General features: G+C 44.3%; 1 long non-coding RNA gene across 1 annotated transcript; it reads left to right on the top strand.

Moving 5' to 3' along the window:
* Positions 1-17544: 17544 nt before the first annotated feature.
* Positions 17545-68309, top strand: LOC148686263 (uncharacterized). The gene is made up of 3 exons (XR_015948978.1): positions 17545-17792; positions 51022-51237; positions 68182-68309. It is a non-coding gene; the product is annotated as an uncharacterized LOC148686263 (long non-coding RNA).
* The last annotated feature ends 3780 nt before the right edge of the window (positions 68310-72089 follow it).

Below are 72089 nucleotides of genomic sequence, written 5' to 3'. Positions count from 1 at the left end.
TCCTATCCCCGAATGCTTTTTCGGTTCACATGAATCAAATGCATGCTTCCCTTGTAGCTTCTTCTCCTGTCTTCCTACTCTTCCTTGGCAACAGAGCAATGTTGTAACTGTCCATCAGGAAAGTCTATTTTGTAAGCCAGCCAGTTTTGGAAATCGAGAAGGGCATGGCTTCAGTTAAGCAGAGTCTAGGCTGTGGGTGCTGTTTATTGAGCATTCATTCTGATTTGTTTGTGGCAGAGAGTGGTGGGTAGATGACCTTGCATCAAACCCAAGTATTGCCCCACACTATCCATTCTCCCATCACTTTCTGTATCACAAGATGTCTGATATTTTGGGGAAGTGGGGTTTGTTGTGCAAGAGCTCCTGATCAACTATAATTTCACCACCTGAATATGCTGCCGTGTGACTGAATCCCACCTGAAGATAGGGATAGTCTGGAAACCCCCTTCCCTTGCAGAGTTCTACCAGTCAAATTCTCTTACCCTGCCTAAAGGCCTCCGTTCTCTGCAGTGGCTGGAGTTTGTTTTCCATACGATGTGGTTCAATTCCTCCTGAGCCTGCTGTCAGTTTTCATATAGCACAATGGCAGTGAATCATCTGCAGTGTGTTTGAAATGCAAATTCTAACCTGGCTTTGCTGTGACTTGCTCAGTGATTCACCCTGTCTTATAATTACCCGATGCAAATTTGAATGCAGGGCAATGAGTTCTCTCAGGACCAAGGCAGCAGTTCCATCAGGGATGCACAGATGTAAATGAGGTCTAAATTTAGTTAAAGGTCCCAGGGGTAGCCCTTGTGCTGCTTCCGCTGGTTTTATACCCTGCATCGTTCCACTTCTTTGTGTTTAATTACACACACACACACACACACACACTCTGCCTTTCGGAAGCCAATTTGCCTTTTAAAAAATTACATGTAAAAATGACAACAATTTCAATGCAACCATTATTTTTAAAAGAGCATTGCCCCACCTACTTCTGCTTCCAGCTCCACCCACCACTGGCATGTGGCCCTCAAAAGATGGCACAGAACATAAGGTGGCCCTTGAGATGACAAGGGTCCCCCACTCCTGACATGGCAGGTTATCTTCCTATACATGAGTAAAGTTAACCTGCAAATCAATATCAAAAATACACCAAATGAAAACATACCCACTAGGTGAAAACCAACGAAACACTATGAACTTAAGTGTTCCTTTGACACCTAAATCATCAGTGGTAACATCAAAATGCTCCTGATATTTTCATGAGCGGTGATCTATTTTCTCTTGAATTTCAGGAAATGTTTATCTTTGCATTTCAGAGAGATAAAAATAAGGCTGCTGTTCACTTGGACTTCACATTAAACTTAGTGCTTTCTCTCGTGATCCCAAAGAACCTCCAAGGTGTTCCGGGTGCCTTTTGCAAAGTAATAGTAAATGCACTTCACACGCCTCTTGAATCAGAATGAAGGAATCATCCTCTTGAAAGGTTCCCCCAGGGTACTTGTATGATGAAGACATGTCTGCATGCGCACACATATCCATACCCCTACTTTATTCTTAGATTGTGTTTATAGTGGAAGGTTCAAAAACCTACAGGCTGAGGGCTTGAAAAAAAGCACTGTATGTCCAAGCTATCATGTGCAAGGTCCACAGAGGTTAAAAAATGTGCATCAGGACCAATCAAATGCACACAGGTGAACTGGATGGCATTAGGGAATGGTCACAGTATGACAATGCATCCTGTTATAATAGATGCTTTACTTTCTGCTGTTAGCAAAACGCAAAGCATATTTAGGCTGGAGGATTACTAGTCTGCTTTGCTACTTCATTTCTTCCAATTGGGCAACCTCAAATACTTTCATAACGTTCAGTGCTTGTCAGATGGAAATGTGGCAATGCTTGTTTTCTATTTTGTGAAAGAGCATCTTCATAATGGACCACAGAGGAAGCACTAGTCATGTTCATAAATCAAAGCTAGTCACATTTACAGGGGTCCTGGAGCTCTGCATTTGAAATGTAAGGGACAGAGGACTGAGAGTTTACTACTCATAAATCGTAGAGCAGCAGATGGCATAGCTGAGGGCTAGAGATGTTAATTCAGAAGCAGGGATTTTAACTGTTCCACATTCATTTTATTCATGGTGGCTCACCATGCCTGGATTTATACCAGAGCCACAAAGAATTGTAGAATTGTGAAGGTACAGAGTTCAGCTATGCCTCAGATGGCCAAAGTTTGCTTTCTAAGGAATTACTCTATTTCCAAAGTGGTGGTCCAAAGACTAGAAGTGAATTTTCCCATTTAAGGGTTGGCTTGGTCTATACCCAGGTGGGACCCAGGTGGCGCTGTGGTTAAACAACTGAGCCTAGGGCTTGCTGATCAGAAGGTCAGCGGTTCGAATCCCTGCGACGGGGTGAGCTCCCGTTGCTCGGTCCCAGCTCCTGCCAACCTAGCAGTTCGAAAGCACGTCAAAATGCAAGTAGATAAATAGGAACCGCTACAGCAGGAAGGTAAACGGCGTTTCCATGTGCTGCTCTGGTTCGCCAGAAGTGGCTTTGTCATGCTGGCAACATGACCTGGAAGCTGTACGCCGGCTCCCTCGGCCAATAATGTGAGATGAGCGCGCAACCCCAGAGTCAGTCACGACTGGACCTAATGGTCAGGGGTCCCTTTACCTTTACCTTTTGGTCTATACTATAGTTGCACTACTTTGCAATAAAGGCTTCATGGGTAAGAGAACTGCGAGCTTGAGCAATGTGAGCTCATCTTCCAAGAGAGAGTCAGAAAAACAAATGTACTTCCCCCCAAATCCTCTCAAGAGGCAGGTTGGTAATGGTTCTCTGCCTTACCAGTGTGAGCCACAAGGTAACAATTTTACATTAAATGTTCATGCTGAGGCATTCTTATAGACCAGTTGACCATCCATATAATTGCTAGAGAACAATTCCTATGAGAGGAGCACCTTTACTAAAACATTCCTAATGGAGTAATCAGTATAAACCATGGAGATAATCAGTGGGCCGGAAAAAAATCATTGTATTCTTCCCCAGTGCCCTAAGGCACGGCTCTCCAAATGCAGAGGTAGTAACCTATGAATGCCGGATGGCGAGAAGAAGAATGGACTGTTGCTTTCATGTGGTGCTGATTTGCTTCCAGGAGGCAACTACTACTCATAGATCGTAGAGCAGCATATGGCATAGCTGAGGGCTAGATACAGCTGAGATACAGCTCAGATATAACTGAGGGCTAGATATACTATTTGATACAGAACACCTGTTCAGGGGTGGCCATGCTGCTCTCCAGATGTTGTTGGACACCAGCTACCATCAGCACCAGCCAATATGGCAAATGGTTGGGGAAGATGGGAGTTGTAGGCCATCAACATCTGGAAATGCTTGATTTTTATTTTATTTTATTTTATTTTGTAGCCGGGCATTTATTAGTTGCAAAATGCTGGAAGAATTCTAAAGGTCGATCAAAAGAAGCATGGTGTAAGGAAGTATGAAAATTGGCAGTATTTGCAGCAATAAGTACCTACTAAGTATAAAAAGTGATGCTCTTTATGGCTTGATTATTTCAACTTGCATTATACAGTCCTTTCTTACACTGCCATATCTTAAATATGACCCTGCGATTGGCTCAATGAGGAAGCTCAGTCAAGCCTTGGAGACTAATGGAGCAGAAAAGCCTTAAGCGACAGACAAGCCTATCGATTCCCTCATGCATCTTTATAATGATTGTCTGTCATAAGTTATCAATATAATGAGCCCCTAAATGCCTTTCCTTTGACTTTACTGTCACAGGTCACCAAGGGTTAGAAATGACGTTTCACAACGGAGATGTCACAAAAGATTGGTAAATTGCTGCATGCAAGGTTTCTTGTTTCGCCTAAAAGGATTTAGTTTTGTCAGTATTCCAGTCTGAATATGCAGGTCAGGAAAATGAGCTATCCCCTTTTAGGGAAATATAAAGACACAACTTCAATTTACACTGTACCCCTGGATTCTGTTCAGTGTCAGATCCTAATCTAAAGGACCCTCCTGCGCCTTTGGAAGCAGAATGGCAGGAAGGAGCTGTCCCACCCCAGGTCTATAACGAAGTAAAAATCCATGCCTATACATGACATTTCCCTTCCTGATTCTATTAAGTTAGCTCACTAATTAAAATATGGTACCTTCCTTTTCAGCATGTGTAAGTCAATTCCCAAACATCACTTAAAATGCAGCAACAATCAAAATCTACTTGGAGAGCAGAGGATCAGAAGAAGAATAGCAGCACCGACAGTCAGCACGATTGAACCCCAGTTGAGACAATAAAACTGTGCCCGAGTTTTCTCAGAAGAGAAAGGAATTGTTCACTTAAAATAAAAAAAGCTTCAGAGGCCCTGAAAGTGCAAGCATACAACTGTGCTGTTCATAATTTCCACCTACCAGACACACCACTGTATTTGAAAGGGAAGGCATTATTACAGCTATTATATATCTCATTTTGTATAATCTGAGAGGTGAATAAATTGTGCGACCCTGGAAGCCTTTTCTGTAAATGACAAAGGCATGTGGCAGCGCCCCTTTTCGGCCCAGTCCTACCAGCTGCATCATGCATGTGCTGTAATCCATTGTATACTAACCCTGTCTATTTCTACTGGAAACAGGGAATGAATGTGTCCGAAGATATCTGGTGCGTCTTTTACAGCCATGTAGCCATAGATATCGCTTTCTTGCTCAATGGATATTTATTGATATTGCAGTTATTTACACCCCACTTTGGAGGATACAAATCCTTCCATGGCAGCTTAAAAGTAACATTAAAATACTAGTTGTTGTTGTTGTTGTTGTTGCTGCTGTTTATTTGTTTGTTAAAAAACCCACAATAATTACAACATATAAAAAGACTTGATGGCGGGTAGAGTGGCCATGTGACCTACTTTACAGAGGATAGTCCTCTGTTCCATGGGCTATCTGGTCCAAAGAGAAAGAATCATAAGAAAGGTGAGCAGCAGCCTTGAAGTCACCCATCAGCAGTTAATTCCTAGGCAGCGGACTAAGAAGGCACACAGGCCACCAAGCTAAAGTCTTCCCCACAATGGTGAGATGTATTTCTACATTTTGATGCCAATTTGTGTTGTCTTTTTTGGTGGTGCAACAGAACATTGGTGGCATAAGAGCTTGTTGTGGGTGGAGGGCAGGGAGAGAGAGAGCAGATAGCCCAGGCATTGCAGTGCCTGAAAATAATAATAATAATAATAATAATAATAATAATAATAATAATAATAATAATAATAATCCATTTGGCTGGGCCACCCCAGCCACTCTAGGTGGCTTATAACACATATAAAAAATAATAAAATGTCAAACATTAAAAACTTCCCAATACAGGGCTGCCTTCTAAAGATGTCTTCTAAAAGTTATGTAGTTCTTTATCTCCTTGACATCTGATGGGAGGGCATTCCACAGGGTGGGCACCACTGCCGAGAAGGCCCTCGGCCTTGTTCCCTATAACTTCACTTTTCACAGTGAAGGAACTGCCAGAAGACCCTTAGAGGTGGACCTCAGTATCCCTGCCTCCATCGCTCTTATTGGGCCCTTCCCACAGGACAGTTTTATTAGATGGCCCTGTGTGAGAGAGAGGGGATAGTTCAGCTGGAGTACCAGTAGGAGCTAAGGTCTTCTGTCACTAGGATCCTTCCTGTTATTGGAACAAAATGGCTATTTACCTAGTAGAGAGCTTTGTATTAATGAGAGCTATCTATGAATAAGCACAGGTGGAAATGTTGTAGGAAGAAGGTTATCGCTATGGTAACTACGTAAAACTACTTGAAATGCCCATGCAGTATCTCATGCATGAAAGTGAGTTGTCTGGGGGCACAGCAAATGACATTTTAATAAGCACCAGTATAAGTGTCTCCACTGATTATAATACAGTTTTCGGATATGGCTTGTATTGCATTGCAATACAGGATGTACTAACAGATCAAACAGGATTTCCCCATTGTAACTTCTAGTTGGCCAGATTTGAAACTTCGAGATGAGCAACCTATTCCTACTTTTACGCTAATACTCTGCAGATATAGTGGACCATCAACTCATTATCTGTGACCCAGCTGTTTGTTTGTTTTTAAAACAAGAGGTACATTCCTTTTGTGGAAACCAATTGATATTTTTCCAAGTGACAATCATATAAATTTTAAAAGGCCCACAAACCTTGCAATAAAAGATTTAGATAGCCTAAGGTATTTTCTTTCTTATTTATGATATTTATTCCCCTCCCAAGTCAACTCATTTCAACTTTCACCAGACAACACCTCAAGAGTTGTCTGGTGAAATATCAACAGTTCATACTATTGCCAAGTTAGAGGTCTTATAGCATTTTCATTACAATCAAACAGTATATAAATGTTGTGAGATGACTGACTGACTGAATGAATGAATGAATGAATGAATGTTTTCTTGCAAACATGGAAGGCACGCAAAGAACATTTTGCGTCTGAGATATTATGATAGTTGTATTTTCAGAAGAGGGAGAAAACAACAATAAAATTATGTTTATTCTGTGCTCTAATATTCCGTATTCTGGTGATTGGCTATCTGAAGAAAGTGCTGTGTGGGCAAGATTGATGGCAGACAGATCAGTGGTGTACCTGTGCTTCCCTGTGATTTTCTTCTGATTCTCCTGCATCCTGTTGTTGTTGTTGTTTAGTCGTTTAGTCGTGTCCGACTCTTCGTGACCCCATGGACCATAGCACGCCAGGCACTCCTGTCTTGCACTGCCTCCCGCAGTTTGGTCAAACTCATGTTCGTAGCTTCGAGAACACTGTCCAACCATCTCGTCCTCTGTCGTCCCCTTCTCCTAGTGCCCTCCATCTTTCCCAACATCAAGGTCTTTTCCAAGGATTCTTCTCTTCTCATGAGGTGGCCAAAGTATTGGAGCCTCAGCTTCACGATCTGTCCTTCCAGTGAGCACTTAGGGCTGATTTCCTTCAGAATTGATAGGTTTGATCGTCTTGCAGTCCATGGGACTCTCAAGAGTCTCCTCCAGCACCATAATTCAAAAGCATCAATTCTTCGGCGATCAGCCTTCTTTCCTGCATCCTGTATACCTCTTCATTTCCCCAATTTTGCTCCCAGTGCGGAACCTGTCCAACTTTTGCTGACATCACTACCTTAGGTCTCACTTTCCTTGTTCAGCCTCCAGTCTATCCAAACTTGGAGTGGCTTTTGCACACTCAGACATACATTATTACACCCCTAGCTCCAGTCTGCCCACTTGCGGAAGCCCTGTGTTTATCTGATCTCATTCCAAAAATGCTGCACTGGGAGAAAGCAATCTTAGACCTTTTATTCTACTCAGATCTCACACTCTAAAGCCTTAAATTATATTCCTTGCCATTGTGGGGACCATCCCATTTCACAGAAGCAGCTTTCACCTTGCTTAACTCTGCCAGGAAAGGTAGCATTTTAAAATGACTCATTCTGACTAAAGACAAACAATAATTTTAAAGAAAGATGAAAGTAGTTTGAGTGAGACATCTCTCCCCCCTCACAAATTCATTCTGTCCCACAACCTGTTTGCCCGAAGTGAAACTGTGCACAGCAAATACTGAGTCTTTTTTTAACTTTTCAGTTTTTTGAAAAGCTATTGTCACTTACACATTTCAGGATTCAGAACCAGTCCACACGGACTCATTTCTGTGAAAGCGAAAGACATCCAATGGTGATAGAGAGACTTCAGTAAAAGAACATTGGCTTGAAAGGAAAAACAATGGAAAAGTGCATGGCCCAGAAATGCAAATTTTAAAACTATCGAAATTTGATGTATCCCATGGCATTTCACAAGGATTTGGCAAATGTGGAGAAAGCATTTAAAACATCAAATGTCTATTTATCTTTTGCTATTCTGCCTTCATCTGTTGTACATGAGAGCATTTCCACTCTCCATTTTTATACTGTGGGAGTGTCACACAGTACAAACACCAGTTCTGCAAAGGTTTGCAGAGGCTCTGTTGGGAAACATTTGGTAATTAAAATGGAAAGATATACAGCACCAAAGATGTGCACAGTATGAATACACAGCAGAAGCCTCCAATAGCAAAGCCATTTTTTTTCTGCTGGAACAATTATGCCACAATCAAAGCTTTGCTACAAATGAAACAGCAATTCCCTAATTGCAAATTTGAAACAATTAGTGACTTTCACTTTACTGCAGGAAAAATGGACTTTAGCATAAACGCTAAGGCAGGAAAACGGAGCAGCTCATTGAGAACGAAATAACATTGCCGAGTCTCACATAGCCATTTCACCCCACCCTAAGAAATGTGACTTGAGCCATTCAGATTAGAGAAGCTGGTTGAAAGCCAGGAATACAGCTTAGTTCTTATAGGTGAACAACTTCCATTGTTGTGTATTGGGGGGGGTGACTCTGGACTGTGTGCAGGGCTGTTTCTTCCTTAGCCAATAATGGGAACCTCACATGTACAGAGTGCTTGGGAAGACAGCCGCTCTGTCTATAAAACATAGTCCGTTCCTCCTTTTGGAACTCAACACGTTATGCTTGCCAAGCCAACTTTTCAGCAAAGGATGCCCAGGGTTTGACCTCAGTACTCTTTTCACACCTGCACATAAGCCGTCACCAACTAATGAAGCATTGCCGGCATCATCTCATCACACCTTGTCTTTCAAAACAGGTGCTACAGATATTTGTTCTCTTCAACAGACTATTCAAGTGCTATTGCCTGATAGGAGGGAAGTTTGCATGATCTCCCACCCCAGGTCATCCTTCTCATGTGAGTGAAACACCTTTATGCTGGAATTTGAGAGGGACCCCCCCCCAGTAAAGCAAAGGCCTCTGATTTCCCCAGAGGTGTAAAGATTCTACTCTTAGCAGGACATACCTGAACAAAATAAGGTCCTCAAGTCTTGCTCTTTCAGTATTGCAAGAAAATTATAAATGAATTCAAGTCCTAAGTGACAGGAACCCTCCAGACCAAAAGTCGGCTATTATGAAAAGTTCATTTCTCTTTCTCCTCAAGTATCCTGCAGCTCATCTCCTCTGTCTCCCCATCACTGGCAGGTAGGTAGCATCTCACCCATTTTCAAGACAATGTTGTTTTCCAGCCCTTCATATCACAGATATTTCCTAAGAGTTGTGTGGTCGGTGATAATAAAGGGTCAAACGGTTTCCTCTGGGTAGGCCAATCCTCTCAATATGCATAAAAGGTACTTTATGATGAGCATACTGTACAGTATTCCCATCAACTATGAGATCTAGCCATATTTTACTGCGCCTGTGCATCGTGGGTGGGAAACATTGCGTGTGAATAAATCTGGGATTTATTCAATGCATTTGCCTCCATCTGGAAACACTATTCCATTTGTATTATGTTCCAGCCAAAAGATGCCAGCTAGCTGATCGCCATCACTTACTCAAATGCATTCACACCTCTTCAGTTGTGAATCTTTGTTACCAGTCTGTGTTATTCTTGCAATTTTGCTTCTCTTCTTCTGAGAAACAAATGTTTCTTTAAACATTTTTGGCCACTTTGGAATAATTTATGAGTAGGTTTCCATCCCCCCCCAAAAAATCCCTGCATATTCTTATTTAAATAATAATTGGAGAATGCTTGCTATGTTGATGACACTGGAAAACCATTTTTAAAAAACAATACATTTTCAATCTGTGAGAGTACGCCTCTAATTTGGGGAAAACCCAAACTATCTCCCGCATGGATATTTACTGAAGTTCCAGTTACTGATGTGAAATTTTTGTGAAAATTCATTTATGAGTGTCACAATTCCCATAGATAAAGTCTCACCACTGGGTTTACAAACCCAGAACAAATTTATTACTCTTTCATCTCTCTCTTGCCCTCCTCATAGACTGTCCCCTTTCTGTCTTCACTGCCTCCCATTCCTCAGTCTGTAAGCCTTTTCTGGTGTGTATTTTTTTCTCTATCCATATTTGTTTCCACTCCTCTAGCAGTGCCATGGGACATTTATTTCTCGGGTGCTCTTTTGCCCCGCCTTTTATGCAGCACAAAGATATAGGTATAGAGATACTGACACCATACTTAAATCAAATTGTTCCTAAAATATTTTTGAATCTTTTTTCATTTGTTGTTCAGTTGACAAGTTCTCAGTCACTTTGGACACAATTTTGTGGGGAAATGGCATAGAAGTTAACACATGATGTAGAAGATGTCCAAAGGAGGCCATCAACCAAGATGATGAAAATCATGGAAACCAAGTCTCATATAAGGAATGGCTGAAAGAGCTAAGTATGTTTACCCTGGAGAAGAGAAGATTAAGGAGAGGCATGATAGCAGTCTTCAAATACCTGAAGGGCTTTAATGTAGATGATGGAATTGTCCTCTATTGTTCCAGAGGGCAGGGTTAGACCCAATGGGTGGCAATGGCAGGAAATTTTAGCTAAACATGAGAAACTTCCTAACAGTAGGGCCTTTTTGACAGTGGAGCAGAATGCATTGGAAAGTGGTAGGCTCTCCTCTCTTGGACGTGTTTCATCAAAGGGTAGAGACACGCATCTGTTAGGGATGCTCTAGCTTGAATCTTGCACTGTAGACCCAGTATTCAGCAAGGGCTTAGGTACATTCAAAGCACATACTTTCCCTCATAGAATTATGGGCACTGTAGTTCAGCCCCCACAGGGTTATGGTTCCCACCAACCCTTAACAAACAGGGGAAATGTGCTTCAAATGCCCTTTAAGGGTTCCGCATATACCCTCACAACTCCATAATTCTATAGAGGAACTGTCATCTGTTCTTCATCTGTTTGAGGGTTAAGCTCCAGCTCTGAAAACAGATGCTGAGGTTAAGCCCTGGAGAGCACAGTCATGAATTAAGCCTGGAGATATATCTGTCCCTCTCAGCACAAGTTGTTCAACAGAGTTAGATCACCCCCACAGCATCCCCCACCCTGCTACCTGTAGCCAAACTATAAATGGATTTGGTTTGATTTCCTAGCTCTCGTGTGCTCTCATGTGCTCTCATGACGATTAGCACCTAGATCAGTAACTATTATCCTACAATAACAATAAAATGCTGCCTTATAATGCCTTGCTTCCTATCTCCTCAGTTACAGCCACCTGTTTTTTTTGGGGGGGGTATACCCACCTGTGATTTGTTACCCACAATGAAAATCTTATTGGTGCTCAACTGTGCAACACAGACTGATGGTGTACTCACAGTAGTAAACAAATGCAGTTGAACTGTGGAAGGCTGAACTGAGAGAGAACTCATTTAACATCAGAATTGATAGCCTACGACCTGTATAAGGTAGGATCTAGTAATCTAACGCAACTGCTGTTAAATGAAGTTCCTTGTGTGAATGGATCTCAGAAACGAAAAGAAAAAGAGTTCAGGAGAGTGGAAGGGTGGGTGGGGGAGATTAATAAACTTTCTGAATAAATTTCTGCTCCTGCTTTTACATTTATCCCCGGCTGATCAGTCTAGATAGAGTAAAGAAATGTAATTAGCAGCCTAAGATAATAATGACCTTTCATTACCTTGCCTCTCTAAGCAAGGCCATAGAGGATGAATTCAGACATAATTAGAACAGCACAGCCCCCTGAGTTCCAGAGAAGCTTAATCTAGTCTTCTTCCCAGGACGCACTTGCTATTCTGCACTTCAACATAAAATCCACATTTGGTGCCCATATAAGAAGCCAAACTCATGCAATTGGTACAGTAGCTACAGATTGTGGGGGCGGCTCGATTTAAATCATTTATCCCAAGGGCATCATTTGAGCAGATGGTAAGAAATAGTATGGCAACCAGAATGGTGGCAACCTCCACCGTCAGAGCCAAATTGCTGGGGATGTCATGCAGGGAGAGCGTTGTTGCTCTCTGAATCTGCTTGTGGGCTTCCCATAGGAGACTGGCTGACTGGCTACTGTGAGAAGAGGATGCTGGACTACATGGGCCTTTGGACTGGACATGCAGGACTTTGCTTATGTTTGTAATTGATACAATGCAAACTAAAATAAAGGGGCTGATGGGATCAAAGGGTGCAAAAAGGATAGGCACACAGCAGCTGGACTCAGTGCTGGCTCCAGGTTTGGAGGAAACTTTAGGCAATATGGCCTCTGGGCCACTCCTCCTCCTTGCTGGTGTCACCTCTGCCCCTTTGTTTGTCCTCACCCTTTGCCCTTTATCCACACAGCCAGGAAAAGGCAAGTGGAGGTTGTTCCTCCTCCTTCTTGCTCCTCTCACTGTTGACTTGCTTAGAGGAGGTCAGGTGCACAGTGACAGCAATGAAGAGGAACTGCGAGGCTGAGGAGCACCAGCAGTTGACAGCAGGCCTCCTGCTGGGGTGAGAGCAAAGGAAGGTGTCAGAAATGCCAGCCTCTGTTGCCAGCCATGGCCAGACTTCCTTGCTCCTTGCAGACAGTCCCCTTGTAGCTTCTGGGAATCCAACAAGCTGCTTACAGCATGAAAGTCTCTTCTCCCGCGTATTGCATGATGCAGACCTGATGTCTACTAAAACTATGACAGTTGAAGAATTAGACGTCTTCAGAGGTGTGGAGAGCTAGGATCAATGGCAATCCTCACTGCTCCCTACATCATCTTGCCATGTTGTGCAAGGGCTTTGTCCTTTCCCCCATTCGTAAGTCAGGAACAAAGCTTTGCTGTAGCTCTTGCACAATATGGCAAGGTGATCTCTGACCCCACTTCACACGGCAGTCAAAGCAGCCCAATGGCACTTCCATTTGCTGCCCTCCTCCACTTTACAGATCACAAAGAAGCAAATGCTGGCAATCACAGTGAGGTGACTCTTGGCATTCATTGGCATCTTCCTGAGTTTGCAGGTGGAGAGCATGCACAAATATTATCTGAGATTGTTGCCCTTCCTGTATAAATGGCAACATGCAGCAAGTCTCAACATTTGCTGCAATTTACACATCTGCTCAATGTTCAGCGTAGACCCGTGGTTTCTCAATACACTGCACAATTTTAGATCAAGATGAAACTCTGGAGAGAAGCCCTAGATCCCCTCTAGGCAAAGTTCATGTTTCGGCATCACTGCAGAAACAAGAAAAACCAGGGTCCTGAGGCTGCTCCACAACAACCCAGATTTTGCACATGGCAGCCCTTTCCTCTGCTAACCCCTCCAGACACAAAGTGGCTTCCAAGCCTTACAACTCTGGAAATTCCCTCCTGTTACCCTTCTTCTTTGCTGAGAGTGCTGGAGGAGTTGTCATTTCAAAATGGCACCACGCCTCTGTTTACTTCTGCCTGCCAACTTGATATGTTAAGTGACGCTTTCCAGAAATTTGTCAACATTGAAAGGGATGGGTGTTAAGAAGACACACTTGCAAAATCACGGGAACAGCAGGGAACACAAGCAGGGAATGGCACAGTTTAATGGTTATGCTTCTAAGCTCTTTCATGCAAACACACACACACACACACACACACACACACACACACACACACACACTGCAATGAAGACCCAAAAAACCCAATATATGGGAATAGGGCTGATTTATAAGGCAATCACAAAAGGGGGTATGTGCAAGCATGGGGACTGGCTTGCTACCCCAGTGCTGACACACTGCCATCCAAGTACCTATCATAGCTATCCAGCCATAAAGGCCAGCTGTGGGCAATGAGTTTTCAGCCTCCATTGACTCTAGCTGCTGTTCAATAAAGTCTTCCCCATCCACAACCTCTTGAGCCGGCTGGCAAAAAAAGAGGATGGGGGTGGGGGTGAGCATGACTTCACCCTACAGGTGCCTTGAGGGGCTCACCAAATTTAGCCAGTGGAGGCTGGTCTACCAGGGTGAATGTCACCCCCTCCTGCCTACCTTTTTATATACAAGCAGTCCAGGTGATGGCACCACCCATCAACTTCCTCCTCGCTAGTGTCAGTATTGCTCTTATAGAACTTAGCAGGCAGGATTGGGATGAAACTTTTGTCTGTCATTGGCTCTGGTCTCCAGATGCACTTGCTGTCAGTCTCTCTGCCTTCTGGCCTGCAAGACCCAATGGGTACCAGGCACCACCGATGATGTCCTGTGCCAAGAAGCTCAGATGCTGTTGTAAAGATATTCTTACTGCTCCTCCATTGTAGAATTTCCAGGTGGGCAGAAGGAGAGAGTGAATGGGGGAGGCCTTGGTGGAGACTCATGGACATTCTCTGATGATCTGCTTAGATATGTACAGGTTGAGCAGGTATGAGGAAAGCACATGTGTCGGCAGTCCTACTGCAGTTCCTATGCAGCATCAGCGATCCTGGAAACCAAAACCAGCTTGCCAGCTAAACTGCATCTCTAAATTCTTCTGCTTTCCACTTCTTTGCATACATCACCATCAAAAATGGCTCCCATGCCTTTTTCTAACCTACCACATACTACAGAATGTGAAAAAACTGTGTTTCCCCACAATTTCTCAACTCTTTAATATTTAGGAGTCCTACCGATTGACCGTTCACAGTCATTACAATTTCCCCTTTTGTACTTGTTTTGTTTTTTTCTTTTGAAAATCGGGTTCCCCGCTTGCACACGTTGGAAGCACTTTCTGCTAAGCCACTACTGGATACAATTTCTATATTTATTATATTCAAAATAGGCCCAGCAGGATATAAATTGCTCCCCCTATACACATTGTAACAAAAACTTCCCTATAGTGTGCAAACTACAGTGGGAGGAAGGAGAGTTTATTTTCAGATATTTATATATAAATTATTACCCCCCTCTCTATATATATGTGCATTCGTATCCTACATTTCTTCCAAGGAGATCAAGTTGACTTAGTTTCTCCTCCTGCTGCCGATTTTATTCTCATAACAATCCTGTGAGGTGGGTTAGACTGAGAAATGGTGACCAAGATGTCTCCATGGCAGAAGCATTTCCGTACATGTGATGCTCTTTCCCCACCTCCACCCCCATGCAGTTCCAATTTCATGAATGGAAAAGAGCAGGGGCTAGCCCCGCCCCTCTGTGATGTAATCATCAAGGGCTTTATCACTCTCTACATTAGTGCTGAACTTCTCCAATGCAACACAAGAGTGTATAAAGTTGTCTTGTGCCAAGTCAGGCAGCGGCTTTCCAAGATTTCAGGCAGAAGTCATTCCCCAACTACCTGGAGATGTTGGGGATTGAACCATGGACCTTCTGAACACAAAATGAGTGCTCTGCCACTGAGCTACAGCCCTACCTCACTGAACTATGGTCTTCCTTGCTTGTGTCTGTCTCAGCTCCTCACATGATTTAGAACTCTGGAACATTAGGAGGAATATCTGAATAGGACAACTGTGTGATTTCACATGTATCTCTCGTTTGTTTTTTAGACAAAAATTTTGTGAAGCTTCTGTTGATGAAGTGATAAAACCAGGTTTGGTTGGGTTTCAGAAATGAAAAGGGGGGGATTGTGATATCAAAGCAAGAGGAAGCAGGGCAACACCCATGGTGAGAAGCATGAACAAGGGGCATGATCAATAGGATGTTAAATGAGGTATTAATTTTCTCAGGAACAGAGTGTGAAGCGAAAATTTATACTCCAGGCATGGGTCAATAGCAATTTGTCTAGTCAACTGTCAAAAGCAACAATTGCCTACAGAAGACCAAACAAGGAAGAGGAAGAGGACTGGGTTTTTCTTCATTTCCAAATAGTTCATGTCCTACATATAATTGACCTGTGTGTTCAGGCAAGCTGCCAAAAAAATTATTTGCGGACTTTGGTGGACTTATTTGCAAGGTCAACATTAGGACAGGTCATGCAACAAAGAACAAAGCTACACTTACCATTCACTAATTTCAATATGAAAATCACCTGAATCACTGTGCTGGCCTGGATATGCCCTATTTAATGTGATGTGTGGAATTTTCCTAACCTTTCTGGTGAGGCTTTCCCTCCAAGTCACTTCAGAATAGGTGCCTTCCAGTGGGGACATAGCTGGCCTGGCTGGCTAATAAAATGTGGTGGTAGTGTGTAGCAAAATATAAGGAAGACATAAAAAGTAGGAATACGTTTAGCAGGCTTTTGTTGAAGAGGGGGATTGTTGTGGCATGTAGAGCAGATATTCATAAAATAATAAGAAATGATACCACCACATCCATGAAGTATCACTAACGATATGTGGTATACAATTAATATGCTAATAGGAGCACTGAATCTGTTCGGGAAACAAGCAGAAATTCTTCTAGAGAGATACAGAACTATGTTAAGCTACAGGGGGGAAATAACTGCAAGAGGCAGATCAAAGCTTTGTCTGACTCAGAACACATTAGAGATCTCAAAAATAACTGAAGTTTTATGGGGGCAAGGGAGTAGTTTATTGTGCAGTTTGGTTATAAGCACATACCTGCATACTCAGAAATACGTCCCACCGGGTTCAAACAGATAAGCTACTAAGTGTGCATGATATTGCAGATTTGAGATAGGAGATATAAGATATGTGCACACCAAACCTTTAAAGCACATTTAAAGTGTAAACTGGGAACCGTAGTTTACCCATCACACACATACAGTTCCTAGAACTGTTAACCACAGTTCCCAGAATTCTTTGTGAAAGGGGAGAAAACGTGCTTTAAATGTGCTTTAAAGGTTTGGTGTACAAATGCATCACTGAGAGTGTTGACTGGGGCTGATTGGGAATGGTTGTCCAAAACATCTGGAGGGCACCAGGTGTGTGCAGGCTGCTATAATAGGCTTTATTCAAAAGGATGCCCCATGAATCACATTCTCCAAGTAGGGAAAATGTAACACACACACACCCAGAACAGAAGCATCTTATCTTGCACAATAAATATGCATTCGTGATTTTAAAATGGATTATCCAAAAAGGTGCTGTGTGAGGATACAGTCTGTTACTCAGTTGAAAAGGAACTTGGGGGCTTGTGAGAAATTAAGCCCAGCATAAACACATCAGACGCAATAAGCATGTCTCTCTGGTTCCTATCCCTGCCACCCCCCAAAAAAAACAAGCAAGCAAGAGCAAAACACCACCACTGTACCATCCTTTGAAAATTTAGATACGGTTTTGTTGTTGTTTCAAATTAATGTCGTCTATTGTGCATATAAGGAGCATTTGTGGCTGGCATCTTCTCGTCCCTCGCCTGTCTGTATTGAGACGGCTCTGTTGTAATGCGAGAGCTGCCAGTATCATTTTCCCCTGGGGGAAACAGATTGCCTTGTGCTCCTTCTGTGCCCTGAGCTTCCCCCCCCCATCCTTTGCACTTATTTCTGCTCCGCTGCCGCTTCCTGTGCATCTCTCCCCCCCCCCTCCACCCCGCTGCTGCTGTTGAACTGCATCTCCCTCTGGAACTTGCACAAACCATCTCTCTCCTCCCAAACAGCAGTGAATCACACCATCACCTGAAGAAGAGCAATCGCCTGCCTGCTGCCTTTGCTTAGGAGGCTTTCAGGAACGCGTAAAGCGAAGCCAGGTCCTATCCCCCTCCCCTGCATCTCATCCCCAGCTGATTGGCTAACTGTCTCTGGATTCTATAGCGGCTCCTTTGATGTGCATGTATATGGAACGTTCTTTTTAAGCACAACTGGGGGGGGGGGAGCCAGTCAGCAACAGCTGCTGCCGAGGCTGCAGTAGCCAGTGCAGCAAAATGAATGTGTGAGGGGATAAGTCGCCTGCGCCCAGCCTGTGCTTCTCCTGCCCTGCTCTGTCTTCATTCACCGGCTCCAGGAGGGACACTGAGCGAAACAGATGCGCTGCTAGCGAAAGGGAGTCCTGCCCGGGATCTATCGCTGTGTGTCCGCCTCCCTCGAGGAAAATGGTCAACAAAGACATGAATGGATTCCCAGTCAAGAAGTGTTCCGCTTTTCAGTTTTTTAAAAAGAGGGTAAGGATGCTCTCTGAGCACATGCTGTTTTAAAAAAATAAAAATTGATGTGATCATTTACTGTGATGCCAAGAGAGAGAGAGAGACGCGAGAGAATTAGGAGTGTGTTTGTTTGTGTGTGTTTAAGAGCGAACCTCCAGTACGGATGGCATGCAATACTATGGTCGTTTTTTAACAGTGGCGTAATTGTGCCAATTTCAAACAGAAAGTGCATTTTGGGCGATGGTTGTAGCATTACGTAAAAGCTGTTTGGTGAGGAATATGTTGATATTACTCACAGACCCCTGTCTAGCATCCAGAACAAGGCACTATAGTTCTGGAGGAAGATACCTAAAGAAAGAGGTGTGTGCATTAGCAGAGAAGGACCAGGTGGTGAGGTATAGTGAGAGAGACAGAGAGAGCCAAGGGGTTTTGATTCTTGTTTCAAAGGTTATTGGCCACAATAGCTAAAAGGAACTTCCATGTACAGCAGCAGTATATCTCTGAATACCAAATGCTGGGGACTAACAATAGGAGAGAACTGTTGTGCTCTTTCCAGGGGTATCTAGCTGTCCACTGATGGAAACAAAGCACTAGGCTAGATAAACCATTGAGCTAACCTAGATATTCTGATATTCTTAAATTGTCTAATTAACTGTTAACTCTCTTTGACAAATCTGTTTGTTTGTTTTTCTCCTCCCCCTCAATTTCCCATCTTGGGGTGGGGGTGGGGTGGAAATGTTCTGTGACCTACTTTAATTCCTCTTTCTGTAAAATGGGGGAGTATGCCCTGAAATGTAGAATTATAAAGGTGAGATCTGACAGGTGAAAATATAGGAAAGCATTATGGACATTAATACAATACAATAATATGTGGATATAACAATGAGAACGGAGTGCAAGTAGGATCCCAGTTCTCCAGTTCTCCCTCTCTCTTGTCCCCTTCACCTGCTGGTTCCAGCCCATTCATTCACACCTAGCAAAGTGCTGCATTCTATCACCTCCATTCATTGCTTTGTGCTAAGATGTTTGCAGGTTCAGCAAAACTATGGCACCGCCTATAATCTACCTGGTAACCCACAGCCAACCGAATAGCAATAAGAGCAGAGTCAGAAAAGAAGCATCAGGCAGACACTTGCTGTGTAAGACAATGACAGCATCCCTAGCTCCACTAAAATACTTGGGTTCTGCTTAGCCTGCTTGCTTGATTCAGTGTGTCCAAATAATTGCAATTAGTGTTTCATGAGATGAAAGGCTGCATATTGAAATGCTTGTGGAAATCTCTGTGTGTATACATGCAGTTATGTTCTCATATAGTTCCTTAGTAGTACATTAACTGCACCCACCATCATTCAGGGATCCGATATTCCACCGAATTTTGCTCATACAGCAGGAACATTTTCCCGTTATGGTGGGAACACAGGAATTCTGAACAAACAAGACAAAAGCAAGATGAAGGTGTATTTCAATCCAACACAGGTGGATAAGCTTCTACCTAGTTCCTTCTTGAAAGGATTTCTTTTGTTTTTCTGAATGATTGGGGCTGGGGATTCTCTTTAATGAGTCAGAGTAGTAAAACAAGGCAGACAGTTCCGTTCATTCATTCACCCATTCCCATTCACCTCCCGCCTGCCTTATATGGAGGAAGCTGTCACTTCATTTAGCCCACCAGTCAAACTCGGAGAACCTCTGCTCAGACACCCATGCCCAGCTCCTCTTCATTTCCATGGCATAAATTAGGACCTCTGAATGATAAGTCAAGAGCAACAGCCTCCATGCATCAGATGGAGACAGCTCCCCAACAAGGACGGAACATAACTCAGTGCATGCAGAAGGTCCCAGGTTCTGTTTCCAGCACATCCATGTAGGGCTGAAACAAATCCCTGCCTGGATCTCAGAGAGTCACTGCCAATGAGTTAGATGGACCAAAGGTCCGACTTAGAAGACAGCTTCCTATAAAGCTGGTATGACAGTGCTTGTCCTCACTGCGGCCATGAGCCCTGTTCAGGCGTTCATATTATGGCTTAACACACAAGGAGGGGAGAGCACCTATGAGCATGCCAGCTCTGCCCCACCTGCATTGCTCCCTGCACTTTCAAGGCTTGCTGTCTGCTTTGGGGATGCCTCCTGTAACCTGGGTTTTCCAAGGTTCTAAAATCCATAGTAGCCTCCTGCAGACTTGAATTTGTGGGGGATGGTGAGGATGGGGGTGCGTGGAGCTAGTGCACTTGCACATGAGCTCCTCACATGTTCATTTGTCATGAGCACATGACTAGGTCTGCAATCTGTCCCTAAGGATGCAACCTTAAATTCACTTACTTCTCAATTCATATACAGGATGGTGTTGTAAGTCCCATTGAGTTCAGTGGCATTTACTCCCAGGTACATAGCTGCCAAGTTATCCCTTTTTTTAAGGGAAATTCCCTTATACTGAATAGGCTTCCTCACGAGAAAAGGGAAAACTTGGCAGCTATGCCCAGGTAAAAGATGATAGAATTGAAGCCCTGGTTGAGAGTAAGTCCCACTGAAACTGGGCTTTACCTTTGAGTAACTGTGCATAGGATTGGGCTTCAGGATAGAGACTGCAGGCAGAAAACCTAATGCAAGTGGTTTATATTTTAAACAAATTGCTTTGAGACTCACTATCCTGAGTTCTTCCTGTGATCCAAAGCTACTGTGAACTATTTGCCACAGGATCCCTGATGTTTTAGACCTCGTGTGACTATTTCTAATCAATATCTGATCAATATGGAAAGGTTACTCAGCTCTTGTGTTTTCTTTGTACAACAGTACCTTGGTGTTACATTCAGTCAAAATTCATTGTGGAACTTTCTCCAAATAGAATTTAACCATCACCAAGGAATTCTTCTAGCTTTGGTCTCTGCCAAAAATCAGACAGGAAAATCACATTATGATTATTTGCCTGCTATGCTTTCCCTATTTATGTGGGTTCTACTTAAAAGTGTGTGTGAATTGGTAACCACAGGTAAGACTCACCAACAGACTCATGAAACCCAGAGCCCCTTTTGGATGTCCAGATTTCAAGGATCTGCTGAAAAAGACTTTACCCTACCCTTGATTATAGCATCTCAGGGGTTGGGGGGGTGATTTTCATTGGAAACATGGCAGTGAGCGAAAGGGCGAAGTCCCACAGCTCACCCACCAAAGTCTCAATACTGGTCAGGAGGATGTTGTGGCTATTTTCATTTTTAAAAAAGAAAAAAATGGGCATGTTTAGTTTGGCGCTTAGCCATTGGCATAATACATAAGTCAACATATTTGGGAGATATGGAAAGAAATTTTATCTTTAAAGTTGCTGGAGATTTGGGCATCATGCTGAATGAACTTGTATGAATTGAGCAGGTTGGGTGGCCCTCTGTCATGGATGCTTTAGCTGGGATTCCTGCATCTCATGGGGTTGGACTAGATGACCCTCTGGGTCCCTTCCAACTCTACAATTCTATGATTCCAGGCAACATGAGAACCTTTCTAAATTTTGTTGCCTTCTTCCTTGGTGATCTGCCCCACAACAATACTCTGTAGAAATGCTTGCGAATGAGCTTTATAACAAGTGCTTTTTTTCCTAAACAAAATGTTTAGGGGTACTCTCATTTCCCCTCATTTTCTCATGAGGCCAAACTTAGATTCACAAAATGTTTAGGGGTATGCGTACCCCCAGAAAAAAGCACTGGCTATAACTAAGAAAATGTTATTTTGATGAACTGGATCCTGAAACCATTAAAAAAAAGACCTTCGTTCTAATACTGCACATAAAAGACGCAGTAACCTGATATAAATGTTATGGCGATTGTATGAAACTTCACACTATTAAGGATTATATCCAATGCTAGCCCTACTCAGAATTAACCCATTGAAATCAATGGTCATGATTTAACACCATTAATCCCCAATGGGGCTGCTTAGAGTAGGACCTGGTTGGCTACAGTCTAATGTTTACTATCAATACTTTGCATTCATTTAAATCAGGGGTGTGGGATCTGTGGCTCTTCAGATGTTGGACTGCTTCTCCCCTGGTTCCTCACCATTGAACATGCTGGCTGAAGCTGACAGGAACTGGAACCTCACAACTCCCGGGGGAACACAGCCTGCCAATCCCTGACTGAAATCAAGCATTTAATTTTTCAGTCATAGAAGAAACGGACTAAGACAGCAAAAGTGTCTTCAGAAAGCAGACCAGAATTCTTCTTACTTAAGGAAACAAACGTGTGCTTGTTCTTGTCTTTTGAAACCGTATTCATAAGAGAACAAAAGCAATAACACACAATTCATAATTTATATGCGCCCTGAAGCAATAACCTGGGATGCATTCCATATCTTTCCAGCATTGAGGAGTTGCCCTCTCTTTCAAGTCTGTGTCTTAAAACATGGTGCAAACAGAGGAGTTACCTGTTACAGCATGCAAATGGCCCCCCTTCTGAAGGTCTGGACAATTATGCAATGCCAGGAAGTGGGTGTTTTAGACAAGCTATTTTTGTTTTAATTTTTATATAGTAAGGTAGGGATTTTCCTATAATTTCTTGCAGATATAATTTCTTAAGTTTTTGATCACACGTGTTTATAGCTTAGGCTGGCAGTGTGTGTATTCCTTCATTTCCTAGCTGTTTTCAGTAGATGAGAAAATAATTACTATTTGATACAGAGTGGCATCATTCTGGTGCATCAGTATCCTAATCTACAAAGACCGAGGAAATAGCATCTTAAACTGTGTGTTTCTCCTTGCTGAGGTATAATTTCCCCCTTGGTTGGCTTCATGCTGTCACACATGCTGTCACACGCTGTCTCTTGGCATTTCCGACATTTTGGGGTCATCAGAATAGAAATACTGTATTTGAGTTTGCTAGATGAAGGTCAGAGGCGCAATGATTCATGCTTAGAAACTTTTAAAGTGATAGTTATTAGAAACATTGTTCCCACTCAACGAGAAATCAGATGTCATCCCCATTTAAATCTACATGCCTTCTTTGACATCACTGCAGCAATTGTGCCTGGAAGGATAGCTTGATCTGACATTGCACGCCACCCCAACCACCAAGCAGGGTGAGATTTCAGGGATTCCAGGCACTTACCTAGAGATTGTAGAGACTGTGGTGTCTTTAAAATGTATGCTTTATTTACACATATATACCACCTGAGCCTATGATGGAGGGATTCATAGCATTAACACCCAAGAGAGTCTTGCTTCTCCCATAGCCCAGCCTTGGGTTTCAGCAGAAATCAGGCATGGTTCTGCCTCCCCAGCTGCCCAACTTGCAGCATGCCAACTTAATCTAACTCATACACACAACTCCCAACTCTGGCCTTTGTCTTTCTAATTACCAGTGAGCTGAGAAGGGGAGTGCCCGACTTCTTCTTCTTCTTCTTCTTCTTCTTCTTCTTCTTCTTCTTCTTCTTCTTCTTCTTCTTCTTCTTCGGCAATAACTCATAGCCAAGTAAGATTGCCTTCCATGAACACAGTCTTAACAGTGAGTCCGTAAGTGACTGTGGAGGCCAATTCTGGATCCACATGTCCTTCCACAGTGAGGATATAGGTTTCCAGGCCAGAGTTGATCATGATGAGGGTTTGCCAAGAGTGCTTTCCTCTTAGCACATGTCTCCCTTTCGTCCTGAATTCAAGAGTCTTCAAGTCCATGACACCTTCGGTAAAGGCTGTTCTGCAATTGGAGCGCTTGCAGACCAGTGTTTCCCAATTGTCTTATACAACATTTTTTAAAGATTTGCCTTGAGAGAGTCTTTAAACCTCTTTTGTTGATCACCAGCATTATGCTTTCCATTTTTAACATGACCACACACAGCCAATTCTTTTGTTACCTTAATGGCCCATACTTAGAGAAACTTGTCTGGCTATTTCAACAATTTGAATCTTTGCTTAGATTTTAGCACTTGCTGGATCCCAGAATTGGAAGGGGTTCAGGCATGCAGCCTACCCTAGGGGGGGACCCTCAGGACAAGGTTGTAAGTCCAGATACTGTTCCAAGGGCTGCCCTAATGACATCCATGCTTGCTCCACCCAGTAGAAGGTCAGGGCAGGGGAACAGGCAATGCACATTCCATTTTTCTTCATACAGTATTAGTATTATAATTTTTTAAAAAAACAAAACAGTACTTTGTAGACTGGACTGACAATTAAGGTTGCCATATTTATAAAGTTTTACCCAAAAGTTGTTGAGCTTTTAGGGCAAAATCCCCCCAAAATAAATGCAAGAATGGCACTGCTGATGTGGGCTGCCATGTGTCCGGATTTTCCCGGACATTTTTTTCTGATTTCTGCCTGGACACTGCTGCCGACAGCAGTATTCTGTATATGTCCAGGACAAGCCAGACTTATGGCAACCCTGCTGGCAATGTCCTAAGAAGATCTGATCTGATCAGTAAGCCATGGGGCAGGGAATGCTTTTTCTATGTCTCCTGGGATGTAGAGGTTACACTTCTTCCTATGCCTGCATATTTATATATGCCTAAATTGCTGCCAGATGGCTTTAATAAGAGCTGTTTCAAAGTACACCATTTTATTCTCCCCACTCTGTCTTTGATGCTCATTCCCCTTTTAAAAAAAAAAGTTTATTGCTCAGCTTCTTAAGAGAGATCATCTTCAGCTCTCATGAAATAACATGGTGTGACATCTGATCAAATGGGATGAAGGAAAGAGAGCAGGGAGAAAGAAACCTTTTTCGAGCACCAAAATGTCCATCTTACTAAGTACAGCGGCAGATAAAGCAGTAACCTCGGCTTTTCCCAATGTTATTAAGGGGAAATTGAGAAAGGCTAAAAAGATAAATAAATGATGAATGGGAACAAGAATGTAACACTCTCCAAAAGGCAGCAAGAGAATCCAAGGAACGACTCTTCTTTGTTTATTTATACTCGGGTGGATTTAGGGCTCATTAATCAAAAGCCTGAGAAAAAGATTAAAGTCTTGTCAACTGGCTTATCCTAGAAAAATGTTCAGTAATTAGCAACTTGGGCCAAGCTATGTAGACAAGTCAGCCCAAGACAAGATGGCGCCTGTCGCCTGCTCACTCCATGTTCAGAAGCTGACTGGACTGGCAACGGAATCAATGCTGGCAATAGGGCAGCTGCTTCCATCACACTGGAGAAAAACAGGATTTAGGAGGCACAGAGAGGCTATGTGGCACATACAGCTCTGTCTTCCAACAGAGGAGAATGGATAGTAAGCTCATGAAAAATGGCTGCCCCCCCCCATCTTTGAGAAGGGCTGTAGCTCCACAGAAGAGCATCTGTCTTGCATGTAGACGGCCCCAAATTCAATGCCTAGCATCTCTGGGAAGGGTTGGGTGGAGGGACCGTCCTGAAACTGTGGGGAGCTGCTGCCAGTCAGTGCAGACACTACTGAGCTAGGTGGAACAATGATTTGTCTCTGTTCCTATGTTCCTAATCGCTTACTGAGGCTGCCACCTCACTCACTCTGGCTAATGGTAGGGCTGGACTTGTAAGGACAAAAGAGACATTTCCTGCTTCCTGCTTTCATTCATTTCTCAAAACATGTAAAAAGTGATATTCTGTGTTTTGGCAAATGCACTCACTTCAGAAGCAAGAGTGATCAGTTTCTGAACTGAATATGTCCTGGGCTTCAAGCCTACTTGGGCCATGTACTCCTGTATATGTTCTTTGTCCTAATCCAACACAGGTAAGGTTCGTTGTGGTGAGGTGGTAGACTCTGCACGTGCTCAGAGGCACTTTCTTATTACAGTTGCATCATCATAAAATACAAATGCATTTACTAGCTGGATAACACCTAGCCTGGCAGGGGCCAGCCAGACTGGACTGCCGAGGGCTGAGAAGCAGGACATGCAGGTGATGGCCATTCTCTCTCATTGGCTCCAGCATCTGGAATTCAGAGGTCTACTGCTACATGGAGGATCTGTTTAGCTTTCCTGGCTACTCTTTGCTGATAGACACATCCATAATTGTCTAGCCCATAGTTGGCAAACTTCTGGCCCACTCGATGTTGTCGAGCGCCAGCTCCCATTAACCCTGGCCAGCATGGCCAATGGTCAGGGACAATGGGGAAGGGCAGAGGGCAGCAATATCTATCAGGGTACTGATTGGCACATTTTAGCTCTGATCTCCTGCACTGAAAACAATTCATGTAATTAGCATGCAAATGAGAGGGGGTAAAATGCTTTGCTTGCTCAAGGGGGGTAAGCTGCTGAGGAGGAGAGTGCATAATTATTTGCCTGTTTTCTAATTGCATATTAAGAGCCCTATAACAGTATTTAAGTCCCTTAAAAAGAAACATTTAGAGCTGACTGTACGTGGTTAAGTAGCATTTGTGGTATAATTCATGGGAAAGATGCTTTATGCTCTGCTTCTTGCAACATTACTTTTGCAGACTCAGGAATAGATCCAAGAAACCACTGCAAACTAGACTCTTTAGGATGATAATGGCTTTTCCCTCGGGAGGCGGAAGGGGAAATCTTGAAAATGCCAGCTAGATCTGGGACTGTTGCCTATTTTTTAAAACTGTCTAATGCTTTTTTTTAAAAAAAGGTGGAGGCATTCTCTCCCCCCGCCCCTTTCTTCAACTGTTAGTAAGTAGCATTTAAAACAGATTTCAACAAAATAAGACTCTGGTGGGCTGCAACCCAAATAAGAAGCAAATGTCTTTCCCATCATACTTTTCTTCCCCTGATACTGGGCAACTGAATCACTGAAGTTTAATTGTGTCTAGTAAAAGAAATACAGGTGCTCAGCTTCTCTTTGGAACAGACTTAGAATGTGTTTATCTCGTGCATTCAGCAGAGCAGACCCCCTCTGAGCATCCCATGTGCTAAGCAGATGGGGAGGAGGACAAGGTGAAATGAGAGAAATACTCCTGAGAAGCTGACAAAATTGGACGTTTTCATGAAAGCTTTTTTTTTTTAAAAGGCTGCTCCTAAGGCCATGAAATGGTTGGCTTGAGCAAAACATAATCAAAAGAAGGAAAGAGAATGTCCAGTGCTTTTCAGACTCTCAAGTGAAAGCTCAGTTTGGTAGGGGCTATGTAGGTAGGGTATATACAAGTTTATGAACTCTCATAATCCATGCGTAAATTTGAGAAGGATGAGCAAGCCCAACCAGCACCATTTTTAAAACTGCTATTCCAACAGCAATCCAAGAAAACATCCTTGATCACGAAGTACATCAATTATTTGTGGCCCCAAAGATATCTCTTGGTGCTCTCACAAACTAAAACCACAAGGGAGATGGTCTTGAAACATTTGTGAGGTGGCAATATAAGCATGAAAAGGACAAAGGCAATCAGGCAAAGGGAAAGCGAAAGGGGAAATTATGAGGATGAAGAAATCTCCATATCTCCTCCATATCACTTCTCTGACAAAACATCTGGATGATCTTTCTTTCTGACAGTAAGAGCTGATTGACAATGGAACAGACTCCCACGAGAGGTAGTGGGCTCTCCTTCCTTGGAGGTTTTTTGATGACCATCTGTCATGAATGCTTTAGTTAAGTTTCTTGCATTTCAGCGGGTTAGACTAGATGACCCTTGGTCCCTTCCAACTCTACAATTCTATGATTCTATTATTCATCCCTTTGCCTCTGCTGGATCTCTTCTACAGTGTGGTAACTCTGTATCCATATGTATCAGTGTGTAGTAGATGTGTGGTGTAGTACTGAGAGGAGAAAGGCAGAGAATAAAAGGCAGAGACACCTGAAGGCAGCCCTGTTTAGGGAAGCTTTTAATGTTTGATTGGTTACTGTATTTTAATATTTTGTTGGAAGCTGCCCAGAGTGGCTGGGGAAGCCCAGCCAAATGGGCGGAGTATAAATTATTATTATTATTATTATTATTATTATTATTATTATTATTATATCTATGAGATCTCCTTTCTAACATCATACATAGAGGAGGCTTGAAGTGTCAGACATGCCAACTCTCCACATTTTTCAGTCCATCTCCTGTAATGTCTATGACAGATCTGTTGCTTGATCCAGACCAGGATTCCAAAGTGCTCTGAGCTAAGGATAAATTAGTCCACTTTAGGACTCACAGAAAATTCAGGAAGGGAAAGCATGAGTCTGCATGTTAAATGTGAGCAAGGAAAGTACTCTAAAATAAACCACTTAATCTAATAAAGGTAAAGAGACCCCTGACCATTAGGTCCAGTCTCGGACGACTCTGAGGTTGCGGTGCTAATCTCACATTATTGGCCGAGGGAGCCGGCGTACAGCTTCCGGGTCATGTGGCCAGCATGACTAAGCCGCTTCTGGCGAACCAGAGCAGCGTTTACCTTCCCACTGGAGCGGTACTTATTTATCTACTTGCACTTTGACGTACTTTCAAACTGCTAGGTTGGCAGGAGCTGGGACCGCGCAACAGGAGCTCACCCCGTCACGGGGATTCGAACCGCCGACCTTCTGATCGGCAAGCCCTAGGCTCAGTGGTTTAACCCACAGCGCCACCCGCGTCTAATAAGTACAGTACTGTATAGCCTTATTGCTGTCTCTGGTCTCTAAACACACAACACCCGCAGATGCCTCTCACTCTGTTTTTGGAACATACAGCAAAACTGTGAAAGGATGCTTCATCCAAAAAAGAAGATCTGATTGGGATTAGATACCTTTGGGCATTTTAACATTACCTTGCCCTTCATACCATTCATGCCATTTGAATGATTGCAGACAAGAGGAACGATATGATATTCCCATCCCTCTCCCGTGCATGTTGGATGTGCCTCACCGAACGTGTCTATATCTGTGCTCAGGGAAGGACAGGGAATTTGGAATGCAGTTCTTGGAAGCTGCTCATCTGCTGAGTATGATGACAGTTCTGCTATCATAACTCATCTCAGCAGCCGTAACATCACTTACTGTAGGCTGCCCTCCTTAGACAATCCCAGCTGGCGCTAGACCAGTGCAAAGTCAGAAACTATGAGCACGTCTGGCGAGAAGAGAACAATACAGAAGTCCTTGATGCAGGATGTTGCCAAATAGGCCACTGCATTGCTTTGGCGGACAAAGAAGCTGCATAAGAGCTCCTGGGAAAATGAAATGAATGTCATAGTTTTGTCACACTGTGAAATCAATGAATGTCATCTGCAAGGAGTGAGTGTCAGTGCCTATTAAAACCATGGTACTGAAACTGCACAGTTTTCTCAGGAACTTAGAGCCCTTCTGGATCGGACCAAAGGCCCATCTAGTCCAGCATTCTGTTCTCACAGTAACTAACTAGATTCATGTGCAAACTGCACATGAGCACATAGCTGCCTCCTGTTCATGATCCCCAGCTACCGGTATCTATTGCCTCTGATAGTGGAGGTGGTGCACAGCCATCATGGCTAGTAGCCATTGATAGCCTTTCACTTCTTCAAAGATACTGCCTGGATACTGGCTTTCGGATTCTGCAGGGTACCATTTTCCCCTTCCACTGAGATACCTTTCCCCTATCAGACTGGGAGATTAGACACTTGCCTTCCCCTTGTGGAATGCAGAATGACCAACATTTCCAAAGCTCTATCCACAGGGCAGCTCACATATCCCCTCCATTTGGCAATTGTGCCCAAAGGAAGACATTCAAGAATTTGAATTGACCTCACTCCCAGATGCAATTAAGCCCTAAGTACGTGACTGAAACACTATATATCCCTCCCCTACCAACTGAAGGTAACCTTCATGCATTTGATGAACAAGGATACTCCGGCATAATGCATTATTGCATTATGTTTTTAAAGTGCCCTAAAACTTTAAACTTATTGTTCCTTCTGCAAGAGACTAGCAGAACTACCCTCGGGCTTGATAGTCTTCCCGTTAACCTTGCTTCACCCTTCAGTCAGCAAACAGGTTGAAAGGGGAATGGGATGCTATATTTAGTTTCTCCTGTCCTCCCATTGGCTGCTCCTGTTTGGACCACCTTACCAGGGCAACACAAATGTAGTCATGGCTGTTGCATAAGCATATATTTGGATTAGGAGTGCAGCATTCTTCCCTCTCTTCATAGCTAAATCATCAGCTCAGACACCTTGTGACTGACATAAAGCATGTCTAAGGTCCATTGATTTCAATAGGAGAGACTGAAAGCTGTGCTTAACAATTCCATTGAAATCTGCCAGGCCTCAAAGTGCTTTGATTTGGGCTGGATCGGTTTGTTGGTGTTAGGACAGAGTTTCAGAGTGAGACAGATCACATTTACTTTTACTGGAGACATTCATGAATAAATACTCAGAGATATTGGCTCGCCTTTGATGATGCCTCAGATCAAAGGGAATCCATAAAGAGCATCTCATGAATGCCAACGAGTATCTGGAGGGCAAGTGTGTTGGAGAGAAGTAGGAGCCAGACGAGCTCCAAGGCAAGGATTCCCTAATGAATCTTTTCAGGAAGTTACGAGCATCTTTGAGTCTGAATGCAGAAATATCTGATTGCAGCTCCTGCACCTTGCTGTAAATGTGCAAATAAACATGAGATCCCACAAGGAGTCTCTCTTCCCTCCCTCTCCCTCACTTGATCTCTGGCAGTGACACGATTTCTAAAGCTATCAATATGTTTGAAAGTCCTCGCTATTTCTTCCTATAAACATAAACCTCCCTAATGACACTTGCCTGAATAAATTGGCTCAGGTGCCTGCTTTCATCTGGATCAAGTAATTTTCAATCGCACCCAAGCCCAATTCAAAGGGAAACGGAAAGCAGCTTATGTAACTAACCCCACCCCCTCAATTTTTCGTCTGGCTGGGAAGCCTACTAAATATGTATAGCGTTGGATTTCACTTTCAGGACTGCTCCATGTTCACTTTCTTCGGTGTCAAGCATCTCTCCAGGTGTGTTTTTCTAAAGATTTATTCTTTAACCAGAGATGGCCACTAATCAGTAGGTTCGCATGTTTGTTCAGCAATCTTGTCCCCACAGGAATGTGAAGCGAATGCATAGTTCTCCCTCAGGGCCTGTGCAAGGATAACATCGTTCCCTTTGGTGCTCATCCCCAGGCAAGGGCTCAGATTTATTGCTACAAGGATATTTAGTTTCATGGTAATTTTAAAGAAACTTGGGATCCTGGTGTTTACATTCTTTCCCTCAATGTAAGGGGTTCAGTCCGTGCGCTGTTTATATACTTCCCCGGTCTGCACTCTAGTCTGGTTTATTATTCTGACTTTTTCTCAGCAAAATCTTACTCTACTTCCCTTATTACTGTATTTACACAGTGGTGCAGTATTTGCTATGGCAATGCTGCTGTTTGTACACATACGAAGTTGCCTGGCACAGAGCCATGCCTCTGGCCAGCAGTGGCTTTCCAAGGACTCAGGCAGAGGGCCTTCAGATTGAAAATGCCAAAAAAAAGAGGCCCCAAAGAGGATTTGCATAAGCCATAGCTGCCAAGTTTCCCCTTTTCTCACGAGGAAGCCTATTCAGCATAAGGGAAAATCCCTTTTAAAAAGGGATAACTTGGCAGCTATGGCATAAGCTGGCATATGGCCATTCAAAGGAGCCAACTCCTAGGGGGCAAGGTCCCTTTGGGCTCCCCAATAAAATATTTGAGGGAGCTGTGCCCCCCAAAAGTGGGTGGGCATTGCCATTCAAATGGTATGCATGCACTGTGTCATATGATCAATTATGCAGGGTGGGCTTACACCCCCCCACACACAATATTTTATTCAAGTTGGCACCCCGTGCCCATTTATTTGTATAGATGCATGTTGGAAAGAACTGCTATAATTCTAATAAAAATACATACTATAGAGGGGTGGCTTCTCCAGTCCAGAATGAAGCCCTGACTCAATACGAACCATATCAGATAGCAGAGAGGTACAAGATGGGGAGATTTCCCAGAGTGGATTCCCTATAGTCCTCTTGCAAAACACTGAGAGCTATTAGAAGTGACTGAAATCCAACAGGAGCTTCCTCTACACTTCTACAAATCTGATTCAGTGCTGCAACAATCCCTATGCATGCTTCCTTGAAATAGGCCTTTTATATATTGTCCATTAAGGCATACATAGTCCGACCCTCCATGTGTCCCTATTTTCCTGGGATGTCCAAGATTTACAGAAGCCATCCCGGTTTCTGATTCTTTTCTTTAGGACGTCCCTATGGAGAAATGTTGGAGGGTATGGAGTTTTCTGACCCCTGTGCCATCTGAGCAGCAGTGGCGTACCAAGCCCAGATGGTACCTGGTGAGGTGCCTGTGCGGCACCCCGTACGGACTGCGCATGTGCGGCATCCCACGCTCGCACACTCCATACAGGGTGCCGCACATGCGCAGTCCATACGGCTGCTGCTCGCGGGCGGCGGCATCCCGTACGGATAGCATGTGAGAGCGGTAGCCCATATGGATGCAGCACCCTCAAGCAAAGCGCGCCTCCCAAGCCAGCCGCCGCCGTGCCGAGCGAGGCTTTTTATTGGGCAGCGGGGCTCGGCTTGGGAGTCACGGGGGGGGGGGTTCCAAGTATCACCCCCCTCCAAGGTGGCACCCGGGGCGTCCCGCCCCCAGTGCACCCCCTTGCTATGCCCTTGCTGAGCAGGCCTGTACATACCTGCCAAATCTCCTGCAGAAAAATACAGAATCAGCAGCAGCAGCGGCACCAGAAGTTGCACGGGAAGTTGTCCAGTGGCCACCCCTAAGATGGCCGCCGGGCATGCGTAGAAGTTATTTCCAGCACCAGCAGCGGCCATTTTCTGGTGCCCATTGATGGGCAAACCGGCACCAGAAAAATCGCTGCCGGCAGGAGCGGATTTAAGGGAGATTTACGGGAGAGGAGCTCAAACGGGAGACCGCCGGGAAATTGTAAGGAAAAACAGGGGTTTACCGGGGAATACGGGGTACTTGACAGCTATGTATAGGGAAGGGTTTTTTAATGTTTATTTTTTAAAATGTTTTTTATATCTGTTAGAAGCCACTCAGAATGGCAACCCAGTCAGATGGGTGGGGTATAAATAGAAAAATTCTTGTTGTTGTTGTTATGCGATAGGGCGTCCCTATTTTCATCAGAGAAAAGTTGGAGGGTTTGAATCAGATGGAGCTGTGTGGCTGCAAACACAGTACGGTGATTAAATGAGCCCTTTGACATCGGTGGGATTTAAGTAGCCTACCTGTGTGCAGGATTGCACTCTAGATATTTCATCTTCTATTATTTCAGTTTCCACTCTTCCAAGCTTTAGGATCCAGTGTAGGAAGTGGAGCTGTAAGCATGCATGAAAAGTCTCCCCACAGCCACTGGAGTGTTTGAATAGCAATATTCTGTCACCCTAAATGCATCCCTCAAGAGTAGGGGCACTATAATTTAGACATTGCCTGTCTAAAACCTTGCAGAAAAGAAGCGGCAGGGTCCCCAGGAGGAACATAGGTATCTCAGCTCATTATTATTATTTAGAACCTGCTGTTTATCTCATAGTTTGTACGTTTCGTCTTGACAGTGGCTCATCTGTGAGTAATGTCACTGGTTATGTCCCCCCCGGGGTCCAAGTTGGATGGCTGCACTTTTAATAACTAGGTTTGCAGCTTTGATTTATTGTGTTGTTGAATAATTCCTTTAATGCTTTTAGTGCTGGTTCCTCCTTGAGTCTCTAGTTTATACACTCCATCCTTCCTCCAATCCTCTCAGGGGAGAAATATTTCTCTATTTTGGCTTTCTCTCTGGCAGGTGGATTTGCTCATCTTGTCCACCTTTTACTTTGGCTTGCAACCAGATTACTGAAGCAGCAAGAATGGCCTCAAGGATACCATTTGTTGAAATTAACTTCTGAGCTGCCTGTGGATTATTGGCTGCTATCATCTCTCGGCCTGGCTGCTATCATCTCTCGGCCTGGTCTCGGTTTTGGACTGCCTGCCTGAGGTGGTCAGAGGCAATGATCTGTGGTGATTTAACAATGTTAAATGACAGCCATTTTGGAAGTTTAAGTTAATTTGCAACGTTTGAGGAAACAAAGTAACACCATTCTAACTGTGGTTTTGGTTGGGAGATAGCTGGCCCTGCAGATGTTGTTGGATTACAACACACATCATACATGTAAACTGTCCATGCTGGCTCAGGCTGATGGGAGTGGGAGTCCAACAAGATCTGGAGGGTCACATATTCCCCATCCCTAAGGCAAGTCATTAGCAGTGCAATCCTACTTATGTCTACTAAGAAGCAAGTCCCATTGAGTTCAATAGGGTTTACTCTGAGGTACAGGGGTACACAGTCACAGCCTTCATTTGTACAGTCATACCTCGGGTTGCGATCGCTGCAAGTTGCGCGTTTTAGGGTTATGGACGCGCCAAACCTGGAAGTACCGGAACAGGTTGATTCTGGGTTTCGGTGCTCGCACATGCAAGTCACGTGCATGCGCAGACATGGCGCTGTGGGTTGCAAAGGCTGCGGGTTGCGAACGTGCCTCCCGCATGGATCACATTCGCAACCCGAGGTTCCACTGTATATTTCACGGCCACCACCAAAGTGATTGACAGAGTGGTTGGCCAAGTTGATGGAGAGGATGTTGACAAGCCAGCTGCAATCAACCCTGACAGACCTTCCAAGTCTCCCTATTTTCCAGGGACATCCCAGATTTACAGAAGCCATCCCAGTTTCTGATTTGATCCAAGAATGTCCTGCTTTTCCTTAGGACGTCCCTATTTTCATCAGAGAAACGTTGGAGGGTGTGGAGTTATCTGACCCCTGAGCCATCTGAGCAGCCCTGTATAGGGAAGGTTTTTTAAAAAAAATGTTGAATGTTTTATTATGTTTTTATATATGTTAGAAGCCACCCAGAGTGGCAACCCATTCAGATGGGTGGGGTATAAATAGTAAAATTCTTATTATGTGATAGGATATCCCTATTTTCATCAGAGAAATATTGGAGGGTATACCCTGAAGGAAACAGGCTATCTTGACCGATTTCAGTCTGGCTTCAGATCTTTTTACAGCACTTAAACAAACTTGGTCACACTGTTTGATGATCGTCCTTCAAAGAATGACAGAGATAGTGCTACCCTCCAGTGTCCTCCTGGGGTGACTCTAGCATCCTGTTCTAGAAGGGCCTTTGGTCTGATCCAGAAGGCCTCTCTTTATGTTTTCTAAGCCCCTGTGATGCAATTCTGCAGAGAGTTTTAGCACCGCTGTTCACTGTTATTTTATATTATTTCTTGCTTTCAGAAATTGTTTTTTTATGATCATGGCATTTTGTTATCATCATTGTTGTGAACCACCCTGTGCTCCATAGTGGAGGAAGACCGGGCTATAAATCCATCAGATAAATAAGTAACTAAACAACAGCAAGCAATGCAGATTGTTTACAAGTTCCTGGTTGCGCTTTGTACGATTGCCACAGGTAAAATAAACTGATACCATCATATAAATGTACTTCTAAGGGGAAGTGCACTCTCATCAGGATGAGAATCAAACAGGAAAAACAGAGCTCAGACAGGGCTTGATTGTGTGTTGATAAAGACAAGTCCATCCTGGTATGTGTGTTTTTCATGTATCCACTTGCAAAATTATATGTTATCTAGCATCTGTTATTAGGCTTTATGCATTGCCTGCCTTCTTGTCTCTCTCCTGTCTGTGAATCACTTAGTTTTTAAGGAAATCCGAGCCACTTCTGTTCAGTCTGGGTCACATTGACCCAAACTCCGATGCTTTCCAATGAGGCTGTATGGGCGCCAAAATGAATTCCCAGATGCTCTGCTACCTGGAGGGCTTTTCACTAAAGATGATAGCCCTCCCTTATGTAATGTATATTTTTAGTCTTATTAAAGCTGTACCCTGTCTGCATGCCAGGGGAAGTTGTTTACCAGGAAAGGACTTTGGAATCCTCTCACATATATTCATATACTGTACAAACAACTGGGCATGTGGAATAAGGAAATGAAAGCAAGCCACCTCAGACATAGACTTCCTAGTGCTCAAGCAGTTATGAGGAAGCCTCCAGCCCTGAGACTCCAACTGGTGAATCACTGTTGCTGGCTTCACATCATCTGTTTCCAAAACAAGGATTTGTGTTGCAGTGGTCCTAGCAAAGGATTTTTGCAAATCTATTAGAATTTTTTTAAAAAAAAAAACTAAGGCAGGCAATATGTTTCTTGCAGTTTGTAACCATGTGCTTGGAAGAACAGCAGGCTGAGAAAAGAGACAATGCAGTATAAATGTCTGAAATATTTTTGATGTTGTCACTGCCTGTTTGATGTTTATGGAGGATGACATGATACTCTTGTCCATTATGCTACTGTGGAATCATGTGGATGGAGAGCTTGTGTAGAATTCAGCCTTGCCCAGTCAAGCCTTCTTCTCTCCATCTGTCTCTCTCTGACTCTGGGGAGCAGACGAACCTTCCTTCCACTGAGCCAGACCATTGGTCCAACTAGATTAGTATTCTCTGCACTGACTAGCAACAGTTCTTCATGGTGTCAGTTTTCCCAGCTCTGCCTGCAGAAGCCAAGGAACAAAGCTTAGAATGCAAATGTGCTCTACCAAATCCTACGGCTCCTCATACTGCTACTGTGTTTCCCCGAAAATAAGACACTGTCTTATATTTATTTTTCCTCAAGAAGACACACTATGGCTTATTTTCGGGGGGGTGTCTTATTCCAGCCGGAAGGGCTCTGCGCGGCACGGCATGGCTGAGGGCAGCAAGCTGTTGCCGGGAGGCACCACGTCCATGTCTTATTTTCGGGGTTTGGCTTATATTGCGGAAATGCTTAGAAATCCTGCTATGGCTTATTTTATGGGCATGTCTTATTTTCGGGAAAACAGGGTATATAACAGCATAGCAATTCAGACCTGGACTTGCATTGTCTTGGTTAATGCTGGATCGACTATAGTCTACCAGTGAACTTCAGTGTGCCACTGAACATGCACTGATTTTTGCAGAGAATGTAGGGCTAGCTGTCAATCTGAGTTTGCCATGTTCTCATGAACTTTAGCAAGAGGTTTTCAACCTTTTTGAGTCCATGGCTCCCTTGACCAGCTACATTCTTTCTGTGGCATCCCTGTGAGGCTCAGGAGCCCAGTTATGTCCAGTGGTGGCGGAACCCTCTCCAACACCCAGGGCGGCGCAGCCCTTATGGACTGCGCATGTGCGGCATCCTGCACATGTGCACTCCGTACGGAATGCCGCTTGCATGTGGCGGCTGTACAGGCTGCTGCTTGCACAGCGTCCATACGGGCTACTGCTTGCACGGCAACCATACAGGCAGTGGCGGCGGACGGATCTGATTCCCGCCACTGCAGATGGATCCCGCCGCCATCGGTAAGGTGCTTGAGCGGCACCGCACATGCGCTGCAAGTACGGTGCACACCACATATGTGCCGGCGGGCGGTTTGCCAATGGCACAACTCAAGGGGTGAGGGACTGCTGGCTCTGTAGACAAGGGGTAACATAACCAGGGGCAGGGCAAGGGATGGGGTGGGGCGGTCCACCCCGGGACCCCCGCCCCTCCCTTGCCCTGCCCCTGGTTATGTTACCCCTTGTCTACAGAGCCAGCAGTCCCTCAACCCTTTTCGAGCACCCTCCCTTTTGGAGTGTTCCCTCAGCCTCCTCTCCCCTCTCCTTGGCAGCAGTCACCACTGCCCCTAGTCTCTGAGCTGCCCCCCTGCCCCAAAGAGAAGTGCCTCCTCACACTGCCCCATAAGGGCCTGGGAGAGAATACCCCCAGCCTTTGTGGCCCAATGGAGACTGGCCAAAGGTGAATGTGAGGCCAGAATGTGAGGCCAGTGGGTGCTGCCAGGCCTGCATGGTGGAAAGGTTTCCCTTCAGCACTGGGCATTCAGCTCCCAGGCAGGCCTTGTACACAGCAAGCACAAGAAAGGCCACAGCAGTGCCTGCCTGCCCACCTGCCTGGCCTCCCACTTGTCTGTCCATTCCCAACAGCAAGGTTGGTGGACTGACTGGCTGGGCTCCCTCGCCTGCTCGCTTGCTTACTCTGAGGCTGCCTCAGCTCCTGGCTACCAGCACCCCCTGGCCAGCCCCAGAGGCACCATTCGCCTGGGCAGCTTGTAGCCAGGGCCGCTGCAACTGACAGCTGCACAAGCCTTTGGGAGGCAGAGATGTGAGAGGGCATCAGAAGAGGGAGGGAAGGAAAGAGGGACAGAAGCCAGTATTGCCTGTGATACCCCTGACCATCATTCAAGGCCACAACACACTGGTTGAAAACCACTGCCTTAAGCAATTGTGCATGCTTAGGATCTGATTAGTAACCCCTTTGCTGTTAAGGGATCCCAAGCTTGTGTTCTTGAGCTGTCAATCTGAAACACAGTGATGGACCATGGTGATTATTTTGGTAATCCCATACATTTCTTCTCAGAAGTAATCCCCTGCATTGGAACTTACTCCAAGGTAGGATTACAGTCTGAAAGACCCCTGAGCCAAGCTCATGGCAGGCCTGTACAATTTCTCATCCTCCAAGTTGAAGGCAGTCCTGCATCGTGGCCTCCCAAGCAATCTCAGAGCTTTGTTGGTCCCTTGCAGGCTGCAAAAACAGGTGGTTTCTTGCGCCCTTCGTGAGCCCTACATGGTTGCATTTGGCTTGGTGGGCCATGAGTTGTGGAAGAAGAAGAAGAAGAAGAAGAAGAAGAAAGAAGAAGAAGAAGAAGAAGAAGAAGAAGAAGAAGAAGAAGAAGAGGAGGAGGAGTAGTAGTAGTAGTAGTAGTAGTAGTAGTAGTAGTTTGGATTTGATATCCCGCTTTATCACTACCCTAAGGAATCTCAAACGAGGGATGTGGGTGGCGTTGTGGGTTAAACCACGGAACCTAGGGCTTGCCAATCAGAAGGTCGGCAGTTCGAATGCCCGTGACAGGGTGAGCTCCTGTTGCTCGGTCCCAGCTCCTGCCAACCTGGCAGTTTGAAAGCACGTCAAAGTGCAAGTAGATAAATAGGTACCACTACAGCAGGAAGGTAAACGGCATTTCCGTGCACTGCTCTGGTTCACCAGAAGCGGCTTTGTCATGCTGGCCACATGACCTGGAAGCTGTATGTACGCCGGCTCCCTCGGCCAATAATGCGAGATGAGCACCGCAACCACAGAGTCGGTCATGACTGGACCTAATGGTCAGGGGTCCCTTTACCTTTAAGGAGTCTCAAAGCAGCTAACAATCTCCTTTCCCTTCCTCCCCCACAACAAACACTCTGTGAGGTGAGTGAGGCTGAGAGACTTCAGAGAAGTGTGACTAGCCCAAGGTCACCCACAGCTGCATGTGGAGGAACAGGGACGCGAACCCGGTTCACCAGATTACGAGTTCGACGGTCTGGCCTGTCTGTACTGCCATTCTATGAAATAAGCTATAAGCAGAATGATTTGGATGACACAGGATCCATTCATTGTGCCTGCATTATGTCTAGCACAAAAGCATTTAAAAAAAAAAGCTTCTATCAGGAGGATATTTTGCTTGTGTCATGTACAATACAGTGTTTGGCATCCGATACCCATAATGCACACTGAGAGCATGTGCAGCGCATCAAAACAGACAGTGATTCTATTGAAAAACAAGCATTCCATTGCCTAAGATTGAGTCAACAACCCCACCGCAACCACCACTTGTACTTGATTTCTTAGTTTATTTATTCATTTGTTTAGACAAGAACCATTTGGGGAACAATGTGAAGGCACTTGTGGCAAATAAGCAGATCAGTAGGGAGCTTTATAATTCCCCTGACACTTAAAGGATGCAGTTCAATACGTTCTATCTATTGTTAGTGATTTCATTTTTATTCCACTTGCACAGTGATATACATGATTCTTCCCTCCCCGACCTTATCTTCACAACAACCCTGTAAGGTAGATTAGGCTGGAAGAGAATTACTGACCCAAGGTCATCAGCTGCGCTTCCTGGCAGAGTGGGGACCAGAATCCAAGCTTCCCCAAGGCTAGTGAAACACTATATGCAACTCTTTCTTTATCTGAAGAGGGACTTCCCAGCACAACAAAACACATGTGTGTACCCCAAATGCACTTCAACCTAGAAACTTCCCTCTTTAAAGTAACTAAGTATAACATGCTTAATCGTCTCCATATGCTTAGAGGTGAATGATACCTTGGATATAATTCCGACACTCCATTCCCCCCCCCAATGTTTTCACGCATATGGTGTTTCTGGCATGGTGCTGGTTGTATAAGCTGATGTCTCTGCATATGAGGCCTATGGCCCCAATGTGCATGAGTTCAGTGGCTCAAAAAAGTGTGGGGGGCATGGCACAGGAAGAACAGTCTGTATTTTAGGGGGAGGGGGAGCAGCAGTGCAGCAGTGGAGCCAAGAGTTGTTGAGTACCCTTTGGCAGAAGACCAATGTTCAACACTGGTTGCAGGTAGGTAGCCGTGTTGATCTGATGTAGTAAAAAAAAAAATCCTTCCAAGTAGCACCTTAGAGACCAACTAAGTTTGTTATAGGTATGAGCTTTCGTGTGAAGTGTGCATGCACAAGAAAGCTCATACCTATGACAAACTCAGTTGGTCTCTAAGGTGCTACTGGAAGGATTTTTTTATTATTACTTTTGCTTCAACACTGGGTTGGTGGAAGTGGCTACTTTCCCTCTGATCTAACAGGGCATCCTATCTTTGCTGTTGCTTTGTCACTTTGGCATTCCCCTGGGTGTAGCTTTAGGAAAGGTTCAGACATGTACTTCTTACATTTATATCTCACCTTTCTCCAGTGTCATGGCAACACACATGGTTCTTCCCTGTCCTTTCCTTTTTATCAGAACAATCCTGTAAAGTAGATTGGGCAGAGAAAGAGAGAGAGAGGCTGAAGGTCACCCAATGTGTTTTGGAGATGTGAAGCTGAGTCTCCCCACTTCTAGCCTGCCAGCCTAACCAAGAGGCAGTAAATGTGGTACACATTGTGGTACCTCCAGATGTTGTTGGGCTACAACTCCAATCATCCCTAGTCATCACTGTCAACGGTCCGGGATGATGGATGTTGCAGTCCAACAGCATCTGGAGGGTACCACTTTGGCTATCCCTGACTTAACCACTACACAACACTTTCCTTTCCTCTGCTAAAACCAGTGTTGGATTACTGGCCCCATCCACCGAGCCTCCCATTCAGCAGAAACTATCAGCACTTTCACCAGTGAAAGAAACAGGCTGTGCTGGACTGTGGAACAGGAAAGAGGGTCAAAATAGTTTTGAGAAATGTTGAAATAATTCTGTTTCAAGACCAAAACTGCCACAGTGACCTCTGTCGTTTAGTTTCATGCCATTTTCACACTCCTAGATAATTTCCAAGAGTGAACAAAATATTTAGGTGACTCATTTCCCACCTGAAATAATAGGTGCATTAAGCAAAATGACACACTGTGGAGTTTGGAATGAAACAGTATCTGGTTGTTATCTGGCAAACTTGTTTTCTCACTGTATTATTTTCCAGTGAGGCAAAACAGAACTAAATACCAAAGTCAAACCAGGGAGCAGCAATATAAACTGCCATTCTGGCATTAATCAGTCTGCTTAATTAACCAACTGTACACAGCTCGGACAATGTATCTTTCATTCGGACAATCTGTTCCAGGGCCATATACAGTGGATTTCCTGAAGGTTGCCCCTAAGGTTCCTGGGAGATTATTTCCATGGGCTCTGCATACAATGTGCACCTTACATTTGCAAAAGTGGTCCGAGGTGCAATGAGATAATGCTGCAGGAAGGGGAGAGCAGATCAGATGGACTGCAGCTAGACCAGGAGGGGACGAGGAAACATTTGATATTGCTGAGACACAGAATACATGCAAACACATCAGCAGGCCTAGATCTCAAACACAGTAGAAGTTACTGTCTGGAGAGGGAAATGAATATTCATTCGGGGGAACAGTGGCTGCAGAGTAAGAAGTGAATGACTGAGAGCTTGGGGGGGGGGACAAATGGGTTGAGACAAAGAGAAACATGAATCAGTGGTGAGACTTTGTTGAGCCTGTAATTCAATTTGACACCAGCATTCTGGGGACATCAAGAAAGCAGGATCTCCATCCTTGACTGGCCAAGAAAACAAATTGTTAAGTGGCTATGAACTGGGTGTCAAAGCATCCAGCAGGATTTGCATGTCTGGGAATGTGCCAAGATTTGCCCTAATCTGACTTTCTAAGGTGAAAGCTGAGCTTTCGCTTTCATTTCAAAAATAATTTGTTTTGAAAGTCAAGGCTCGCCAAAGTACATTTTGTTTCAATGGTGCAAAAAGAGCACAAATATCTGAGCTGGAGGGAGTTATTTTGTGGTCAAGGGATGCGACTTTGGAATCTTGCTCAGCCCAGGCACCAAAGCTCTGTGCCCTGGAACAAACAGAAGGTCTCTGATCCTCAAAGTCCCAGCTGCCTGCTGGATCCCTGACATAGCATTCAGGCTTTGTTGCACATTTTATGACTAAGATCTCATCCACACTTCCACTTATGCCATGCCTAGAAAGCACGGGGTCCAAGTTGTTTATCCCTTGCACTGCTTCTTTCCGAGTTAAAACCTGTTATTTAGTGATAGATCAGAACAAGTGACCATTGGGGGGTGGGGAGGGGCTTGAATTGCCGTTTTCTCTGACTGAAGGCTAAATAGCCATTTTCTCCAGGAGGGAAGCAGCGGGACAAGAGAAAGTGTGAATAAACCCTAAACCTGGAGTCAGGACATCTTTAACTGCAGGCAACCGTAGAAAAGAGAGAAAGATGTGAGCACGCCATGGGAAAATTCTGCCTTCTTCAAAGCCCTGTCCAGATGTTCTCAGGATACCTTATAGAAAGGGGGGGCAGGCCAAGCCTGCTCATGATTATTAGCCCAGGCCTTACCTCAGAAATAGCCAAAATGCTGTCCTTGTATTATACTCCTAACGCTCCTGACCATTAGCCATGCTGGCTGGGGCTGATGTCCCAATCTGGAGGGTCCCACATTAGCTACCCCTCCCCTGTCTCATACACCTATTCAAGCAAGAGCCTATAGCAGAACTTTCCAAACTTCTCAGGTTGGTGACACACTTTTTAGACATGCATCATTTCACGACACAGTAATTTAGTTTTCCTGGCAAACCGGAGATTGAACGGACCCCTTTCCAGCCCTGGGAGGAGTGTGGGGAACATTCCCGCAACACATACAGCCGCCACACTAACAGACTTTGGAAAGCTCTGGTCTACAGTTTGTGAGCACGTGTAGTCTGCTGGGTCTTAGGCTCTTTAAATTTTATTGAGGCGCTTCCTCTGAACATATGTATCCCACTTCCGAGTACACACATGTTCTGACAAATGTCTGAACAGTGCTGTTGACGGCCCCTGCCCCTAAGTACAATCATATGCTCCATTCTCTGAGATGTGTGGTGCACAACATTATTTTCTACACCTTTACATAGCACTCAGTAGTTGTATATGGGGATTCCTCAAGTGCTTTGAGAGGGGGGAACCGCATGGGGTCGACCTTTGGAACTCACTGCCACCCATAATAGGATTGCCCAGTACTGTGGTGTAACTGAGTTTCAAAAACGATGAGACAGACTCCTGGAAAAGTCAGAATACCATTAAAAATATCTCAAGGACTCCATCATAATGCTTCTTTTTTTTAAAAAAAAATGATTTTATTGGTTTCGTTCTTTAAAAACGTTAGCACACAACATGTTTACAGAAAAAAATTCTACATACAAAAGAATCATTTACAGTAGAAAAGAAGAAAGAAGGAAAAAAACACAAAAAACAAGTCAAAAACAATCATTTATTAAACAATCATTTACATCTTCTCTATATTGACTTCCAATTTTCCTCTCTGTAATTTACACACATTAACCTTACCATATCACATAATTCTTATTCTATTTACATTATTATATTTCCTTTAACTTCAATTTGGGTTCAATTATGTTCTGCCATTTGGATTTTGGTTTATCTTATTATTCAATATATAATCATAAAAAATCCTCCATTCCTTTTTTATTTTGACTCCATCATAATGCTTCAGCCTTCGGATACTGCTAATAAATATATACCGTAGAATCCAGCAGTCCAGTTACTCTTCTGAAAGGGACTTGTTTAGCAATCCTATGCATGTTTGCTTGGAAATAAGTCCTACAGAGTCCAGCAGAGCTTACTCTAAAGTAAGCATGCATAAATGCAAAGTCAGTGTGTAGCCTTCAGAACATACACAGAGCAATCGCTTTGACTGGCTGATCAATGTTTTCACTGAAAGCAGTTGAAACATTGCAATATTGTTCTCTCATGGGAAACATTGCTTGTGGTTACTATGAATGAGGTGGATTTATGAATTAAGGCTGACTGAGTTCCCAAGTGTACTGAACTGACAGATGCCACTGCAAATCCATGAAAAGCTATATCTGTATACTGTTATATAACAGGAAAAGCTGTGAACGGTGGAAAATAATAATCCTGTAATGACTCACCAAATCTTGCCCAATTGCACATGTGGCAATTCTCTAAGGAATTAACATGACTGGGTATCATGTTTTCAACAAGCTTTTGTTTAGTAAAATGCTCCAAGAAGCCTGAGAAAATAGCCCAACATTCTACAAATACATTAATACCTATTAGCAAAATGAAATACCTATTTGCAAAAGGTGTCAATGGCACAGCTGCCTTGGGGGCAAATGAGTGCCTGTGTTTGTCACAATTCCAATGTGGATTAGGATTAATAACTGGTGTCTCTCCAACCCAGCCAGGTTGCAGATCAGATATTTACCTTATAAGCACTCCTCACCTGAACCATATCTGAACTATCTGTACTTGGATCACTTGGCATAGCTCTGGCCTTGCTCTTTTAAAGAAATATATATATTGTTTCTGGATCTCTGCCTGAACAGTAATGCTTCAAAAACAAATTCTGGCATGGCAGGATGGCTTTTCCATCAAACACAAGAAGTACAAAGTAATTCCAGGGATAGTTTTTTTCAGCTTGGCGAACTGGGGCTGCAGCTTCCTGGTGTCTTCTCTGTCTAAAAAGAGAGATGGAAGCACTTCTTTCCAGACTCATTAAAAATGGGAAGACTGGGAAGGAGGGAGAAGGGAAGAGAAAACTCTTCCAAATGGATTAAGAATGGCAAAGCAAGTGAGGATGGTATGCCATTGTCCCTAGTCTTTGGTTGTGCTTGCTGATGGGAGTTGTAGTTCAGCAACATCTGAAGGGCCAAAGGTTCTCTACACCTGAAAGAAGGTGAGCGACCTTTCTGTTGTATGTATTGACTGGATGCAAAAGAGAACAGGGCTCCAACATAGTTGTGTAGAGGAGGGAATTTTCAATCTTACTGCTAAAGGTACAGGAGCTCTGGCCTTTAAAAAGAATCTGGCCACCCTGAATACAAACTACAAAGGAGGATGATGGGGAGGAAACCAGAAGTAGTTGACTCCGTCTATTGTTACCTCTGGTTCCACCTACAATGAGCTGTCCTGCTCCCCACTCCACGAGCTCCAACTAGCACCAGCCACCACTGGCTGAACTTTTCACAGATCCACTCAATTTACAGTTTCAATATGGCGTACTGGTTCTCCGTCAATGAAATAAGATGTTGCTAGGACTTCCTTAGAGGGAAATGGGTAGCTTATTGCCACCACCATTATGACTCTCATGAGAACTAACCCATTCTTTTCCAGTTGCCATATGTCCTCTTTTTCCAGGACATGTTCTCTTTTTCATGGGTAGAGCGATCCATAGTTAAAAGTAGAAGTTGGCAAATTTGCCCTCTTTTTTTGCTGTTCAAAACATGGCAACCCTACATCAGAGGACTTCCAGTGGCTGTTTCAAGAGCAAAGTAACAGTAGTCTCCCATGTGACCCACATGCAAAATCAGCTCTTGGCATTGACGCAACAGAGAAAAAAGCCAGTCAGTTCTTTGTCTTTTGAGCTTTTTTCTTCTTCTTCAACATTTGAAATGCTTTGGGACAAATCTCAATATTAAATTATCCACTTTTTCCACTGTGTGTTCCAGTAATAATAGGTGCTTATTTTGCTGAATTGTTTAAAATAACTATAGCACAAGGTAGGGTTCATTTCTAAAAGCTGTTGGGGCTGCTGACAAGGATACCAAGTGCTCATTATCTCTGCTGTCTAAAATGCAAGAGCTTTAAAAGCCTGCTCAGCTTCCAGGAACTTTCTGCCAAATCCAGCCTTTGGTTAATTGACCTCAGGAACTATTTTTCAGTGGGTTATGGGGTTCATTTGGAGCAGCGCACAGGACTGAAACCTAAACTGCTTCTATTAAGCTAACAAACCACATCGGGCTTGGCTGGACACATGTGAACCTTGCCTAACCAAACATGATCAAATGGGGTTTAGCTGGTTCCAGCAGTAGAGTAGATGAATTAACATGGGCTGGATGTGATGGACATTTCTGCAGAGTCTTAAGAGCAACAGTAAGTGTTTGTGCTTATTTTCTAAAGTCACCAAGCTTTCCATTCATCTTGGCCTCCTTTAATCCGCCCAGCTGCAATAAAGATGTTCTTGGTCATTTTATTAGGAACACAGGAAGTTGCCTTACAGTGAGTCAGGCCAATGGTCCATCCAGCTCAGTATTGTTTACAGTCACTGACAGTGGGACTCTCAGTTTTCATACAAGGTGACATTCTCAGACCTACCAGGAGATGCAGGGGAATGGGATCAAACCTGGGACCTTCTGCATGGAAAGCAGATGCTCTGCCACTGAGCTATGGCCCTTTGTTGCTTCAAGGACTCAACACACCTGCTAAAACTAGTTAACAATTCCACTTTTTAGCTCACAAGAGTGTTTACAGCCTCCTGTGCCTGCCCATCTTTCAACATTTGCATCTTATGGGCCGTGGCCCTGAATGCAGCTGCTGGCATCTTCAGGTAGGGCTAGGAAATCTTCAGGTAGGGCATCAGAAACCCTGGAGAGCCCCAGCCAGTCACTGTAGACAATACTGAGCTAGATGGACCAATAGTATCACTTGATATGAGGCAAGTCATTTCTGCCCCTAAGTTCAGCTGTAAAACTATAGGGGAGCCAGTTGGGCATATTTGTAGGGGGCACTTGGCAGGTGTTGAAAGGTTTAAGCCTCCTCCGTGGCAGACGTCTCTGTCCACATCTTGTCAGAAGTAAAACTGGATCCATTATTTTCACTCTGCTCCCCTGCAGTAGTTAAATCTTCTTCAGCTTTTGGTATCAGATCTGCACTTTTAAAATAAAATAAAATTCAGCAGCAGCACTAAACAGGAAGCATTGTGGCTGCAAGGCAGCAGCGAGCACGTCTTGTAAGTTGCTAGGCTATTGCTTGGGAGACCAGGTGGTTGAAAATCTCTCTTGGATCCAGTGGCCCAATTGTAACAGTAAACAGAGAGATGCAAATCCAAGCTGGTCCCTAGAGATTGCAATAATGCTTCCACCCACGCACTAGTTAAGCACTAAACTTCAGCCATTGCCATTGAAGCTGCCACTGTCCACAGCCATTTGACATCCTAGTGGTGCCTCAACCACAACTCACTCTCCTGGATGTGCCTACCTGGATGTGGTAGGCTCCCCTCCCCCAACTGGAGCCAGAGAGGTGCCATCTTATATTTCCAAAAATACAATTCCTGGTGTCAGTTAGAGGTGAGTGACTGGCTGCTGCACTGCTGGAATGGAGGAACTAAATCAACTGGTGGCAGCGAGGGCCACTAGGGAAGCAAGGTGAAGCAGGTGGCAGGATCCACAGGGGCAGCAGATCTGACCTCCAAGGAATGTATCCCTCGCTGCAGCATTCTCCTTGGAGGCCAATCTGCCTCCTCCTCCTCAGCAACACCCCCCCCCCCCAATTCCACTTCTATAGTGTCTTCTTGATGAATAGGAGGCACTGGGGATCTCTCCCTCTCCTGCTCCTGACCTGATGTAGATATTTTTTGCCCCCTTGTTCCTGATGTAGCTCTCCACTCACCCCTTCTTCTCTGGCTGTGGGAGGCACCATTTTGTGGTTCGACTCAGTTGCCAAGATGTCTTTGACTAGCCCTGGTGGCCCTACAGTAAATGCCTGTTCTGGTGGCCCTTGCCCTGTATGATGTCAAAGGATGCTGGGCCTGATGAAAGCACTGTATTTATTTATAAGAGTTATTTATACCCCTCTTTTCAGCTCTCTGAAGGGCCTCCATGACTGCTTCCATTGCCCACTGGATCACTCATCGCATCCCAGCTCATCCCACTTAGCTAAGGAAGCCAGGAGTTATTCTCTGATTCATCTCATCATAGTTTCCTCATGGTTTTGTAGTAAGCCAGGAACAAAGGATGTATAGCTGCTGGGCTTAGGGAAGCAGTTATACTGAAGTGAGGAGCTCACATGTACATTGTCCTGGCTTGGCTTAACTTCTGGTGGTCAAATTTGAGAAGCTCTAATTCTAAATAATTCACATACTTTTTCTTGACTTGGCTTGACTTCTGATGGTCAAATTTGAGAAGTTCTCATTCTAAATAATTTACATCTTTCTACCGATGCCAAAACCCATAGTGGAAACATTTTAAGAGTAAGGCAAGTAAATGTTACCAGGAGAAAGTTTCCATCGGCTTTTGATGCAGATGTAATAAAGCTTAGATCCCCTCCATCCATGCAAAACCAAATAGATGTAGATATACCTAATGCAGTGCCTTTGATAGCATGACCGAGTTGAAAAAGAAACTGTCTGTTTGTCCAAGAAAATATAATGTTTCTTGTCACAATACCAAGCCCTGGTAAATAGGTCAAAACACACACTGATGATTTCACATCTATGATGTGCTAAACAATCTCAGGCTATATGATCTTTGGCAAAAAGAATGCTATGAAGATCTTCCAAACTAAAATAAGTGAATTACATTTTAAAATCTTGAAATGAAAAGCTTTTATATATATATTTAAAAAACAGTCTGGCAAAAAAACAAGGCTAAAAAGAACAGACCATGTACCCTATTAAGGAATGTGGGAATTATAAAAACAGAAGAAGACAGATCAAAAACACATTTGGTTTTTGCATCATGGAAAAATGATTTCACTCGGCATTTCGCCCTGTGTGTGAGTGTGTGTGTGTGTTTTAAATCTTGTGCTTTGTTGGAAAAGCACAGACATTATATGAATCATGGACCCATCTGCAGGGGGTTCTGGACTGTTGAAGGACACAAAAGGATGGAGACCTCAAAGAAACATCAAAGGAGTTACAATTTAAACTAATCAACAGAAACTAGTAGTCCTGGAGAGGGTGAAAGACACAGGCAGAGGAAACATAGGAAAATGATAGGCATATTCCCCCTTCCCCAGAAGATGAGTCCATTTATTTGTTTTTGTGTCCATAGAGAGGTATGTTTGTGTGATTTTCCCACAAGCCAATGCAACAGCACAAAATTCAGACTTAGCAACTCATCAGAGTCATTGTGTTTGTTTACCTGTGTCCTTGGTTACCAGATGCCAGGCTGTACTCTTACTGCTATGGCAGGAATGATGATTCATGAAACAGTTAATTTCCCCATTCACAGCATGAGCCTGGATCTAATACAGTACATGCAAACAAACCACCCCAAATTCTATGCTGGATTACACCACACACAACACAGGAAGCAGCAACAGATCTTTGAGCCACCCTGTGTTACTGTGACTGCAATCATTCAATGCGTTTCTCATTCATCAGCCGAACAACCCTGTCAGAGAGGGTAAAGTTACTCCCACTTGACAGATACAGTCAACTGGGCACTATGTTCTGTTTTGTTTTTAGTTCGGGGGCTTTTTAAACAGTTGAATGGAGAGGGTCTTCTGAATCAGAAAGATTACAGAAACCTGACTGTTGCTATTTTGGAGGCAGGTTCAGCCACATATGGGCAAATTCAGCTTGCGTAGATATATGTAGATCTTGCACAACAAACCCACTTCCCCAAAAGACCAGTTGTTCTGTGAGAAACAAAGTGTTTTTCTTATTGCATTAATATCCCCCCCCCTTTTCCTCCAAGGACATAATGGACTGACTGGGTGTAGAGGAATGGTGAGGGGCGAGGCACCATCCAGGGAACCCCCTACGGGAATCCCTAGGGGAAGAAGGCTCAGAGCCAGGGGATTGGTGGTGGGACAACAATGAGTGGACAGAGGGAAAAGACCGGGAGGAGGAGGTGTTGGAAGCTGAAGAGGTAACAGGGTTTAGTGAGCCGGAAGAGTCTGTGGCAGGGAGCAGTCCAGAATCAAGAGACAGAAGCAAACGCTGGACAGGAGTGTGGCCAAGAGGCAAACTGCTGAAGAATCCAGGGGGTCTCCCCCTCCTGCTGTGACCAGCTCCCCTCCCCCCTGGTCTCCTAGAACACAAAGATTAGTGAAGAGGGCAGAGCAAAGAGAGACAAGATGAAGGAGCCTCAAGTTACCGGTGGTAGTAGTAGTAGTAGTAGTAGTAGTAGTAATATTTATACCCCACCCATCTGGCTGGGTTTCCCCATCCACTCTGGACAGCTCCCAACAGAATATTAAAAACACAACAAAACATCAAAAGTTAAAAACTTCCCTAAACAGGGCTGCCTTCAGACGTCTTCTAAAAGTCAGGTAGTTTTTTATTTCATTGACATCTGATGGGGGGGCGTTCCACAGGGTGGGTGCAACTACCGAGAAAGCCCTCTGCCTGGTTCTCTGGTTCCTGCTTGGGAAGGATCTGGGGAGGAAGAGACTTAGGGAACTGTGGGGAGGTGGGAAGCTTCAGTCTTCGCAACTGCCTCATTGGGGCAAGGTCTACTGAGAAGAGTTGCTGTGCTCATTCAGCCTGAACTTCCCTTGTAAGTTTGTGGCTGCCATTTGTTCCTCTGGGGAAAATAAAGCACTGCAACTTTTGATTCATTTGGCAGGGATAAAGCAGATTTGGAGTGAAGGTCACATTGGTTCAAGGGCCTGCAGACTGCAAAATTAGAATGTGAATGAGATGAGATGTCTTGAAAATGCAATATAGTTTTTAAACTGTAACACCCTATGCGTGGGATCTCAGAGCAAAAAGCTACAGCAAAAAGGCAGAGAGGAGACCAAGGATGCAAAACAGGCACTTCCTAATCTGACCATCACTGCTGCCAAGGGTGCGCTATCAACAGAATGGGAAGTAATGAGGAGACCATTTAAGATAGCAATTGAAAATAAAAGTTGTTACTCTGTGAGCAGAGTGAGACTAAAACGTGTTGAACTCGTTTAACACTTGCAGTATGTCTATTCTTAATGTATAATGTTTTTGTGGTGTTCTGGGTAGGGTGGATTTGTGCATTCTCCCTCAAACAGTCTTTCAGACTGTTTTTTTATATTATATATATTTTCTTCTGAGCCCATTCCAAATGTTAGTCATCGCCATCTGATTATCCACATGTGCTTTGCATTAAGCAGCCTGTGTCAGAAAATCCGCAGGGCAGATGTTAAATGGAGGATTTGTTTTATGTTTACAGGTACGAAGATGGATTAAGAGCCCTATGGTGAGCATGGAAAAACATCAGGCCAGCAGCCTCAAATACCCGGGGTCCACTGTGATGCATATACCTCAAGGGGAGCCTGACATTGAGGCTCCGTTATGTCAGATGTGCTTCGGTGATCACGCTTTTCCAAGAGGGATTGTCCCACAGGACACAGAGTCGTGTTCCTGGGAAGACCACAGAAGCTGCAAAGTAAGCAAGAATCTTCCTCACTTCTCACGCCACATGGAGTTCTCCGCTGTGACATATCACACCTAGCTTTCTGTGGGGAAAGGACTGCAATTCATACACTGAAGGGTGAAATGGGGGTCCCTCTAAAGTGGTATAAGCTAGAGGAGATGTGAGCTAAAAGCCCCATATAGCTTTTGTGCATGTGTTGACTTTGCACAGAGGCAGGGGGCTGTATCCAATGGTTAGGTGAGTAGAAAACAGCTGCCCTTCCCTCCTCCCTCCTTTGCATCACCCCTGATTTGATTCAAGAGGGTTGGGAGCCCACCTGAACAGTGGAGGCTGTGCCCTGTGGAGCTGCAGTGCCAAAGAGGAAATCACTTGGAATCAGGCCAAGGGATCTTGCTCCACTAGCAGCTCCACTTGTGCAAGATCCCTCCACTCAACGTTTGACAGTTGCCTCTTTCCACTGAAAACCCATATGACAGAGCCCTCACTGTCTGGTGCCTTCCTCTGGTCCTCTGGGGAGGGTTTTTGGGGGGAGGCTTGGGTCTTCAGGAGAATGAGGAACAGGAAGATTGGTTGAGCAAGTTGCCTTCCATCTGCATAATGTAAGAACCTAGGGGACCTACTGAGTCGGATCAACTGGAAGCCCACAAGCAGGACCTGAGTGGTCCAGAGCTCTCCTCACTTATATAATAATAATAATAATAATAATAATAATAATAATAATAATAATAATAATAATAATAATAATAATAATAATTTATTATTTATACCCCGCCCATCTGGCCGGGTTCCCCCAGCCACTCTGGGCGGCTTCCAACAAAACACTAAAATACAGAAATCCATCAAACATTAAAAGCTTCCCTAAACAGGGCTGCCTTGAGATGCTTTCTAAAGGTCTGGTAATTGTTGTTCTCTTTGACCTCTAGTGGGAGGGCATTCCACAGGGTGGGTGCCACTACCGAGAAGGCCCTCTGCCTGGTTCCCTGTAACTTGGCTTCTTGTAGTGAGGGAACCGCCAGAAGGCCCTCGGCGCTAGACCTCAGTGTCCGGGCAGAACGATGGGGGTGGAGACGCTCCTTCAGGTAAGGTATACTGGACCGAGGCCGTTTAGGGCTTTAAAAGTCAGCACCAACACTTTGAATTGTGCTCGGAAACGTACTGGGAGCCAATGTAGGTCTTTCAGCAACTAGTATACAGAGGCATACAACTTGAGAGTGGAGGGAGAACACCATGACTAGTAGCTATTGATATCTGTATCTCTTCCATGGATTTGTCTAATAAGAACATTGGCTATGCAACCCATGCTGCCGAGCTCCTTGCAATGCCCCCTGTATCACCATCTCCATCTCTCCATTTGTTGGATTAGTTTGGAAGGGATCATACTTCAGTGGTAGAGTACTTACCTGTCATAGAGAAGACCCTGTGTTCAAAAAATGGAACCTTTGAAGTGCTGGGCCCCGCCAGTCCCTCTGGTGGCAGAGGAGGGCTCGTGGGAGGCCGGCAAGAAGAAGGAGGAGGATTAAGTTAATAGTGTAAGAATAAGATTTTGAACTAGAGTAGAAACCCGCCATAATTGATTAGAGAAGTCAGGAAAACCAGGAGGAAGAGATTTGGGGAAGTCACAATTATAATGTTAAGAAATTAAGATCTGGGAAAATTTAATTTTCTTTTTCTTTTTTCTTTTTCTTTTTTCTATTTTATTGTTGTTGTTTTTTGTTGCTGTTTTTTTATTGTTATGCTGAAGAATCAGCTGGGGGAAAACCGAGCCCCAGAGAACCTCCATCCCTGTCCTCTCAGTGGCAGGGAGGGGATGAGGGGGGAGGAAGGAGGGGGGAGGTCAAAACCCAGCTAAAAATGGACCCCTTTGGTTCCCAATGCTCACGGGCACTACTGGTGGCAGAAGTGGTCTTGTGGGTGGAGGGAAATTGAAGGAACAGAGTCTACATTGTATGTTATGTTTGTCTTCTTTGTATCAAAACCAATAAAAATTATTTTAAAAAAAGAGAAGACCCTGTGTTCAATCCCTGGCATCCGTAGCAGCCAGTGCAGTGGAGCCAAGCCCTCTCGAAGCCAATGTCCATACAGCTTAGCTGGACTGGGCAGGGCAATGTAAGGTTAGGGCTTCTCTGACACAGCGGTAGCATTGTCATTGGCTGGTGTGAATAGCGTCTGAGGTCCAAGAGAGTTGCTGCCAGGCAGAGTAGACAATACTGAACTGGATCAACAAATATTATGACCCTGGTTTAAGGCAGCTTCTAATGGAGAGAACTGAAGACGCCCATCACCCACTCTTATTTTGTTGCTTCCACGGGGTCATTTTCCTGGCAATTTTGTAGTATGTCATGGGCCTTATGGCAATCCTCCATCATAGACGATTGTGCCCCCTGTGTTTGGCAGAGCCAGCCAAATTGTTTTCATCATAAAACTGGTCTGCATATTCAGAAAAGGCATATGGCGCAGGCAGCCCTCACAGCACCATTAATCGTTAAAACTGACTTGGTGAACTGACTAGGAGTGCTTGCTTGATAGCAAGATCCTGCTGGAGGCTACTAGAAGACCCACTTTCCCATGTGCTTATTTATTACATTTATATATTGTATTTCCTCCAAGGAGCAAAAGGCAATGTACATAGTGACACACATACCCCGTTTATCCTCACAACAAGGAAGGAAGGAAGGAAGGAAGGAAGGAAGGAAGGAAGGAAGGAAGGAAGGAAGGAAGGAAGGAAGGAAGGAAGGAAGGAAGGAAGGAAGGAAGGAAGGTTAGGATGAGAGAGAGAGAGAGAGAGAGAGAGAGAGAGAGAGAGGACTGGCCCAACTTTGCCCAGTCAGTTTCATAGCTAAGTGGGAATTTGAACCTGGCTCTCAGCAGTCTTAGTCCAACATACTAACCACAACACCACATAAACTGCTCTGAGGTGGGGGGTTTTAAGGAAATGTGGCATTCAGTATAATAACCTTAATAAATCCCTGTTTAATAAAAAGCTAGCAAGCAATATGCTGCAGCAGAAGCAGCCCCAGCAAAAAGAAGATTCCAATATAGCAAACCTAGCCAGATTTTTACAATGGCATCTGCTTCTGCACTGTGGATTTTGGCAGCCAAACAAATCCAGGTTTCTCAGACAGCAAAATTCACATTGTGGATGAAAGGGTTACAAATCTCCTGCTTTTGTTATGAGAGGAGTTTTTTAAATGATACTTGAGAACAGTAATAGTTCCACATCAGAAAAAGAAGCAGCAATAGGTGAATAAAAATGTTGGCCATAATAATAATAAAAATCTAATTATTCTTCAGAAACTGAGTTCCAGTGATGACTTTCTCCTAAAATATGAAGTTTGGACCAAATAATTAAAGAAATAAAAGACACTTGTGTATATTATTATGCCAGCTCTAAGACTCAGGCATGTCGGAGCCTGCTGCACAAAAAAAGGCCTCAATCATTTGCACATTCATATGGAAAAGATTTAGCTGAATGGCGATTTTCTTCACCCCTCTTTCCTTTTGCTAAAGGCAGCATAAAGATGTTTCGTCAGCAAGAAAAAAAGCACAAAGAGGAGATGCCATTCCGCAATCTTGACACAGTTTTAAAAGGTCACTTAAAAGCACATCATGCGCACATAGCAGGATATTCACATAGGACAGCCCAGAGGATTTGCTCATGAAGGATTAGCAGGCAGGGAGCCTTGGACATCCAAGGAGTAGTATTTCGACGATAAGGGTTTGCACACTCATCCAGAGGCATGGCAGCTGCTGCCACTGAAGCACAATCCTGCACCAAAGTGGCATGTGCAGACTCAAGGAAAGCAAGCATGTCGGTGCAACTAATGTTGTGTCTCTTCTGCACCAAATGGGCACCTTGCAGGGAGGGAAAGAGGGTGCTGATCACCCAAACTACAGTGTGTGTGAAGGAGCAAGGGAAAGTGACAACTGGATGGGAAGGTTAAACAATCAGCCTTGCCCATATGTCTGGAAATTCACACACACTACCCAGTGGTGTAGGATTGCATCATAGGGAAAGCAGCTCCCATACTTCTGGGTGCATTTGTGAGGAGGGCCTCTCTGAGATCTGCTGTGCTGGCAAATCCATTCTTGAGAAGTGGGGGACATGAAGGATGGCCGTATAAGATCATTCACAGAGCATTCAGTGAGGGCCCTGTAGAATTGGTCCTCTGTCATTTTCATCACTTACTATGAATATTGGTATACATTAATATCCATGTAAGTGTACACTAAGTGCATGTTAATTGTCCTGAGGGTCCTAGTTATCTTGTAAGTAGGGTTGCCATGTGTCCTCTTTTTCCAGGACACATCCTATTTTTCAGGAGTAAAATTTGAGACAAATTGTGTTTATTTGTTTGGAATGGCTGTCATAGCATCCTCTTTTTTGCTCTTCAAAATAAGGCAACCTTACTTGTAAGACAGAGTATAAATTCGAAATAAATGCATGTGTTGGGGCTGTGTTTGAATAGGCAGCATTGCAGGGATCAAACTTGCAGCTTCAATGACTCTGATCTCTGCCATCGACTACAGAACAATCGTGTTTCAAGCCCACAATTGTGTCCAGCCCATCACTGTTGGATAGGAGGGGTCACAAGATCAGCATTTCTGGCACAGATGATTCACCTCCCTGAATTAAAATCGTTTTGCCTTCTCTGATACATCATCCTTGCTTTTGCTCTCATGTGCCGTTTTTAACCCTCAAGTGCTGAACTGGGAATGTGGGAGGTGCTCAAACAGACACACCTCTAACTAGGTTAAAAGGATTGTGATTTTTCTATTTTATTCCATGTGAACATTGCCAATTAAAGCATGTGCTGCCTCACTCGACGCTTGTAACCTTAACTTTCAAAGCCAAGCCAAGCACACATTACATAACAAGGGCAACCGAAAATAACCTAGCTTTAAAAGAGCTGGCACAACAAGCTTGAATACCAGTTTTGCTTCTCTCTCTCTCTCTCTCTCTCTCTCTCTCTCTCTCTCTCTCTCTCTCTCTCTCTCTTTCTCTCTCTCTCTCTCTCTCAACTGGCCGTGCAACTCTTGAATTAACATGGAAAACACATAAGCCCTTCAATAAGATTTTCTCTGTTATAGTTGTGCTGTATTGATTTATTGATTTGCTTTGTCGCTCACCACAGAAATATTAAAATATTAGTAAAAGTAGAGCAGTTTTAAATGATGTTGGCAGGAGGTAAAAGAAAATCAAGGGTGTTGTGTTTTAGTTCTGTTTTTAGATTAACTGACCTAAAGACTTCAAAAATAACGAATTCCAAATATTTTTCTGATACATCAAACATTTCCCTTACCCAATAAACAAGACAAATCTGTTATTGTCTGTCAAAAAGACTCTAATAGTACTACCCTGTTCATGTTTGCTAGAATGTAAGTCCCGCTATGTTCATTTGTTCCCTAGTAACGATGATTAGGATTGCAACTTTAATTGGTGCAACTTATTAACACCTGTAAGGTGATGCTGCAGCAGCAGCAGGTGAGAGGGCACTGAGTGCCCTCTCAGTGGCAGTGCTGCCAATATTGGGACAGAGATGTGGGGGGTATGGCAAAAAATGCCATGCTGGGTGGTCTTGCTAATGCCCTCACCCCTTCCCTGCCCCAGTGAATGTAGCATGACTGCTGTGGAGAGGATATTGCTGCTGCTCCAACCCTCTACTCATGTGCCACTGTTTGGTAAGGTGTCATTTAAAAGCAGCATTCGTAAGTACCCAATCATATTTTTGGACTTAGCCCAAAGTTGCCTATACAGTACATAGATGAAAGTTGGACCAAATGCTACTTCCTTGTTGCCCCAGATCTGTCAGCTGTGTGGTCCAAAGCTCTCTGTGGTGTCTCAGGCTGGGGGGGATTCCGAAAAGTTGAGCCTATGTCTGTTGGGCAACTCAGTCACTTTCAAGAGAAACAAAGGTCTGCTGTGATATCACGGGGCCTCTTGTGGGTCCAGCGGAGACTGACATAGCTGATGACCTTACATACAAACAGCATTTTGGGTACTGAGGGGTGGGGACTAGACATGCAGCCTGCCCTGTACCTCCCAAGCTAGACTTGGGGCCCTCAGGAGCAGTAGTGGATGACATGGTGTGGAGACACTTCTCACCTGGCCTTCATTTGGTTGCATCACTGCTGCCAAATCCAGTTCTCATAACAGTTCTGAGAAGCTGCCACTTTCCCTCACTTCTCCACCAGTGGCAGGGGCGGGTGGGGCACCTGCAGATTGGCTTACCTCTCCCCCTCACCTCTCCCCCTCTGAGCAGAGGCCAGGTGAGCAGGCAGCTGTGCCCCACACAAGTATCTGCTGTTGTGCAGGAGCAGTGAATGATACTGGCCCTTCCACCAGCACTGAAGCAAGCTCCAAGTGCCCATCTGATCAGCTTCTGTCTCAGGAATGGAGGGGGTGGCATCTTACCCTTTGCTTCAGGCACCAAAAGATCTTGAACTGGCTCTGCATACAAATGCCTGCAACTGTGGCCTGATTGCCCTTTTGTGAGGTTGAAAGGCTGCTTCAGGCAGAGGCCACTGAGAGCGAGGGAGGCCATCCACTGTTTTTCCTGTTCTTGGTTGTCCCCTCTCAAAGTGGCTCTAAGAAAGGTTAACGGGGGTGGGGTGGGGGACTGCATTATGTAAGCATTCACATGAAATCGCACAGTGGGTGGACAAATGTAGCTCAGAAGCATGAAAGCAGCACCTTCTGAAGGCATCTTCTTATCTTTGTCCACTTTATCTACATACAGTTGGCATGATGGGTGACCTGGTCGAGAATATGGAGGCACTCACTGATAAAATAATTTTGACTATTTATACACATGTCGGCCAGTCTTAACACCCAAAAGCAGATTTTAAAAATAACTAAATCTGCAGTTGGAAGCAATTAGAACATGGGTATTTCAGCATCCCTCATTTTAAAATCCAATAGCAGCTGGTTTGCAAAGTGTTTGGTTGATGTGGGTTAGCAAATACCAAAATCATCCCTTAAATTGTGAGCCAAAATTCTTAAATGGAAGCCACAGCTTTGGCCCATTTCCTAAACAGTCACTTCTCAATGACTAGGTTGACTGGCTATATAAATGTTGTACTGCTGTGATTTCAGTGGAATCTAGACTTGATATTGTGTGTATTTATACCTAGGGGTGTCTGTAGTGAAGTGAGGGTCATGTTATCGTATTTCTCTACTGATATGGACTGCAATCTAATATCACTACTCTGTAGTAGCTTTTCGGATTTGAGTGACTCTTCCGGAATAAGAGCCTGTTTACAAAAATAAAGAAATGTCCTGGCACATTATTTGATTCGAGCAAATACGGATCAAATATTCATACCTTTCAAACAGTGATTCACAGGCTGATATCTGATATCTTAAGAGGCTGATATCTTAGTCTTCGCCCAAGAGGTTCTGAAAAACCAAGAACCAGCATTTTAAATTTAACCCAGAGGCCCAATGCTCAGCTGGCACAAGAACAACTGAATATGCTCTTGGCTGCTAATGTGGCAACCTGCATTAGTTGCAACATGTGATTCATCTTCAAGGGCCGCTCCATGCAGAATGCATGGCAGTAGTCAATCCTTGCTGTAACAAAGCACGGATAACTGTTGAGAGGTCTTGGCTATCCGGAAAGTGACATATCTGAGATATCAGATATAATTGATTTTTAAAATGAGTTTTTGGCCATTGCTTCTCCAAAAGTATCAGTGGATCCATTAGGCTGCCCAAGCTAAGCACCTACTCAGACACAGCAGCACATACAGTACAGAGATAGCAGGTATATTGCTATGCCCAGTCTTTCTGCCATTCTAGTGCCTTATCATTCTTAAGAAGAAGATAAGGAGTTGTTATTGCAAAATCTGAGTAGTTTGGAGAGAGGATCTTCTGTGAGAGCAGGATGTTTGTTCTGATTATTAAATTGAAATACCATATCTGCTTCCATGGTTTCGTAATGGATTGATATAGGGTTACTGTATTACAAAAGTTATTTAGATGCGTCAGAAGAACTGAACACAAAGAGTTTTAAAATGAGGCATGGGGAAAGAGAGCCAGCAAATGGGCAGGCTAAAATTATATGTAATTCCAATGAACATCATCAAGCTGTGCCGCGCACAGCTGGTGCTCCTCCTCTTCCCCCCTCACCTCCCCTTCCCCACTTCTCGATGACAGAACAAATGTCATTCCAAGGAAAGCTGGCAAATCTTTGGTATGACTCAGATCCGAGACATGATAGGTCAGGCGCCTGCTATGCAAATCAGCAGTGACTGCACTCAAGCACTATTAAACCCCACTTGAATCTGTTCAAGGGTTCTGAGGCATCATAGGCACAAGCAAATACCACTGGTATGGGTTGGGTTGCTGCCTCTTCCAAAGTGGAAAAGTAAAGAGGGCAGCACTAATCTGGGGAGACAAATTTAAGCACATGGGAATTGAGGGAAGTCGATTCCTATACCCTGAATCTGAATTTGTATGGCCCCTCAATGAGTGATTGTTTAATATCCCAGGGTGGTACCCAGTGTTAGTCATAGTAAATGCAGACCCACTGAAATCAATGGAGTTGGGCAAGTGCATTAATATCAGTGGGTCTTCTCTGTGTGAGACTTAGCTGGGCATCACCCATGCCTTTTATTGTGGATTAATCACATCAGAACAATACACACACACACACACACACACACACACACACACACACACACAGTGTTTGAAACTAATGAAGGAGAAAGCTTCTAATTAAAGTTACAAGGGATCTTTGCTGATTTGGATTTACATCTAGCTAAATATTATAATGAAAGTTGTTGGCCATCACGACAGAAACTAAGAGGTAGTATAGCACTATTGTTTCTATTGCCTATGTTTGACTCAAACGTCAATTCCTGACCAGGGTCTCAGGAGAAGTCGGGGAGGGTGGCATTCTTCAGCTGCTGCTTTTCTTCCAACAGCAACAGATCTATCCAAGAAACCCAGTGTTTGTGACACACAGGGGCATAGGAAAGGGGACGGTTGGGGCAGACCGCCCCAGGTGCCCTCACTGAGGGGGGGTGACATTCAGCGTGCTGCCCACCCATGACTCCCAAGCCTACCCCGAGCTGTCGGGGTAAGGGGGGAGCTTCTCCGCTTTGCCGGCGGCATTCCCCCCTTCCCCCTTCATTTTGACAGCTTGGGGGAGGCTTGGGAGTTGCGGCGCGTGGCGCGGTAAATGTACGCCATGGGCAGCTCGCTCTGCCCCCAGCTGCAGGGCGCACACACTGCTCCGGGCAACTGAGCAGCTATCCCGTGCCTGGGAGGGCACCCTCCGTGCCATGCCCCCGTTGGGAGCGCGGCCACCCTGGGTAGCACGGGCATATGCTCCGCTGCTGGTGACACATTCATGATTTGAAAAGCGAAGTCTATGTTATGCTCAACAAACAGCAATTTAAATGACCATCCTCTGTTCACAAAATTGTGCCCTTGGCCAGGTTCTTGATAATTTAATTATTAAGCATGAACAAAAGAAACATGTTAGGAAGCATTAGTTTGAAGGGGAGGAGGGAGTGCTTTTCACGTGCCTCTTATTGTATCAGAAATGTGTTTCTGAGTTGCACAAGGCAATTCTTTTTGACATTTAATGTCAAAATGTCAACATGCCAAAGTTACATGAGATTGTGATCAGTTTTCTGTCGAGAGGTTATCACAAATGAAGAGTCACTGGTATGGCCTTCTACGGTAGTTAAGTTGTGCAAGGACCGGAAGGGTGCAACACTGAATTCCACTCCATGACATTTCACATGCTGCTGCTGCTGAGGATCAATTTGAGCTGATCAGCATATTATAGGACCAGTCATTGCAGAGTAAATAAATACAGAATGCAAAGAACTTTTGGTAGTGCCAGTGCCCTCAGGCAATGATCCTTGGACCTTGCTGTAAGAATAAGCATCCTAGAAGTGCCCCTACATTCATCTGTGGAATTCTGGAGGCTGTAAGGAGCTATATCCATACTATTACTATTACAGATTTGGGATACCAGAGTTTGGGGGGTACAAAAGCGCCCATGAGTCTAAAAAGTTAGTGAAAGTTAGAAATTGCTGAATGCTAGAAATTGCTAAATGCTTGGGGTCTTCCGGGGGGGGGGGTGAGAGACAGCTTAGCAGTGTAAAAACGCAGGCTAAGCTTGTTTTTCAGGATATAGCCTGGGTTGTCATTAAGCATGACAAAGGTGTTGATAGCCATCAAAGGAAGATGCTTAGGTCTATGGTAATGTGAATGTGATGCCACACATAAAAAAATGCGGTCCTTCTAAAAAGAGAGAGAGAGGTCTGGAGAAGGGGGGGCAAGCAGAAGGGGAGGTGTTGCATTTTGGCAAGGTGTTATGGGAGGAAGGAGGGGAACAAAAGAGAGAACTCCTTGCAGTGCTGGCTGGAGGAGGCTGCAAAGAGAGACCGGGGGACCAAGACTGTCTGCCGTTTTGGACCCAAGCTTGCTGAAGCTATGAAAGGAGTAATGAGGGATACTCTTGGGGTGTAATGTTCTGCACCCCCTCCATTGAAGGTTTCAGGTGTAGATATGTGTAAAATAAACCATATTTCTTAAAGACACTAATGCAACCCTGGGTGAGCACCTGCAACGCCCTGGGATCTTGCTACCACTCCACAGATATTGGGGTGGCCTGCAAAAATATAGAGCATCATTTACAGAAACCGAATATCCTAAGCCCAACAGAAAAATTGTTCAAAAGCTTTTGCTGGTCACTGCATGCTTACATCTCATTAGCCAGAGAAATGTTGAACAATGCCCCTCTGAAAATATATGGCTAGAATAATGGTCCACATTGTCCTTCTTACTCATGAGGTGTAGATTCTCTTAACTCCATTCAAACTTTTTCACACTCCTGGGTTTTTCTAAGACTAAAGTGCTACGTTTGGGGAAGGCAACTGACAATGGAGTACTTGTATGCAATATGGTGGGAAACTGAGTAATATCATGCCGCTGAAGACTTAGTGAAGCTCTTCTGTCACTTGCCAATCACTATGTGAATTGTGGAGCGATGCTAAAGCTAGCCCAAGGCCATCAGAGAGCCTGCTGGAAGCAAGGTGTGTGCTACTCAACTGGCAGAGAGGGAGGCCTACCAGCAGGGCAGCACTTTCATTGCTGGACCCCACCCCCTGTACACCTGCAGAACGCTCTGCAGCAGAACGCTCTCTGGTGGGGTTCCAAAATGGGGTACATTGGGGCAGCCAAGGCTTTGCAGGATCAAAAGTCCCCTTATTTCCTCGACACCCGTCCAAAGTAGTTCCTAAATTATGCCAGCCTTGGAGTGGTGCAGTCAGCACACAGCTTCTTCTGTATGGGCTAAGCTGGACTTAGTGAGACCTGTAGCTCAGAAGGAACTTTGAATGTGACCTTAACTTTTTCAGCCCTAAGCAAGTAACTTTTAGAAACTTTTCCACAGGTTTGATTAGCACATGCAACACCTGTGCAAAAGCTCGTGTGCTGTTTTATCTGTACACCTGCCTGAGGCCAGCTGCCTATACACTTGCATGGGCATTGTCCTTTTCAAATGGCAGTCACTTAACTCAAGGAAGTTGTCTCAGTGGAAAATCCCAGTGCATGTGAACTCGCTAAGGAGACTCCCACTTTGCAATAGGCTCATCTTTGGCAGGATTTTTGAAAAGATAACATAGTTTACCCACCAGTGATTGCCCTACTGTACTTAAAATAAAATGCCTGGGCAAATAATAACATCTTAACGTGTTGCCAAAAAGAGTCCCTTGTCGCACCAGTCTTTTACCTTTGATAGGTCATTCCAAAACTGGGCAACAATCACTGTAAATGCCCTCAGTGAATCCATAAAACATATTTTCTACAGACGGAACTCAGAGAGTGGCTCATTGGATAACCTTAATGCAAATATTATGTACAAACAATCTAAACAGTTAGCTTTATGATAGTACTCAGGGAGTGATTAAAGACTTATCTATACAAGAACTAGTGCTGACTCAATATGATAGGTCATTTCACCTCATTCAGAGACTCAGTAACCAGTATTACTTGGTCACTAAGAACATCAAGAGAGCCCTGCTGGACCAGGCCAAATACCCATCTAGACCAGCATCCTGTGCTCACAGCAACCAACCAGATGTAGCTCAGTTCGCTACGGCTCGGTGCTGATAACGATAAGGTTGCAGGTTCAATCCCCATATGGGACAGCTGCATATTCCTGCATTGCAAGGGACTGAATTAGATCAGAGCTTTCCAAATCCTCAGGGTCCAATCCAACTCTACAATTCTATGATTCTAGCCTATGGGAAGGCTGCAGGCAGGATCTGAATACAATAGCATTTTACCCACCTATGATTCCCAGCAGCTGACATTCAGAAACATGCTATTTAACCAAGCAGAAATCCCTATAAAAACATTTTCCGCTCCAGTCAGGGCCCAGGGCTTGTATCTACATGGTTGACCAAAAATTGTCCTTCAGATGTTTATTCCTCAGTCTGTAGTGTAAGGGGGGGGGGGACCTGTGGCCTTCCCGTTGTTGCTAGACTCCCAACTCCCATCAGTCCCAGCCAGCATGGGAGCTGGAGCCCAACAACATCCAAAGAGCCACAGGATCCCCATTTCACAACAACAATCTCTTCTATCCCGGTATTAAGGATGCATATTTGGAAGCAGAACTGAAAATGTTCCTGTCAGCATCTGATGCTGATGGCTAAACATGTTGACATGCCTGAAAAGGCTGCAGCAGCCATGTGGAAATGTGGTGCTGGCTTCTAATAATATCAGGGTGGGGTTTTTTCCCCTGAGAAAGTGCCATATGGTCACACACAATGCAGGTAGAGTAAAATCAGGTTTTGGTAGACCTGCTGTGGAAAAGATTTCAGACATTGGGTGGTGTTGTGGCAAGCACTCTCACAAACCAATGTCCCTTACTCCTTTGGTCAGTGTGCAGCCATTCCATGGTTGGCACTGGCCCTCCTGATGTGGGTTGAAGCATGAGATCGGAAGTGATGGTGTATAGTTTCCAAGTCTTCTTCAAAGAGTGGTTCTGGATGTAGCGTTGAGGCCCAGAGAACTGAGAATGCCTCTGCTTTTCTACCCAGGAGATGTGTAAACTTGTGTGAGATAGGAGAAACAGGAAGTGTGAGACAGCTGCACTTCCTGTTATCTCTGCAGCAACATCATCCATGAAGCCACTCTCAGCTGCAGCTGTCTGAAAGAAGCTAAAGATGTTAAGGTTTTCTACTGGCTTTTCGTTATCTGTCAAAGATTTATTATTCTGTCAGCAGCTGTGGTATTCATTTGTTTGTTTATTTAGAAGATTTATATTCTACCTTTCAAATTATTATCAAGGTGATTTGCAAGCAACAGATAATAGTAGCGTTATCCCAAAACCCAGAAATATATACGCACAGAGACACGGAAACTCAGCAGCCCTTGGTTTTACAGCCAGGGATTACCCAATTCCTTCTTTCTTTCTTTTTTACCTGAGGCAAATGACAGGACAGTACTCACCATTCTACGTACAGAAACCAACCAAACTGGCAACTGAATCTTACTTCAGATTCAGTGGGGGGTAGAATTCAATGGTGTGCTGTTACAAATATTCTATCAGAGCAAATATTGCAGAACTATTTGCCACCACATACTTTTCTGGGGGGTTCATGAGCCAATTAGGGGGCATGGGGTGGGGGAAAGGGGGGAGCCCATTGCACTAGTGGAAGTCCTTATGTGAGCAGGACCAGTTAGTTCAATCCGGCCCTAAGGATGGGACATCTGAAGGCAGCAGGCTAACTTTGAGGCCACAGAGCAGCTCTGTCCTCCAACACCTCACAACTGCTCCCCATCCCTCAGCATCTGTTGCCTGAGGTGCCCTGTTCACACTGCCTAAAGGTAGGGCCAGTCCTGCTACCAGTTGATGGGTTAGGCCAGAGCACATTTTCCTTCTGTTCGTAAAGTCAGCCTGACAAAGACCAACATCCTGGGTCACGACACTGCCAGCACCCCACACAACTGCATTGACGACCACATGCTTGAGACGTACGTGATTTTGTCTCCCTGAGCTCCACCATAACTCGTAACCTCTCCATCGATGCTGAGTTGTACAATGGTATTGGCAAGGCAGCTATGGCAATGGCTCGCCTCTCTGAAAGGCTGTGGCAGAATGTGATGCTAATGACCAATACCAAGATGAAGGTCTACCAGGCTGGTGTGTTGAGCATGCTGCTTTATGGTAGCGTGATGTGGGCAGCTTACAACCGCCAGGAGCAACACCTCAATGCCTTCCACATGCCCTGTGTCAGAAAGGTCTTGGGCATCACATGGCAGGACAGAGTCACATTCCTGTCTCAAAGACACTGGTTGTAAGCTTCTTTGGGGAAGCTTCTGGCAGCAAAGTGCCCTATAATTTAAAATCCAATATAAAATATAAGTACTGGTATGGAATTGGTAAGAATTTTCCATGAGTCACTGTATTCTGCCAAACATTTCTTATTCCTTAGATGAGAATCATTATGGCTGATCAAGTGGATGCTTAAGCTCCTGTGTTCTATTTATGTGGGTCAAAGTGCAACATACCTGGGAAACTGGAGACTCCGAGTTCAGCCTGTAATGATACGATAGGCTGCACAGGGCTTTTGTCTCCTGATCGCCCATTGTATTTACTGGTGTTTTAAAATATTTGACTACTTTCAGTTGTTATCTGCCAAAGCTTAAGTGTGCCAAACAATCAAAGAGACAAAAAGACCCAGCCATTCCTATTAAGCAATTTGTCTGATTGTCCAAATTGACTTGGTCTAAGCAATATCAAGAGAAATCTAAGCAGGTACATTGGGAAATGCCATTTGAGTGCATGAAGAAGGCATGCAGAAAGCTCATGTTTTCTGGAGCAAAACTTTTCAAGGAACAAAAATTGAAAGAGCAATAAACGCAACAAGTGGCCAAGTTCAAGAGGACAAGACTTCCAGCCAGTTCATATGGTCTTCAATTATTGGGATGGAAGAAAAGCATTCCCTGGTCACCTAGTGGGGTGGGGGAATAAAATCTACTTTAATCTCAGCCAGAACTTCACAACAACTGTACAGTACATCAAATTTGTCGGTTAAGGACAATGGCGCTATAGTCCCGATTTTATATTGTACAGATAGCTTCTTGCAGTTTTCTTGTTTGGGGGCAAAATGTGGAGGGGAAAGAATTAGCATTCATGAATCAATGCTGCCTTACCTTTTTTCAACCTAGTCATAAGTAGACAATTGGACAAAATATTTCCTCGCTATTTATGAAATTCATGTACTGTCCACAGAAAGAGTTAGTCTCAGTGATGTGGAGAGTGCTTGGTTTCATGTCTTAAAGGCACATAAATATGCTTCCCATCTGGAGGTTGATTATATAAACAATATTTATGTCATTTACACCAGTGTATTTAACAGTACTTTTCGTCAATGTGCTTTCCTAGCTTTAGTATTTAGAAGATGCCAGTATATCTACCGAAGGTCTAGATCTATCTCCCACAAATCTGCATATAATCTGACACAGGGAATTCCCAGGAGCAGGGTCTCTCCTATTTAGCCCCCCCCCTCCAAAAAAACCCTAAAACCCTTAAGTTTTGTGTGTGTGCACACTTGTCTCTGGGAACCAGAATACACTGTCCCAATTTGCTGCCAAGGAGTGTGGTGGAGTCTCCTTCTTTGGAGGACTTTAAGTGGGGGCTTGACGGCCATATGTCAGGAATGCTTTGATGGTGTTTCCTGCTTGGCAGGGGGTTGAACTGGATGGCCCTTGTGGTCTCTTCTAACTATGATTCTAACTCTTCAGAGCAGAGTGCAGGTATACCTTCTGAAGATGTCGGATAAACTCTACTTCACCACCACACAGCAGCAATACTCTTGGGGAAAGAAGGGGCTTCTCTGCCCTCAGTCATCACTGTGGTGGGGACTCATAGCTGCCAAGTTATCCCTTTTTTTAAGGGATTTTCCCTTATGCTGAATAGGCTTCCTCGCAAGAAAAGGGAAAACTTGGCAGCTATGGGTGGGGTTGGGGATGTGACCTACTTTATAGTCCTCTATTTGAAGACCATCCAAGGCTAGTCCTTTTGTTTGAATAGTTGTTTGGTCCAAGTCTGACATAATGATAAGGAGCCACAAGAAGTGAGAGCAGAGGCCTTGAGGTTGCCCATCAGTTGTTAGCACCTGGGTTGCAGATTAAGCAGGCACACGTTTTCCTAGCCTTCCCTGCTATGGCAGGATTTACCAGATTGCTATTTAAATTGTATAAATCATTTCTACATTTGCATCTATAAGTAGCATATGCACACTTAATGCACATCTGCGTCCCTGTTGTGATCCTATTTTTGGTGATGTGTATAGTGACCACAACTAAGTCTTTTGTTTACACTTTCCCTCCATGAACAACTCATGGGAATTTTCCTTTGCCAGAAGGAAACCAGCTGGGTATGGGCAGGTAGTCTGACTGACAGGGTTGAGATAAGATTCTCCCTCAACACTGTGTAAAGCAATCTCATAAACTTTAGAGCCAGTGTGGTGGAGTGGTTAAGAGCGGCAGACTCGTAATCTGGGGAACCGGGTTCGCGTCTCCGCTCCTCCACATGCAGCTGCTGGGTGACCTTGGGCTAGTCACACTTCTCTGAAGTCTCTCAGCCCCACCCACCTCACAGGGTGTCTGTTGTGGGGGAGGAGGGGAAAGGAGATTGTTAGCCGCTTTGAGACTCCTTCGGGTAGTAATAAAGCGGGATATCAAATCCAAACTCCTCCTCCTCTTCTTCTTCTTCTTCTTCTTCTTCTTCTTCTTCTTCTTCTTCTTCTTCTTCTTCTTCTTCTTCTTCTTCTTCTTCTTTACATAGAAACTATATCACAAAATAATAGAGTCCACACTTCAATGCAGATCTCATTAATTCCACCTGTGTATTTAAAAGGCTTCTTTGGAATAGGGGGGAAAGTTTCAGATGTTTCAAGATATGTTTTGTTCCTTCTGCTTTATAGGTGAAAGAACTCTACAATAAAGAAGATCTGTTGGCTCAACCTGATCAGAGAACTTTCTGGACTAATGATGACTCAGGTAAGAATTTAGCAAGTAAAGGCATATCCTTCAGGATGCTGCAGTCAGTATTATTATTGCACTGTTTGGATTGTGGGTTTTTTTAAAAGAAAAAAACCTGTGCAGTAATATGCATGCACTGCATCCTAAATTAACATATTTTCTTCTTCTTTTAAGTGTAGTGAAAGAATTGAGCTTGCAAAAGAGAGTTTGCCTTGGGGGTTACACTACTTCAGAATAAGGATGGAAGAAAATCCCTACTGGTTCAGACAAAGGGTGTCTCTAGTGCCAGGATCCAGTTTCCCACAGTGGCCAACCAAATGCCTACAGCAAACTCTGCCAGATCTGACACCTCTTTCCATGAGCTGCCCAGTAATTGATATTCAGAGGCAGGCTGCGTTAATATTGGAAGCAGTGCCCAGCCACCATGACTACGAGCCATTGATAGCTTTATTCTCTGTAAATTTGTCTAGTCTCCTTTTAATTTGGTGGCCATGCATTTTGTGGAATAAAATTCCATACCTTACACTGCTAAACTATGACCATTTGTATCACCTATATTCTGTCTAGCCCCATGAACCCATTAGGTTTTGGTCCCAGGATCTGTTTTAAAACTAACCATTCACAGCACCTTGGTAAGGCAGCTCGCTTAGATATTTAGCAGAACAGTTGGCTCAATAAATGGTCTGGTGGTTATGCAACCAATGGCAGGGTGATCAAACCAAGCCAATGATATTTAAGGAAATCTGAAACTGAAATCTGCAAAGGAAAGCGACTGGGAAAACTGCTTGAAGGGAATCTTTCGGACTGATAAGGCACAATAAGGCTACTGCTAACTTAAGCAATCCGAGAAGAGTCGGTGTTTAATTGCCCATTTAGTTTATCATGTTCTAACCCTATTATGGCATTTTTACAAAAGTGCAGTAATCGACTTGAGGGCTCCAGCATTTGTTACTGTTCAGCTGATAGGCGCCAAAGTGGGTCAGTTCTAATGAACTGTATCTAATTGAAATGGTCAAGTTCGCTTTAAGTCCTTAAGGCTTTGTTCACATGAGATAACTTCAGTCCTTTTTCTCCCTCTTTAGTCTATCCCCCAGGTAGATTGCTTTACATAGGGCACCTGATTGGTTGTGGTGGTGGTGGAGTAATTCCTAGGGATGAAATGGATTGGATCACAGCAGAGCAATATATTCATGTGGGAAAGGGTTGACGGTAAAGTCTTCTTCCCTGGCTGTATGATGGCTTTCCCCTAGATCAGGGGAGGGGATTCCCCCCCCCCAAAAAAAAACTTGAGGGCTACATTTCTTTCTGTGCAACCTTCTGGGGCCACATGCCAGTGGTGGTTGGCAAGGCCAGAAGGAAAAGTCAGTGAAGCAACTAATGTTCATTTTACCTTGGTATGTTTCTACATACTTTCACACACCCCTCTCTAAGCTATATCCAGGCAATGGCATGATCCATCCAGGAAAAAATGCTAAAGGAGGGTGCATGGCAGCACTGGTGAGGGGCTGCGAAGAGAGGAGGTGTGAGGCCTGGTCCTGAGGACCAGACAGAGAGGCCTGGGCAAAAGGCCTGTCCTTAGAGGGATTACAAGCATCTTCATGGCACCATGTCTCTGACGTAACAAAATATGTACAGATTTGGATATATGTGTCTTCACCTTGACTCCTGGGATGCAGCTGTTTGACTGAGGTGAAACACCAGGATCTGGAGGGTCCAGGATTCAGACTGAACCACTGGTCCCACGTGTATGTGTGTGTTTAATATCCTATTCAATCTCAATAAATCAGGTCATATTGCATCTGTGATTGTATAGGTTGCCAGATAGCCTTGGATTATTATCAGCTTCAGCTTCTGTTTTTTCTGGCCGCCCCATGGCTCCAGTTGAGTGTTTGCTCCCTTAGGCTCCTTGATAATGTTTCCATTTTAGTGCTTCCAGCTTGACTTTGAAGTTAACCTGTCCGCTGAATCACCCAGGGGACACACTTGTCCCTGAACCTTTGGCAGACAGTTTCACTCCTCAGGGTGTATTTTCCACTGGAATGGCTGGAATGCGACTTTCAGGTGGAGAGTGTTTGGATTTCTGTGCAAAGCAGCAAATAGCTGGGGAATGGTCCTGGGAGGATTTGCTGTCAGTCTAGTACTTGTAATTTTCCACAGGCATGTTCCGTATTCTGCATGCATCGGTCACATGAACTGGCAGAGTCCCTGGCAGTGTCTGCAAGTTCCCCGTGACTGACTGCTGTTGGAAGCTTTTATTTTATAGCATCGATGCTTTCCCCGCCACATCTGAAAAGTTGCACCAGAAAGGGCCATAGTTTGGTGGCAGGTCATATACTTGGAATGCAGATGATCCCAGAGATTCAATCCCTCGTGTCTCCAGTTAGGGCTGGGGAAGTTGCTGCCAGGCAGTGTAGACAAGATGACGCTGCTCTGGATGGGCCAGTGATCCGGCTTGCTGCAAGGCAATTTCCTCTGTTCCTACGTGATGGTCAGAATTGTCTTTGGCAATCCCAATATCCAGCCCCAACTCCAGACAATATCTAAACTCCAGAGCTATTTTCACTGAAGGCTTGTCCTGCTGCCTCTGCAGGACTCTGCATTTTAGTTGGCAAATCAACTGGAAAGATGCTGCTTAGGCAGGATTATTTCCAGTACACAAAACTCTTGGCTTCATTGAGAGCCATTATATTTTTAGGAGGAGATAAATTATTATAGATGCATAGAATAATATAACCATGAGGCTCAGAGGAACTCCTTTGAATAGGAACTTGTCCAAAGCCCAGGGAGGAACAAAGGGAAAATATACTTGCGCCACGCAAGAGATAGTTTCCTTGACATCTGGTGGATTTGACAGCCACTGTTAGTGATTGAAGGCCAAACTAGGCATGACATTAATAGTGGAAATGCAAAAACGGTCAGGAATCAGGATTTTTGTCGTTGTTATGTAAAGAGTAGCAGAGAGGACACTTAAGGAGCCTCAGGTCCATGGAAAGTGCAGAGGAGAAGTTCAACTCTTTATCTTTCTTTCACAATTTTCTCCAAAGCTGCTTTTTGGATTTTAAGGGAACCCTCCAATGGTGCCTCCTTTTTTTGCTTCTGCATTCAGTTTGTGCCATGTGGTGTAATCTTGATGACATTAGGTTATCCATCTGGGGTGTGTGGGTGTGTTGGGTTACTCTTCCACCTTACGATCCTGAGATTCTAAATACCACTCAGCAATAAATGTTTGTTTTTGCACCAGGTTGCAGGATGATCAGTGTAGTACTTAGGCAAATGAAAATCAAATGGCACGGTAATAATGAGATCCTCAAAGAGTGGAAATCAATTTAGCAAACTGATAGTGGAAATCAATTTGCCATCCTTTTCATTTTGACTATCACATCCTGAGAAATATGATTGCAGGGAGATAATTGCCATAGGAAGCCAGGCCCTTATGTGCATAGAACATAGGAGCATGTAATTACTTGCTGAGAATTAAACAGCAGCATGAATGATGCAGTGAATAATAATCATTCTAAGATGTAACAACAGCATACCAAAAGCATGGCTACTAGGCTATAAACGGTAACAACAAATACAGGATGAGTTTTTGGCATACATCTCTTTGTCCCGAAAGACAAGATTTGTGTTGCCTTGTTTAAAATGGCAATGGCTGTCCTTTAAACGTATCACTGGAAGTTTCCCCTCCTCCTCTTTCTCTCTCTCTCTTAACTCTGCCCCTTCACTGTGACAGCTGTGTCGTTGGGGTTGGGACCATGACACCCATGGGAGGAGGTGCTGATGCCCAACAAAGGGCAGACCCTGTCCCAAAGCTGCTTTCTGTTGGAGAGGAAAAGTGGTGGTGAGGATT

Source organism: Zootoca vivipara, chromosome 3, assembly GCF_965207765.1.
Source record: "Zootoca vivipara chromosome 3, rZooViv2.hap1.1, whole genome shotgun sequence".
In the NCBI taxonomy this organism is placed as follows: Eukaryota; Metazoa; Chordata; class Lepidosauria; order Squamata; family Lacertidae; genus Zootoca; species Zootoca vivipara.
The sequence above is the reverse complement of the archived record's forward strand: the minus strand, read 5'-3'. Positions and strand labels throughout refer to the sequence as shown.